Consider the following 72,089-nt stretch of genomic DNA (forward strand, 5'->3'; position numbering starts at 1 on the left):
TGCACAACGTGGATAAAATGGATGCCACAGAAGTATGTGACATATGTTGTCTCCACATAGTAAACATACTATAGAAACAACTTGATAAGTTCCTTCTTAAATATCTGATTTTAGTAAATTATTATCTATACGTGTAAAGTACCATATCATTTTGTTTGGAAAAAGTTCACTACCCGCTTCAATCCTCGTGGTAATTTATGAAATTAGCAAAGCTATGAAGTTAAAAGATATACCATCGGAAAGAGTTTTCTTTTGTTGCTAAGCCTGTGTCATGTCCGGTAACAAAAAGCTGTTACGTGTAAATGTCATTTACCTCGCATTTCCATATGGTTTGGCTCGTGTTACGCATCATTTCAGGTCACATGTTGACCTACACTGATGTTTTTTAAATATTAGATCATTTTACTGTTACCTTTTTGCAGAGTTTTAGATACAGAATATGCATGGTTTTGTAATTTCACATGTCTAATGACAATATAGTTCCCTGTTTTACTGGGTTTCTTATGGTTTTATAAACAGAAATATTGACTATTTTTTTCTTGCAAGTAACAAACATATTTCTAAAAAAAGTTACCGTTGGAAAATATATGTATTAACGCGCATTCTTTTCCATCGCAGATAATTATATATTAGAGTAAGTTAAAGATAAAATGCATCGTAAATTTCAATATGTGATGAAATCACCAGGGCTTTTGTTTGTCTTTTGTTTCTTTTGTTTTCCATTTTCTATCTTTTACATTTGAAGGACTTACTAATAGACCTTGATAATGTGGCAGTTGAGGCCAATAAGTCTACGGGTGTTCAAAGATAATCCGTCATAGATGTATTGCAAAGCAATTATTGGATTTACCTGTATTGGACAATAAACAGCGTCGATTATATTCAAGTCAACTGCCACATTATCAATGTTTATTAGTATCTTCTTGTAAACCCCTTTAAAGTAAACAATGAACACTTTGCATGTTTTGAAACTAACAAAAAATGAAATCATTTTCAACTAGTCGTTTTTTTTCTTTTTGGTTACGGAAATTTCACTTTCAATATTTCAATATTATACTTAAATCAGGATCAGAACCTTAAAAATAACATTTCATGTTGTAAGTATATGTTTGTACTTTTATGTATCCCTAACAATAAAAGTCTTTCCAGCTTCATTTTTCTACTTATATGCCATAAATCTGTTTCAGTCAGGGGAATAATATTCAGGAAGTAATCAACAATATGTAAACCGATTATAAGTTCAACGTGCAATGAGATAATAGATTAGGCTTAGTTCACTTTGGCAGAAAATCTTTCAAGTTCTGCGGACTAAACCCCCAGGCGATCATTACAATATACGATAAACGACAGATAGCAAATTTATAATATCAATGGATACAATTGTTAAAGTTAAGCTTTATCCCAAATATGGCATCAAGTACAGCTGAAAAATGGTCCAAGAACGCAGCGCCACATAACAGTTTACGCATGGACGCGGGGATGACTGACACAAAATACATAAACAACAATGGCATAAGGAAGAGATAAAGAAACAAAGTTGTACCACGTTGAAACGGTCTGTTGCAGAAAGTCCACTTGAGATTTTAAACAGGGTAATGGTACGCCTAACAACACTCTCTTATCGCCCGAAGATTAAAAACTACAGGACAGTGGAAGTTAAGTAGTTGCTTCCAAGAGTATCCCTGACACACACAGAGGTAATAAAGGCCACGATAAAACATAAATATTCTGGTATAAGTAATTATGAAAACCAACCTTATGTACTCTATGAATTTACAGAAGACAGAGCATCAAAGAAACACTATCACCATCAAGGGACATTTGAGGAGAATTTTTTGAAAATTTTACTTTTAGCAAAACATGTAATCATAAAACACACAGTTTATGTTCTGGTTGTTTACAACTAATATATAGTACTCTGTATATACTTCAGTTCTATTACTTACAAGGATAGAGTGAAAACGTTTCAAACAATGATACACCTACTTGAATGAAACAGGCCATTAATTGTATCTTAGAAACAGCGCATCATTTAATGTGGCAATATCTAAAGTTCTACAAGTGATCAAATTTCCTAAACATTGTAGTTAGTGGTCCACCCGTTACCATAGTTCATTTATCTTTCTGTCAGCCTGCTGGAGCGCACTTTGCGGGGACTATGCCATCAATTACAAAACAGGAATTCCCTCGAAATAATGTTCTTTCTTTAACGAGCATTAATTCATGGTAATTGCCACTTATGTAAAGCTCAAAACCTGTATGTGATAGTAAGATTTTGTTTTTCTTTACCTGCGAGTGCTTCTTTGTCGCAACATTGGCAAACCAAGTCAATGTAAGTATATTGTACTTTTCATTCAAGACAAGCACAAGAAAATCCCAAACGAGATTTAATCCTGGTCTTTCTTTTTTTTCATATTAAGAGGAGGGAAACATTTGTTTATTTTTCCGTGATGAGGATATTGAACTCTCCGCCTTTTCGTACATTAGAACCGTACACCGTAGCCTCGCGTACGAGTCCCTGTATGACTGTATACCTGGTAAATCTTAGTACAATAATATGAAGAATAACTAGCATCCCGATAATAGTGAAATGGTGATTAACTGTCCTTTTTCTGTTTCATTTAGCACGAGAAATTCGTTCTTTCCCTTAAATACTTTCAGATATTAACTAACGAAAGTAGATACGAGTATTTTCTCAATACTTCCTATTACAATACACTTACAGTGTTGAGGCCATTCAGAAGAACAGTGGTTTTTCCAGAAACATTTGTATTTAAAACCTTCTGAATTATGTATAACGAGACGATGTTATCTAAGCAAATCATTTCATTCCTATTGGAACTTGTTTTCCTTTTATTTGATCAAGACTTGAGAATTGATGCCTTGTCTCGCGTAGTAATATGTAGAACACTTTCATTTAAATGGCAGAAAAACGAGCGTTGTGATAAAGCCTTGAGCGATAGATTGATAATTAATTTGATATAGCAAATCTGTATTTTTCTCATCTTCTTATAACTCAGTTTGCTTTCATAATAAAATTTTACCTCTAACAGTGGCAGCTCTATACAACATATACCTCTTTTCATGCGGACATTTTCGGGCCGACTTATCTCGTATCTTAGAAAATTAACAACTCTAAGTCAACGGTCGTAGTACAACACAGTAATGTCAGTCTTCCCGATTGTGTCTTTTTACTAGATGTTCGAAGCGTAGTGGATGTTGTTTTATCTTTTTTTCAGTCAATTTTATGTTGATAGTAGTAAGAAAATACATTTTTAACATTGAAAACGGTTGGTTCTGCAGGTAAAGACGGCGAAGGTTGCAAGGAGAACATTAAATTAGACATGCAGTTATTTCGTCATCTGGTGTAACGTTCAATGTACACTGATATAGCCAGAGAGAAAAGACATTTTCAAATTCGAACACAGCAGGTAAACACTGAAAAATCTGCATTTTTTTGTAATATCAATTACAGTCAACGCGAGGTAACGGGAATATCTATTTAAATCCGAATAATGTGAATATAATAACAGACTGGTTTTATAATTGTATTCAAACGATAAAGACTTTAGGCAAAATTATACTTTGAAAATTTACTTATAAACAGTTTGTTAGCATTAGAAGAGGAAAATGATTATCTGAAAAAAAAACATAACAATCAGATTATATTTTACCACTATAGGTCATGAATGGTCTAATTGTTTTTGTTTTTTATTGGCACTTTGAAGTAATTATTGTTTCATTAATGACCTTTTTCTTTGCTACAAATACCTGGAGTTTTACAGTTTGATGAAACAATAATATATTTGTATTCAAAAGTCAGGGATTTGATACTTTTGCACAGAAATTTGTTTATTGTATAAAATGCATGATAGAAATTCATTTCATGAAAAGTTGTTGTTTCGTCTCGTTTTCTATCGAACAATGTCTACTTTTTGACATGAGTGATTTGTAACTTTGCATTAAATGCTAATGTCCGAACGAGTTACAGGGATAGGTAAAGATAGTATTTTAAATCACTTTACTTTATGATATATTATATATATTATTTCTAATGATAAAATGTACTTTTTCCTTTCTTTTTTTTTAAAGACATACACATGGAAACATTGTACGTTTCAGACGCCATTACGCCCGGACAAACACACTTTATTTGTAAAGAGTCAGTGTTGAACAAAGACAAGCATATCTGTTACAGACACGCGTCTATTCAGGGAAATATTATTATGCTTGTACCTTACTACAGTTTATAAAGTGTATGGGAACTAACATGACACTATCGCAATCAATCATATTACCGAAAGGACTTCACACGTCAATCTTGTATTATTTACCACGGCCCAATCAGTGAAAGCTTGAACAGTAACATTTTCTCCGCGATAAAACATTGCTATGTCTAATAAAAGTCTCTGGCAATGTAAATTACACCAAAAGATCACAGATAAACATAAGTATTCAATGATTTATGTTCTAGCTGTTTTGTTTTCATTACCTTGAAAGATCCCTTTAAAAAAACAAGTAATCTTAATCTACAGTACTGTAAAATATTAATCACCACCCTCATAATAGAAATTACCGAAATCCTGATTTTTTACACATGTTTGTCAAACTCAAAAGAGAATATCTTACAATGTAACCTCTATGCAGGATCCATACATATGTTCGTATAAATGAAGCTTTTCGTGGTAAAGCACCTACAATTACATGTTTTGCGAGGTTTATATTTCACTAAAATAAAAAGTGTAAATGAGTTGCTTTCTTATTCAGATCATATACGTACTACTTTTATGATTACAGAATGACAAATAATCAGATTATGCGCAAACACTAGTAATAAGTCTAGAACAAGTCTAGAATTAACTGTCACCTAAACGATCGGATTCCGCGTCCATGCTGCACAAATATGAAAGCATTTGCCGCGTGCATTCATACTGTTCCGCTAAACAATTTCAGGACAGTAATGTCGTGACAACATGTCCTGAAACCATGAGCTCATTTTGGAACCCATACTTGTATTTCTAAGTAATTATCTAATGCTGAAAGTTACAAGGAGGCTTTTTTCCTTTTAATAACACCACTTCAGAAATATTGCCGTGCTTTGCAATGAACAGTATGTTTCATGTTGCAGGTTACCACGGAACAAAATGATTATATGAATTATCAGCAATGATCTGGGGATGATAGCGTTGAGCACGCAATGGAAACATGCGATGAAAATATCTTAAATAATAGTTTGTTGCTTCAGGAATATTTAAGCGCGCTGTTTTATATTTTAAAAATGCAAAACATTGATAACATTTTGTTCAATATTGGTTTCTCTTTCTTTTTTTTATTTCCTTGTGTGTACAGTTTTCAGTTCTGTGTACTTTTGCTGCATTTCTACTGATATGTTTTCTTGTTGCTTTTGAGGTATAATAGAGTTTGCTTTCATAAACAAAATGATTGGCTTTTTATAGCAGAAAATAATTATACTACTTTTGAAAAAAGAATCAAGGATGAAAAAAAATTATTTGTTACTGTACTTGTCTATATAAGAAATACATTCCTTTCGAGCACACGCGATTATATTAGAACGACAAAATGTTATAAGAAGAGCATTAAATGCGTTGTATGTAATACAGTAAGTACTAATTGTGTAAAGAAATATTCTCAGTCCAGCTTGTATTATCTCATACGTCTAGTCTCGTATGTACGCCAATCATTCGTAATATTACTATAGATGATTCATTCTTTAATATCATTGTGTTACAGCCACAAAATATTTAGTGATTCAATATAAAGACCGGGAATTTGCGCCAAGCATCTCGGAAAATCCAAACGAAGTTTACAATAGGATGCAGTAAAAACAAAACATTCACACAAACTATCTGTAATTAGACTATTGACTTTGTATAGTTAAGAGGATTAATATAACCCGCGAATTGTCTTACCTTCTTATTGACAACACGGGCCAATGCAACTACAGGCTCAATCAAACCGAGCCTACAACATTTTCGTTCTTGTCGTGTTGAGCGACCTGTGGAGTTTTCACTTTTTCTGTTTCAATACGTAGGCCTAATGGAGTGTTTCTAAATAATGTATACATTGTCATCAATGTAGAGAATTCGTGGGAATAAATTAAAAAGTATAGAATGAGATAGGAATAATGAAGTAAATACATATAAATATCATTTCAGGGTGTCAAAGTGCATTTATTAGTACTGATAAGATCAAATGTACCTAGAGATGATGATATCCAAAAATAGACAAATCGGCCCTTTAAACAGCACCAACTTACCTTTTTTAATTAAAGGAACATATTTATTTGTTACTTTATTTTGTGTTGCATTTTAATATTGTCGTTTCCATTTAATGAACCCACTACCTAATAAATTTGATAAATTCTGAAGAGTGGCTGTTTTTATCAAAAAGATAGCTTTTTTGCATGACCCATAGAAATAAATCTGTCAATTTTACAATAACCAATATACCCTTTTGCCTATAACAAAATTTGTGAAACTTAATAAACATGGTTGCCAATAACACGATAATAACTTGAAGTACCATGTAAACGCAGAATCTTACTCAAATGCAAAAGCAAGTATCATCTAATTATTCCTTTTCTTGAAAACATTAGTGATAGTATGATTAAGAGATTGGCTATTTTTTATTCTGCTGTAATATATTTAAATATGCGATATGGCCAGATTTAGTACATGCGTTAAGAACGATTGGAAAATCTGCGACATTGTTGAATAAACTCAGTCAAATTTGCCGGGACTTTATTGCACTGTGTAGAACATCTGTTCTGCCTGCTAGACTATCAGTGCACGTTTTATAACATATTTATGATGTCTGCTACTAGAAAATGTCGTTTCAAACAGAGATCTAATTATCTTCGTCTAGAAAGTCAAAAACAGATAATTGAAATACAGCTAAGAAAAGGTAAAATAAACAACGACGCCCTCTGGAATTATTTCTCTACATTGAGCTGCTATAAATCCTTAAACGGTTTCCATCGAATGAAGTAAACTTTAGTAACACTGAATGTTTAGAATTACATGTAAAATAAAGCCAAATCTTGTATTCTGGTTTGGGGATTTTATCTGATTCAAATTGTCTGCTTCAAAATCAGGGGCAGATCCGAAAGGATAGTTTATATCCAAAGCATATATTAAACAGTTATTGACTTATGTTGAGGTCAATATCATTTTTACAGGTCCGTAAAAACACATATTGACATAAGTCTGTAATTGTTATATTAAATACCTTTCTCAAATGCACTCATTTGACTGGCCCATATTTTATACATATAAGAAAAAGTGATATCACAACAGTCATTATCACTTTTGCGGGTCAATATCGCTTTTTGCGGACCTGCACGTGCACCCCTTCCGACCAATCAAATGAGCGCATTTGAGAAGGGTATATAATATTTATAAATATTTATTACTTATACATTGTGTATGTATCCATGACAGGAAAAGTCGTTGTAACTGTATGTTATGAATTGTTTGTTTATTTTAAATTTGTCATAGGAAACAAATTCAACTTTCAGCAGTATTTATATACCCTCAATAGATCTTATTCATGAGAATCATCTTGTTTCTTTGATGTTCGGGCGATAACTGATTTAAGTTCAACATGCATTTTTATAATATATTCAGCTAAGATTTATGATTTAGAGCTCTAATATGAAATAAGGCACTGCCTCAATCGGGAATCGTTACAGTCCATCATCTTGCCCAGAAATATGCGTTTGTATCAATTTAAAGGTAGATTTTGGAATAAAAAAACATAACTGCCCATATTTGTACTGATATGCAAGACGTTGCGGTTCGGACAAGTTATGTGGACGCTTATTACGCACAAGGGAAAAGCGTGTTCTACCAAAAAATCCGAAGTCAGACGCTCTGTGCACGTGCCGGAAGGACACATTTTTTTATTTGATAGTATATCTCATTCAGTATATATAGCATGTTACCGTAGAGGGATGTTAACCGGTAGAATCGATTCCCTATTAAACGTTTAATAGTTTTAGCTCTATATGAACATCACAAATCCAGCCATAAATCTAAGCTTGAAAACAGAGAGGAAAGTCTATACTGAAAAATAAAACATCGCTGAATAGTATGGTTACAGTAAAGTGTGTTATGTAAAAATGTTAAAAGTACTGCCGTGTTTTTCAACACAGTTATTGATTTTCGGAGTTTTTGTTTCTTTAAATCAATATTGCCTTAAATTCACTGCATAACTTTTTTTTCAAATTACACTTATTAACAATTGAAAATTCCCGAAAAATTATAAACACTTTGTCATATAATATAAAAATAGATACATAAGTAATTTACTAACATTGGGAATAGATCAATAAAAAGCGATTCGCTTTTCCAAATAGGATAACCGAACATTATTGTTAAAAATAAATTTTCAGTAAGAAAAGCCATGTTCAAAGAACGCAGCTGCCTACTATCCCAACGACATGTATGTATTTACGCTTACATAATTTATATTTAAATAATTCATAGACAAAGGAAATCATATACTTTTAAAACAGTAACATATATACCAAATCCTCTACAATGCTACAATTGCTTTAAGTTCGGACATAACCAGCAGGACTGCAAAGGTGATTACATTTGTCCAAAATGCGGACAAGATGGTCATTCACATGAACATGACATCTGCAGCCGTCCGTTGCGTTGTGTGAATGGCATCGAGCCACATTCAGCCAAGTCTCGTGACTTCAAGTCATGGAAAATCAAGGAGGTTCTTCATGTCAAATTCCACACGGCATTGGATTTCCAGAAGCATGGCAGATTGTCAATGCTAACGCACCAACTTATTCATCAAAACTTAAGTCTATCTCTAACAAAACAACATACTGTATTGATGCGTTTACTAAAACAGATCCAGTGACTATACCAAAAGTGTCTACTCCAGCTTCGGTACCCAGTACACAACCAATAAATGTACAGAAAATCCTTCCAGCTAAATCACAGTCTGCAATACAAAACATGCCTAATTACAGCCACAACGTACTAACAATTCAACAAGTACTTTGTATAGTGACATATTTCTGCCACGAGATAGCTAGTTAGCTATCGCGATAATATTGTAAACTTTCCAGGAAATGTGTGTGTGGTTTTTTTTTTCTGAAAAAAAAATCCGCAATAAATAATATTTTTTTGAAAATATTTTAGCGCAAAATTTCGCGTTTATTAATAACTTAATGATCGAAACTGCCACGAGATGTTTGGTAGCTATCACTATATTTTTCTAAACTTTCCAGGAAAGTTGCAGAATTTTCTGAAAATATTATCGCAATAATTTAATTTTTTCCAGATATTATTATTGTTTTCTGAAAAATTTTAAGCGCAAGATTCCGTTACTGCAACGTCGCAGCTGCTAGATAACTATAAATAGAACACGATGATATCAATCAGTTATTTACGGAAGCATGGAGGGAACATCGGATTTTCTCATTTTAATTTATGTCGTGGCCACGAGATATATCTAAGAAAAAACAACGAAAAACCAAAAAATGTTATCTCGTGGCCACGAGATATAACTAAGAAAAAAACAGAAAACAATTTTTTAATTCGTGGCCACGAAATATAACTAAGAAAAAAACAAAAAACAATTTTTGCTAATTCGTGGCCACGAAATATAAGTAAGAACAAAACTAAAACGATTTTTTGCCAATTCCTGGCCACGAAATATTACTAAGAATAAAAAACAGAAAACGATTTTTGCTAATTCGTGACAACGAAATATAAGTAAGAAAAAAACGAAACACTCTTTTATATTTCGTGGCCAAAAATTAGCAAAAATCGTTTTTCGTTTTTTTCTTACTTATATTTCGTGGCCATGAATTAGCAAAAAATCGGTTTTTTGTTTTTTTTTTCTTATTTATAGTTCGTGGCCACGAATTAGCAAAAGTCGTTTTTCGTGTTTTTTTTCTTACTTATATTTCGTGGCCACGAATTAGCAAAAGTCGTTTTTCGTTTTTTTCTTACTTATATTTCGTGGCCACGAATTAGCAAAAGTCGTTTTTTGTTTTTTCTTAGTTATATTTCGTGGCCACCAATTAAGATTTTTTTCTTAGTTATATCTCGTGGCCACGAGATAACATTTTTTGTTTTTCGTTTTTTTCTTAGTTATAACTCGTGGCCAAGAGATAAATTAAAATAAAAAAATCCGATGGCCCCTCCATGCTTCCGTAGTTATTGGCGCTCGACTACAGTATCTACTGCATGGCGGCAAGTTCGGTGTCTAATTACAGGGGTTCAACAGTGTTCCATCGATTCAGTAGGGTGCTGATTATAGATATCAAAATGACAGCTTTGGGCACTATATGCATAACAATATCGAGATAATATGGTCAAAAATATTTCCAGGAAACTTTTAAAAAAAGTTCGAAACACATGTATCAATATTTATTTTTCTAGTTATTAAATGGCAGTTGTGGGCAGTTGTGGGAATTTACGCAAAAAGTATCGAAATAATAATGTAAATTATTGCAAAAATATTTGCAAAAAACTTTCGACTTTTGCGATAATGTTTTCAAAAAACTTCGCTTTATCACGACAATTCTTGTAACTATCGCGGTAGCTACTTAGCTATCTCGTGGCAGAATTATACCACCCTAACTTCGTATCGCCTCGGTAGCCTAGTGGTAGTGTGTCCGCTTCGAGCCCCCCCCCCCCCCCCACACACAACAACAACAACAAGTATTTCATCAGCAGCAAAAGGTGAATAAAACAAGTAAACAAAATTAAACTGAATACCGGTGGTGTGGGGAAGGGATCTAATGATCCCATTAACCGCTTCAACCACTTTGAACATCTAGCAATAGATATAGATATGGAGGACGAGGAGGATGGACGTACGTCTAAACCTCCAGCCCTACTCTTTAAACCTTCGAAGAAGAAAACGGAGTACTAAGATTCCATCTCCTGAGAAGACTGATTAATGTGATTACCATATTTTTCAGATAAAAACGTTTTATGTTGAGTAAAATAATCCAATGGAACTGTCGTGGACTTAAAGCTAATTATTCTCATTCTTCTCAAAATATCATCCCTCTGCGATATGTCTTAGTGAAACATTTTTGAAAGAAAGTGACAACATATCTTCTAAAAATTATACAATGTATACATTTATAAATAAAAGTTTAGAAAAGGCTTCTGTTGGAACATCAATTTTAATAAAAAATACATGTCCGCAGAGAGAAATTGTTTTGGATACTTCTATTCAGTCAGTTGCATTAAATGTTACTATGCATCGGCCTATTACATTTTGTTCAATATAGATATCTCCAAAATATAAAAATAACCTTGAAGAACTTGACAACCTTTAGATATAAGTCAACTACCGCAGCCTTTTATTCTGTTGGGAGATTTCAATGGTCATTATGAATTTTGGGGCTGTTCTGACAACAATTCTAGGGGTCAAATTATTGAAACCTTTATTGAGAGAATTCCCTCTGCTTACTAAATGATTAATCCAAAACATACCTTCATCCTGAAATATGACACGACTCTCGATTTATCAATTTGCCAACCAAGCCTTTTTCTTGACTTTGAATTGAGAATGCTGGATGACTTACATGAAAGTTATCATTTTCCGATTAACTTATCAAGTATCTGTCAACAAACGTCAGATCATTCATCTTACTTTAAATTAAATAAAGCTGACTGACAACAGTATGAGCCTTAATGTAAAAATGCAGCTAAATTAAATTTATATTGTATACAAAACTACTCGAAAGAAATAATATGGAATAACTCAAATATAAAACAGACAAATGGAAACTTGTTTCTTTACAAACCTTGGTTGGAAAGAGGCATTTTATACATGGAACATATTTTTGACTTCCGAACTAAACATCTCTTAACATTTGAACAAATGCAATATATATATGGTTTTGAAAATGGTGAATTTCTTAACTATTTGACATTGAGAGAGCAATTGACAAAAAATGGGAAAAACACTTAGCTGAAGAGCAAATCAACTTAACACTTGGAACTGGATATTTAATAGATAAAATTAATCAAACAATAAAAATGAATAAAATGTTGTATGAATTACAAATTAAACAAATACACAATAGCAATAAAAATCTAAAGAAATGGTATCCAGAATTATTAGGAGAACAAATTAGATGGAAACATGTTTTTACAATACCAACAAAGTGCACTATCGATTCAAAGTTAAGAGAATATCAATATAAATATCTAATGAGAATAATACCAAATAACAATTATCTGTACAAATGCAAACTAACAAATTCTAGGTTGTGTGATTTCTGTTCAATGGTCCCAGAAACCCAGAGGCACCTTTTTTTGGAATGTCAAATAATACAACAATTCTGGGTTAATCTACAAAGACTTCTCAGAACTAAAAATATTCAATTAGATATCCTTAGTTATAGAACAGTGTCATTAGGGTTAGAAGAAGAAACGGATACTATAAAAAGAAATAGTGTTAACTTCATTTTGATATTAGCCAAATATTTTATAAGTAAATGCAAGTATAACAAAAATATACCCAAAATTGAATCTTTCACGAATAATAGCAACTTTGAAAGAAAATAGAAATAGATATATTTAACACAAAATGGAATGATTTTATAACTTGAACTATTTATGTATATGTATATGCAGAAGCGCAGAATATAATATTGAAAAACATGTTCTCTCTAAACATTCTTGCTCACAAATATTTGGGTAATTTTTCCAAATTTTCTATCTCCACTTCATCAAACAAAAACCTTTAAGTATATCAGATGACACACTATATTAATATTGGTTATAATTATTAAGGTATTGTTATACAGTATGCTTATATTTTCATTTTTCTAACATACATTGTTAATATACAATATTTGTAAGTGTTTAAAATGTATAACATGTGCAATCTGTGTATACTTAAATGAATAAAAATGTAAAAACAAAAAAAATTATTTTACTCTGGAGAATTTCAAAAACAATTATGACGCTGTTGATCGGTCTTATCCGATATTGAAGACAAGTCCATTCCGAAAGCTTCAAGAAACGGTAAACCTAAAAAAAACAAGGTGTAATGATAATTATAAGACCGCTGTTCAAAAACGTAGAGCGGCCATTAAAAACTCAATATACGGCCGACAAAAGACAACCTACAATCAGCAAAAGCTCGCATAACTATAAAACAACAAAAGAAAAAGTCCTGGCATTCGTACGTTTCTAAACTTAAAGACGCTCGCGGCAGTTTCATGTTTCATTTTTCGCTTTGATGAAAAGTTCTGTTTTACAAGATCATGTTATGATGCATTGAAAAATGAAATAAAAATACTACGTCAGCAGCACTGTTTCAGTTTTATTTACTCCCAGATATGATTAAACACATACTCAAAAATGTAACATTATAGACAGATTATCGTAGTATACAGGAGCTTGTCTATATACAACATGTTAAACAATCTAATTTCTTACTGTTCTATTTCATTGGGTCTTGAGATCACAGATTCACTTTGCAGCTTTATTTTTTGCATGTTTTAGCTGGCGAATGTATTTCTATTTACATCGACTGCTAGAACCAGCCCTTCCGGGTATGTGTTTTAACTACGACCATCTCTGTGCATACAGCAAACATATTTCACCATTTTAATGCATCAAAATCAGAAATGCATAGAGTCATCCAAATGAATCCTTTAAGTTATAAATATTACAATCATTAATGATCAATAAGATGTATGTGTCATTGAAATACATCTAGGATAACTTGGATTGACCAAAACTACAAAAACTGTCGCTAACCAAACTAGTTAGGGATTGATACTTCAAAATCAGCAATACCATTGGCGTCACTAAATACTTGCATTGCATTGCATGGTAAACGGATTGAGTTTCATTTTTGGGTATCTGAAGCGCGGGTGAATTGATCTGTTGCTTATCAATTAATACGTCGTTAAATGAGTGAAATTCTTGAAAGTAATCAAACCTACGGTTCAAAAATGTCAGAAAAATACACAAAAAAGCATCATATTATAAGTGGTATGTTACCAATACATAAAAGTCATAGTATCAAAAATTGCAAGATATTGTAATTAGTTCAATACCCTTTAATGTTTACTAACAATATGATAAAAGAGAGAATCAAAGATCAAATTAGGTAGAATAACCCGATAAAATCTGCTGCCTGGGCTCATCAACAGTGTCATGACCACAAGCCACAACGACGTATACAAATAGATCTGCTTTATGATCAGTGTATCATTGGAAACCTAACGTTACGACCTTGACACCAGTATTAATATTGTCCATTTAAATTAAGGTAAGCGACAGTGAAACACCAACAATATCTGATACGAAAAAACAACATCCTTAAGGCAGATGTACAAGAGTCTTTTGTAAAGCTCATATATAAAATCAGAGGTTTTCCTGCGTATTTTACCTCAATATCTAAGCAAGTTCTTGTAAGATACATGTGTATGATACACTGCGGCTGAACACATGCTCACAATGTCAATGTAGGTTATGTGTAACATTCTAGACAGATTATTTTGATTAAAGAGCTTACCTGTATACAACAAGTGTAAGATTTTAATTTGTTTCTGTTCTCTTTAATTGTGTCTTGGGGTTACAAATTGACTTTGCAGCTTTATTTTTTAAAAGTTTTAGCTGACGGATGTATGTATGTATGGGCATTGATTCTTGAAAATCAGCAATATAATATGCGTGACTACATACTTCCATTTTATTGCATGGTAAACTGATTAATGTTCATTTTCATGTATCTGAAGCGGATGAATTGATCTTTTGTGCAACATACGTCAATAAATTCTTGAAATTCTTGAAAGGTAACAAACCATCAGGATAATACAAAAAAAGGCACCATATTATAAGTAGTATAGTCCCAAAACATGAAAGTCATAGTATCATGAATTGCAAGATATTGTAATTAGTTCATTTCCTTTCAATATCTACTAACAATATGATCAAAGAGAGAATCAAATATCAGTGTAGGTGGGATAACTCGATAAAATCTTCTACCTGGGCTTATAATCAGTGTCATGACCACAAGCTAATAGATTATACGTTTTATACATACAAATCAGCTTTATGATTAGGATGTCATTGTAAAGCTGACGTTACGACCCTGACACCAGTATATATTTTTTCCAATTATTTTAAGATTAGCAACAGCCAATGACCAACAAACTAGGATAATAAAAATCTGTTAGACAGATGTATATGAGTCTTAATAAAGCTCAAATATAAAATCAGCAGTTTTTTGCTGCATATTTCACTTCAATATCTAAGAATGTAACTTGCATAATACATGTGTTAGCTGGGCAACTGTGACTGTACATATGCTCCACAATGTCAATATACGAAATGTGTAACATTCTTGATATATTATCGTACCATACAGGAGCTTGTCTATATACAACATGTGTAACATTCGAATTTGTTAGTTTTCTATTAAATAAATCTTGAGATCAGAAATAGATTTTGCAGCTTTATTTGTTGCACGTTTTAGCTGACCAATGGATTACTATTTACATCGACTTCTAGTACCAGGCATACAAGTAAAATGTTTTAGCCACGACCATCTCTGTGCATACATTAAATATTTTTCACCATTTTAATGCTCCAAAATAAAATGTGCTCATCCAAAGGAACACTTACAAATATTTCAATTAAAATAACTAATAAGATGTATGTGTCTTTGAAAAGTATCTCAGATAAATCGGATTGACAAAAAATTACGAAAACTGGCGCTCGCCAATTTTAGTTAGGGATTGATACTTCTAAATCACCACTATAATATGTGTAATTTATTATAGATTGTGTTTCATTTTCATTTTCAGGTATCTGAAGTGGATGAATTAATCTACTGCGCAATATACGCACATGCATGACTGAAATTCTGGAAATTTAACCAACCGGAGACTCTAAAATGTCTGGATAATACATAAAAAGCAGCATGACCCATATAAGAAAGTGATAGTATCATAATTTCCAAGATATTGAATTTATTTAATTAATCTTTAATGTTTACTACTAATTTGGACAAAAAGAGAATCAAATATCAATGTAAGTAGGATACCTCGATAAAATCTGCTGACTGGGCTCATCAACTGTGTCATGACCACAAGCCACAACGACGTATACAAACAGATCTGCTTTATGATCAGGATGTCATTGTAAACCTAACGTTACGACCTTGACACCAGTATTAATATTCTCTATTTAAATCAAGGTAAGCGACAGTAAAACACCTACAAGCTATGATAAAAAACCTCCGTTAGATGTATGTACAAGAGTCTTTCGTAAAACTCAAATATAAAATGAAACGTTTCCTTGCGTATTGGCCTTCAATATCTAAGCAAGTTACTTGCAAAATACAGGTGTAAGATATACACTGTGACTGAACACATGCTCCAGAATGCCAATACAGGAAAGGTATACTATTCTACGACAGATTATTGTAGAATACAAGAGCTTGTCTATATACCTTGAGATCGCAACTTGACTCTGTTTGCAAGTTTTAGCTGACGAATGTATTACTATTTACATCGACTGCTACACCAGCCCTTCCGGGTAAATGTTTTAACTACGAACATCTCTGTGCATCAATAAAGTTATTTCAACATTTTAATGCATCAAAATATAAGATATGCTCGGGGTAATCCAAATACATCCTGACAAATATTACGATCATAAATGTTCAGTAAGATGAATGTGTACTTGAAATACATCTCGGATAACGTCGATTGACCAAAACCACGAAAACTGTCGCTTACCAACCTATTTTGGGAATGACACTTCAAAATCAGCAATGAAATAAGCGTCACTAAATATTTGCATTACGTTGCATGGTGATTGAGTTTCATTTTCAGGTATCTGAAGCGGGTGAATTGATCTGTTACATGTACGCAATATACGTCAATAAATGAGTAGAATTCTTGAAAGTAAACAAACAGCGGTTCTAAAATAACAGGATAATACACAAAAAGCAGCATATCATAAGTTGTATATTACAAATACATGAAAGACATGTCATCAATAGTGTCATGACCACAAGCCACAAGGACTTATACAAACATATCTGCTTTATGATCAGTGTATCATTGGAAACCTAACTTTACGACCTTGACACCAGTATTAATATTGTCCATTTCAATTAAGGTAAGCAACAGTGAAACACAAACAAACTCTGATAAAAAAACAACATCCGTTAGACAGATGTACATGAGTCTTTTATAAAGCTCATATATACAATCAGAGGTTTTCCTGTGTTCATTTTGTCTTGAGATCACAAACTGTCTTTGCAGCTTTATTTTTTGCATGTTTTATCTGATGAAAGTATTACTGTTTACATTGACTGCTAGAATAAGCCGTTCGGGTAAATGTTTTAGCTACAACCATCTCTGTGCATACAGTAAATATATTTCACTATTTTAATGCATCAAAATAAGATATGCTCTGAGTCATATCAATGAATCCTTACAAATATTACGATCACAAATGATCAATAAAATGAATATTTCTTTGAAATACATCTCGGATAACTTGGATTGACCAAAACTACGAAAACCGTCTCTTACGTAACTATTTCGGGATTGATTCTTCAAAATCAGGAATATAATACGCGTCACTAAATACTTGCATTTCGTTGCATGGTAAACGGATTGAGCTTCATTTTCAGGTATTCGAAGCGGGTGTATTGATCTGTTACGCAATATACTAGTACGTCAATAAATGAGTGAAATTTTTGAAAGTAAACAAACCAGCGGTTCTAAAATGTCAGGATAACACACAAAAAAAACAGCATATTACAAGAGGTATATTATTAAATACCAAGACGTAAAAATCATAGTATAATAAATTTCAAGATATTGAAATGAATTCATTACCCTTCAATGTTTGCAAACAATATGATAGAAAAGAGAATCAAATATCCATGTAGGTAGGATAATTTGATACAATCTGCTGTCTGGGCTCATCGAAAGTGTCAGGACCACAAGCCACAACGACTTATAAAAACATATCTGCTTCATGACCAGGGTGTCATTGTTAAGCTAACGTTGCGACCTTCATACCAGTATTAATGTTATCAATTTAAATTATGATAAACGACATTGAAACACCTACAAACTATGATAAAAAACATCCGTCAGACACATGTACAAGAGTCTTTTGTAAAACTCAAATACAAAATCAGAAGTTTTCCTGCGTATATGCCTTAAATATCTAAGCAAGTATCTTGGACATTACATGTGTAAGATATACAGTTTGACTGAATACAAGTACATGCTCCACAATGTAAATATACTAAATGTGTAACGTCCTAGACAGATTATCGTAGCATACAGGAGCTTGTCTATATACAACATGTGTAACATTCTTATTTGTTTCTGTTTCATTGTGTCTTGAGATCACAAATTGACTTTGCAGCTTTAGTTTTTGCAAGTTTTAGGTGGTAAATGTATTATTGTTTACATCGTCTTCTAGAACTAGTCCTTCCGGGTACAGGTTTTACCTACGACCATCTCTGTGCATACAGTAAATATATTTCACCATTTTAAGATATTCTCATCCAAATGAATCCTTAAAAATATTACAATCATAAATGACCAATTAGATGTATGTGTCTTGGAAATGCATCTCGGATAAATTAAACTGACCAAAACTACGAAAACTGGCGCTTACCAAACTACTTGGGCATTGATTCTTGAAAATCAGCAATATAATATGCGTCACTACATACTTCCATTTCATTGCATGGTAAACTGATTCAGTTTTCATTTTCAGGTATCTGAAGCGGGTGAATTGATATGTTGTGCAACATACGTCAATAAATTCTTGAAATTCTTGAAAGGTAACAAACCATCAGGATAAAGCACAAAAGGCATCATGTTATAAGTAGTATAGTACCAGTATATGAAAGACATAGTGTCATAAATTGCAAGTTATTGTAATTAGTTCATTACCCTTTAAAATTTACTAACAATATGATCAAAGCAAGGTAGGTAGGTTAACTCGATAAAATCTTCTACCTGGGCTCATCATCAGTGTTATGAGCTAACACGTTTTGTACAAACAAATCAGCTTTATGATCAGGGCGTCATTGTTAAGCTGACGTTACGATCTTGACACCAGCATTTATATTTTCCAATTATTTTAAGATTAGCGACCGCTTGTGACTAACAAACTATGATAATAAAAATCCTTTAGACAGATATATATCGGTCTTAATAAAGCCCAAATATAAAGTCAGGTATTTTGCTGCATATTTCACTTCAATATCTAAGAGAGCAACTTGTATAATACATGTGTAAGCTGGACACCAGTGACTGGACATATGCTCCACAATGTCAATATACGAAATGTGTAACATTCTTGATACATTATCGTAGCATACAGGAGCTTGTCTATATACAACATGTGCAACATTCGAATTTGTTAGTGCTCTATTTCATTATTCGTGAGGTCGGAAATAGATTTTGCAGCTTTATTGTTTTGCAAGTTTTAGCTGACCAATGTATTACTATTTACATCGACTTCTGGTACCAGGCATACAAGTAAAATGTTTTAGCCAAGACCATCTCTGTGCATACAGTGAATATTTTTCACCATTTTTATGCTCCAAAATAAAATATGCTCATCCAAAAACAACCAATATGATATGTGTCATTTATTATACATTGTGTTTCATTTCATTTGCACGATAAACTGATTCATTTTCATTTTCAGGTATCTGAAGCGGATGAATTGATCTATTGCGCAATATACGCAAATAAATGCGTAAAATTCTGGAAAGGTAACGAACCAGAGGCTCTAAAATGTCTGGATAATATATAAAAACAGCATATTATACGTGGTGTATTACCCATATAAGAAAGTGCTAGTATCATAATTTCCAAGATATTAAAAATATCTAATTAATCTGTATTAATAATATGCATAAAAAGAGAATCAAATATCAATGTGGGTAGTATAACTCGATACAGTTTGCTGTCTGGGCTCATCAACAGTGTCATGACCACAAGCCACAAGGATTTATACAAACAGATCTGCTTTATGATCAGGGTGTCATTGTAAACCTAACGTTACGACCTTGACACCAGTATTTATATTGTCCATTTAAATTAAGATAAGCGACAGTAAAATACCTAAAAATTATGAAAAAAAGGATCCGTTAGAAAGATGTATAAGAGTCTTTCGTAAAACTCAAATATTAAATCAGACGTGTTCCTGTTGATTTTACTTCAATATCTAAGCAAGTAACTTGAAAAGTACATGTGTAAGATATACACTGTGACTGAACACTTGCTCCAGAATGAATGTCAATGCAAGAAAGGTGTACCATTCTAGACGGGTTATCATAGAATAAAGTAACATGTCTATGTGCAACATGTGTAACATTCTAATTTGTTTTTTGTCTATTTCAGTGTGTCTTGAGATCACAAATTGACTTAGCAACTTTTGTTTTGCAAGTTTTAGCTGACAAATGTATTACTACTTACATCGACTGCTACACCAGCCCGTCCGTGTAAATTTTTTAGCTACGACCATCTCTGTGTTTTAGTAAAGGTATTTGATGCATTAAAATAAGATATGCTCGGAGTCATCAAAATGAATCCTTTAAGTTACAAATATTACAGTCATAAATGATCAATAAGATGAATGTGTCATTGAAATACATCTCGGATAACTTGGATTGACCAAAACTATAAAAACTGTCGCTTACCAAACTAGTTAGGGATTGATACTTCAAAATCAGCAATATAATTTTCGTCATTAAATACTTGCAATTCATTGCATGGTAAACTGATTGAGTTTCATTTTCAGGTATCGGTATCTGAAGCGGGTGAATTGATTTGTTGCACAATATACGTCAATAAATGATAGAAATTCTTGAAAGTAAACAAACCAGCGGTTCTCAAATATCAGGATAATACACAAAAAGCAGCATATCATAAATGGTATACCGGTATTACCAATACATGAAAGACATAGTATCATTAATTGCAAGTTATTGTACATGTAATCAGTTCATTACCCTACAATGTTTACTAACAATATGATAAAAGAGAGAATCAAATATCAATGTAGGTAGGCTAACTCGAAAATAATCCCCTACCTGTGGTCATCAACAGTGTCATGACCACAGGCCACAAAGACTTATACAAACATATCTGCTTTATGATCAGTGTATCATTGCAAATCTGACGTTACTACCTTGACACCAGTATTAATATTGCCCATTTAAATTAAGGTTAGCGACAGTGAAACACCAACAAACTATGATAAAAACATCAGTTAGACAGATGTACAAAAGTCTTTTGTAAAACTCATACATACAATCAGGAGTTTTCCTGCGTATTTCACCTCAATATCTAAGCAAGTAACTTGAAAAGTACATGTGTAAGAGATACACTGTGACTGAACATATGCTCCACAATGTCAATATAGTAAATGTGTACCATTCTAGACAGATTATCGTAACATACAGGAGCTTGTCTATATACAACATGTGTAACATTTCAATTTGTTTCTGTTCTTTTACATTGTGCATTACAGGGAATTTGAATCGGCTTATGGTCCACGTCTAATGACAATACGATAATGTAAGTAAAGGTTATCACCGCAAGTTATTCACATGCAATGGTTAAAAGAACATATAGGTAATAATAAAAAGTGTTTGTCTAAATGATGATCATAAAAATTAAAATTAACGAATATATATATACACTTTGAAGAAAACAGAGCATCAAGGGAAACACGTCCAGGACATTTGAAGAGAATATTGTTAATAGCAAGAAGATTTTATCGCATGTGTATGTATTTTACTGTTCAATGCCAATAAATTAGTCATACCCTTATTGATTGATCTATTTACTTCTTCTATAGATCGAGCGAATATATTTCGAAGAATTATACACCAACTTGATAGAAGACATTTCTATAGGTAAGTGACCATACAAGCTTAGTCGTTTTATAACATTTTTTTAACATTTGAAATATATCGAATTACAAAAAGCTTACATTTAATTACAATGAAAAAAAGCGTTTTATCCTTTATTCTGGGGTTCAAGACAGTTCAACGTATCTACTCAATATACAAGCAGCGTGTACTTTTTTATTTTTGTAAAACGTAAGACCCGTGTAATAGTGTACCTCCTTTTGAAGAGTATTCAATTCCTACAATAAACCTATCCTTGACTTAAATTTTTCAGAGGGCATAGGTTCAAGCCCCTCTGGGTCCAAACGTTTTTGTTTTTTTTTGTTGTTGTTTTTTTTTCTAGTAAGTTTTTACTTTTTTCAAGATTTATTATTGATGTATTTTGCAAAAGTGAAAAGTTTTCAGTTTTTAAGTGATTTCTTGCTTTTCAAAGTGAATGTACCTCTGAAACAGAAGGGGGCAGAGTGAGACATCTTTAAAGATACTGAGTTACATGCAGTAAAAATTCTCTATTTTGCCTTTACTATACATATTGTGGAAGAAATGTAGGTAGGTTTTACTTCTGCCCCAAGGTTATTTTTAATGAAGTGAGCAAAATTTAAAACAGTCCCACAGAACTCGACCTTAATTTTTCAATAATGGAGTTAGAATTCTGTCTCATTAAATACTTTTACTTGAGACACCCTGGAAAAAATGATATTTACGGTTTTATTTTGTGTTTTATAATTGTTTACTTAAAGTTTGAATAATAAAATCTGTAAAAAGATCCTTTGGAAGCAAAGAATGTAACCAAGAAGAATAATAGCAAACTATGTTTGATTGAGATTGTTCATGAGAGGTAATGAAATGTGCAACACCTCTCACGTCCCCTAGCACCGGCTTAAGCGGAACTCTATTACACACATGTTGAATAGACTCCATGATCCCAAAGGACCAGATAATATAACAACACTGAATGAAAGTACGGGGAGACTTTTTACAGCCGCCCCACGGCACTTAAAGATTGCTGTTGTGATAGTTGATACAATCTGTAAAAAGTTCCTTTGGAAGCAAAGAATGCAACCAAGAAGAATAATAGCAAACTCAGTTTGATTGAGTCTGTTCACGAGAGAGAGGTAATGAAATGTGCAACACCTCTAACGCCCCCTAGCACCGGCTTAAGCGGAACTCTATTACACACATGTTGAATGGACTCCATGATCCCAAAGGACCAGAAAATATAACAATACTGAATGAAAGTACGGGGAGACTTTTTACAGCCGCCTCATGGCACTTAAAGATTGATGTTTTGATAGTTAATAAAATCTGTAAAAAGATCCTTTGGAAGCAAAGAATGCAATCAAGAAGAATAATAGCAAACTCGGTTTGATTAAGTCTGTTCATGAGAGGTAATGACATGTACAACACCTCTCACGCCACCTAGCACCGGCTTAAGCGGAACTCTGTTACACACATGTCAAAGTTTCTTTTATCAAAATTGATGGTATACTGAATTCTCTGCAAACATTTTGGACAGTGGCCATCACTTTGAAATTTGTCTCTACTTGAGCTTGAGGAAGTATCACGAATTATATAAAATTTATAAAAAAACGGCACGGTGAATGTTGTTTAAATTTTGCATACAAATCTCCCACTGGATACATTATATTGCTGTAACATTGTTTTTAACATTTGAAATATTCACCATTAGGCTGGTCATACCTTAAAGTAGAGTACTTTAATGTGAAACTATCTGTATGAAGTTATGTTTTCACAATATTGCGGTTCGTGGATAGTGTGTATCTTTATTGCATTTATTGTCTGTCTATCAGTGCTGACCCGCTCAACTAGGCATGCTTGATGGAACGCAATTCTGCATTGACTTGTATTAACCAATTACCAACTATGGTTTTATAGATTATGTTGCATACTGTTCTTTTTGTTTCCTTTTTCGCTTAGATATTTTGAAATTTCTCCTAGCTTTCGTTCTCTGTTTGATTGAGACTGTCCACGAGAGGCAACAAAACGCGCAACACTCCCACACCTCAGCGTCGGCCCAAGCGTGAACGTTCTATTACATTTATTTAATGAACGCATTGATCCCAAAGGACCGGAAAATGTAACAACGCTGAAAACTTAAAAGAATTAACTCGCAAGGTAAGATGTTTGACATGTATGAGCAATCTTAAGAGAAAAACATTAGCAATATAACTCATTTTATAGTTATTTTCGCAAACATTTGGTTTGGTACTACGCAAAAATAAATCACTCGCCGACATTTATAAGTATAGTAACTTGACCATGGATTGCATTTGTGGTATGACGTTTTAAGTTTGTAATATGACGTTTCCATTCTGTGATGCCACGTTTCCCGTCTGTGATACCATGTTTCCAAGTCCCCGTTGATCTTTACAATGTTTGAGTAGCACTTTCCCGAAAATATGTGCAAGATACCAACAAGGCTGTAAATGTATTTATCAAAACATCATACAATAAATGACGTAACTACTCAAATGTTTATTTATTAATTGTATAAAACGATGAATATGCAAACTCGTGTTGAAACGTGGTTTTTAGTCTAAAGCTGTTGAAGCAGTTCGACTAACTAATGATGGAGAAGTTTATTTCTACGAATAATTTATGAGTTTCAGAATTACTTCTTTCATGTAACCATATCATATCTGCAGAGCTGTAGAAGACAGTATGGAGACAAAATATAGGCCAAACAGAATTGATCAGTAACCACATACTTCTCCAGAATCAAGTGGTTGCTGACACCTTTATACAAGTATGATGCATCTACAAAGACAGCCATAATGTACATTTTATTTAACGCAAAACTGTATGCTGAAGATTTGAAAAATAACTTATAATATAAAATGATTGTTCAATAAGAGGTTTCATTTGGTAATCAGACTTGGAGACAAAATATTGCAATAGTAGGAATGTTTTCTGCCATCTGTCATTAACATCTTGTTATTTTAACCACCTAAGAAAGAAAGATTCCTTCATTTCTACATATCAGCAATGAAAATAAATCTTTATCGAGTTTTATAGGCACAAGGTAGTCATGGAATTGATTTGCCGTCACAAAGAATTTGTTTTTCCATTCCATTATCTAGACACCATTCTTACTGATAATTATTCGAATAGAAATTAAATTTGTCACTTGAGTTCTTTTCATTTCCTAAACACCTGACTGTCTAGACAGAAGCATAATATAGTTTGTCATATCAAAGATAAACAAATTAAGCATAAGTAGCTAATTCCTTCTTTCTATTATAGAACTGGAGAAAGTATATGACACGTATACATAGATATAGAAAAATATGAAAATATGATATGAGAAGGGTAACGAATTGTAGCAGTTGGACTCTCTTTTACCGTAACACCAACACAATGTTACGTTTGGGTCAAGCGGGAGGACCAGTTTCCGAAAAGGGAGAAAGTATTCCACATCACTGAATATACATTGATACAGTGAAAATCATACAAAGCTGCAATAAGTATGGCTTTCCTTCTGGCTTGTCATTAGATATATTCGAAAGAATATAATATCAAATTGTAGCCACTTGCGTTCTCATTCTTATGATATCGCTAGCATGGACGATTGATCTAGTTAGGCCGGATTCCTGCAAAATCCGACCATTAAAATATTGCTTCCTTCTCAATATACTTTGAGCTAAAAAGATGGGAAAAAATAACCAGAACATCGGAAGCTATGAAAATGTCCTTCACCCTTGTACCAAGTATTTAAAGTAAGACTCCACTGAGGCAGATTGGCAGCGCAAAGACCAGTGCTCTCTTAAAACGAAAGAATTTGAATCTCTGCATGTTTGTTAACTTATACTGTGAAAATAATAATGAAGACATCAATCAGTTTGCTGCTGTCAAATTATAACACATATTAGCAAGTGCGATGCTTCAAAGTTTAGCCACATACTTATTTTTTTTCTAATGGCACCAAGTATTTAATGAAAGACTCACCAATCTCGGAAGGATTTCAGCCCAAAGACCAAGATAAAGCTGAGTGAAACAAAAACATTTGCTGTCCTGATATAAACTATATACATATGTTAAGTAAAAACAAACGAACGATAGAAAAAAATACAATATGGCTGATTGTAACATCAGATATTTCTTTTACGATGGTGCAAAATACATATTGGGTTCGGATCCAGCTCGACTGGTAGGAAGCACGAATATCAGTATAATACTTTCAATCAAGAGATATTGTTACATATTGCTGTATCGTATTTTGGTGCTTATTTATGACAAAATGTTTTGACGGCATGATACCGTTATCATCTTTGTCATTTTTTCATAAACGTAGGTTTACTTTTATAATTCATCGGGTGTTTAAAGGTGAAAGTCAATATATTGATTAACCATTATTATAGCTGTTAGTTCAATAAATAAGTGTAAATAAAGTATCTTTAGAAGAGGTACACACGGTTATATATAGATTCTTTTAAATTACAGCAGTTAATGATTTTGTATGAAATGAAAAACGAATGCTGGAAAACATCAAATACACTATATAATTCAATTTAAGTCTTTAGAGATGAATGTGTATGCATGTACTTTGATATCTCTCATGGAATGTATTTGCTGAAAGTTGGCGATTGCTTCTATCAGGTAGGTAATAGCCATATTAGCAAGATACATTTTTCAAAATTGTATTGTCTTTAATCCGTGTGAATACAAAATACATATGAGCCGCACCATGAGGAAACCAACATAGTGCGTTTGCGACCAGCATGGATCCAGACCAGTCTGCGCATCCGCGCAGTCTGGTCAGGATCCATGATGTTCGCTAACGGTTTCTCTAATTGCAATAGGCTTTGAAAGCGAACAGCCTGATTAGACTGTGCGGATCCTTAATGCAAACATCTGATTAAAATCCGGATAATTAGATCCATTTGACAGATGAGACAATTCTAGAATTGTCAGCAAGGTATTTGTTTAATATCACTTGTTTATTTGGATTCATGTTTACGAGGCCAGGATAATTAGTCTAGTTTTTATATTTACTAAATTAGATATTCTTGGTATATTTGCCATTCAATAAACCTGATGTTTACAAAGTTCGCACAAAATAAATTGGATAAACAAGCAAATACAAAAGGTGTCGTGAATGTCAAGAGAATTTTATTTATTTCTCAGAAATTACCTTCTGGCTAATTTAAATCTAAATTGTCTTGAATTTCAATCAATTGTTAACATGTGTTTGACACCGGTAACAATAAATTTATACTCTTACAACAATAGGGAAAATAAAATGATAATTTATTTTTTGCACAGGAAATATGTATTAATATGTCTTGAAACTATGTACTGCAAATTTCAGAGCGTAATCGAACAAAATCTTAGGTAACATGCAACGTGCGTGGTCAATCTTTTAACCAATCACTAACTAATCTAAAAGCCTGAAATGTGGGTCACTTTGCATGATTATGGCCATAATTAAATTTCTATAAATTCCATTTCCAAACTGCATGTCATTTCCGTGTCTGATAGCGAATGCAAGAGTAAATGGATGGTTTTGTAGCATAATTGCATATCGTCATGAACAGTTTCGATGTTCATTATAGTAAAGAAAATGTCATGTCGATCAGTTGTCAGCGTGGATAATATCACTCCAAGTACGAAGCGAATTATAAGAGTCATATTTCGTAAACCATTTTATATTAAAACGATATCGTAAATAGTTCCATCAACTTATATAGCCCCTTTTCACTTTTCTGTAGCGAAAATGACAGGTTTTGGTGTGCAGCAATTAGTAGTAATTCTCACACAATATTTATCAATAAAGAGAAGCAACATTTCACCCGGTCTGTTAAATGTAAAAGGTTTAACTTGTTTTTATCAGAAAATTCAAAATATGCATACATGTAGAACGAAAAAAAAAACAATGATGTTCAGGAAGAATTAACCAAACACAACACTTTATCTAACCTTATAGGCATAGGTTATACACATCAATATAACTGTACCTTTACTTATCCTACATGTGCCTGTCAGGTATTACGATACCTGTATTATCTTCACCGATATTTAATTTTATAATCGGCTTGTGAAATTGTATTTTTTACCAAAAACATCTGACACAGTTTTTTTAATGGTAAATCAAAACACTTGTGAATATATATCCTAATTGCCTTTGTTGTAAAAAATATGATACTGTGTCTACCACCGTTTTCATTTTCCACTTCACTGTGAGAGTGCAAGGGAAGTAAACTAGTAGATATCTTTGCTTGTAAGCATTTGCCTAAGGGAAGAGTTGTCATTCTTTGCGAACAGCTGTAAATTAAATTGTAAAACTTCCGTTAATCAAATTGTCGTAAATTTCACATTTGAAAAATCATTTTTGGTTATTTGAAGGACTTAACAATCAATATCTAGACTTTATATAATGTCTTTCTAGCTTGGAAAATGTTATGTTCTATCTCTAAACTTTATGACCTTATCTTAGAGATGTGAAATACTTGAGCATGTCTGAAGGTTCTAAGGTCGACAGTAAAATATATTTAGAATTGATTCATTTATTTTAATTATGTTTTCTCTTTCATTTATATTGTTCAAATTCATCAATTGGTACATTCGGTTTTGGACGGTTAAACTTCGGTCGGCCCTTTATGAAATTTGAAGTTTATGCAGTTCTCGTACAATGTTTGTACACATTTTTGGAATTGCTCGTAAGAATTCTTTTTCTTATACTTGTATCATATTAATTATTACCTTTTGACAAGCTACACGTTTTACGGAACAAATGTATATTTATTCGATAAAAAATATATGTTCATAAATGTAAATATGGCATTAAATTGTAGTAAAGAAACATTTTTGGGAATGACACTAACAATTCAGTTCATAGCAAAAGGCAGAACACCGCATTACACTTACATCATGTGTCATTAGACTGTCGTTACACATTTGTAAATCCTTCATTAAATTACTTGCTAAGGAATAGTTAATCTATGCAGTATTATGATCATCGGTTACAAATTTTGTAACCTGGTATGATATTCTAAATGATTATCCATATTTAACAAGAGAAATGTTACGAAGTGCTCATACCAATTTTCGTGCTGTAATGTGACAAAAATGGATCACGATGATTACCCGCAGACGTACATTTGATTACTTCAGCTCTTGTCATGCAAAATGCTTTTATCATAAATGCTCAACATGATGTTACTTTTCTATGACAATAGTGTCTAATTAAATAATCAATTTACTTTATCATACGCCAGATACATGTTTTGTTCTGGCCAATAAGGTTATCCGGACGAATGACGCTCAGTCATGACATCTTGTGTAAACAAATGCAGAACTGCCTTAACAGCTTGCGCAAGTACTTCATTTTTACAAAATGAAATATGCACACATTTCGCTTAAAATTCAGACATATATTATTAAGAACAAATATAGTGAAGCAACTGTGCACGTGACAGGTCGGATGCGTGACACAGTTTTCTGTGTTCTTGCATCACGGTTCACAGTAAATGATATTATTTCAGGTGTACATTCAATTTTGAAATCCTTTCTCCAATTTGCCATGATGATCGGTCTTAAAACCTTGTTTCGATTTCTGTTTCAGTAGAATGGTTGCTTTTATATTAAGAACTTTAATTTTCTTTTACAGAAAATGGCTAAAGTCTGTTCTTGTTTCCAAATAATTCAGTCTCAGCAATTTCACTTTTATTTGCAAGGAACAGAATGCTTTATTCATTGCCATAAAACAAATAATTAAGTGAAATATTCATGAAGATCGCGAAAGTAGATAATCGATTATACAATGAGAACACGCGTTGAACATTCCAAATAAATGTTTATTACAGTAATTTCAAAAACGTAAACAAGCACACTTACGTACGTTTTTTTTTTCTACAAGAAAGCCAAGTAATGACAAATGTTTGTTTTTAGACTGCAAAATATTATCCTGATTGTAATAGTTTGTCTGTGTGTACACTTGTTATGTCTGCATGTCTGATGGTGTATACATTATCCTGCTTTTTGTTCTTGTTGTTTCCTTCTTTCTTTCTTTTTGAAAGGGATTACTACAGAAACAATTAGTTGACATTTGATACGCACGGATGTTTTCTTTCAATCGTACTAGAATAAACAAAATTGTATATCAAAGTTACAATTTTGACACGAAAAGCAACATTTACTAAGCATTACGAATATAGAATAATGAGTCCTCATTGTCTAAAGAATTTTCAGTCCTACTTGTATAATCTGTAAGAGTACATTCATGCATTCACGCCCGTATGTAAATCATTCGTTAAATATTAAGGTTGGGACACAGCAAAATAATTCACAGTTATTTTCAATACCAGGTGTCTCTGTAAGACCCCAAAGGAAATATACAAAAAGACCAAGAAGAATACAAAAGAAAATCTATCTATTTTCAATGATAAACTATTTTTTTTCTTCATACAGAACCACAAAATAAATCTGGCTTAATGAATGGAACTTGTTTTACAATTTACAAACTTTCAAGAAATTTGCTGTTCCGTATTGGCCTTTTTATTAAATATTTTCTTCGAATTTCTGGCAAAATGACCGGAGATTTCCACGTGACTACTCTTGAGGAACTTGAGGTCTACTCGCTTGGATTATATTATGCAATATTTGCCATAAGAAGATAATGGACATTGCCAGAAATAACTTATATTGCATTGAACACCTGCCCTTCCAAACAGGGCAAGTCTCAAGGCAAGCTATAATAATGGCCATATAGAAGTAATTCAATCATAATCGTCTCGAAAAAGCTGAGTGACCACTAGTTGACAATTCAAGAAGAGTTTGATGAAATTAACAAATAAAAACGTTTTTCTTTACTTGTGTTGAAAGAAAACGTCATTTTGTATTCAAATAATGATAGAAAAAATACTAATAGTATTTTGTAGCCTGCAGCCGTCTTTCTATATCACTTGACCGAAAGAAATGGGTTTTCATTTCCGTTATTTTGTAAATTACGCTATTGCTATTGTAATCTGGCACAAGAAAACTAACGCATGCGCACAAATGCTTGCATTTCTTCGAACTTCTTTTACACTATATAGGATTTAAACTCCAAGGCCCAGCGTTCGAGTTTTTAGCACCCATGACAATTTTGCTCTGGGGACCGTCTAAAACTATTTTACATTATCCCTACAGTATTCAATTTATAGGAAAGGTATGTTACTGTTAATATTTTTTTTCACAATTTGAAGAGAATGTGTGTAGGCGTCCATATACTCAATCGTTAGAACATCAGAAGGGTACACGGCGGTCCATTGTACGAGTTCAATTCTGGTTTTATATTTTTCTAGTGCTAGTTAGACAACATTTTCTGATATTCCCATTACAACTGTTCCATATATAACATTCAAAGTATCGTGTTTGCTTTTTGCTTTGGTTACAGTGCTAAATTTGTCCAGTTGAACAGCGTTTTCCTAGAAATATTTGCATTTAAAGACCCTTGTTAAATTATGTGACTATGTTGTCTAAGCTAATCATTCCATTCCCGCTGGAGCTTAGTTTCTCTTAGTTCGATCATGACCTGACAACTGATGACTTGCTGTCAACACACATTTTTGTTTAAAGGACCAGAGAGAAAACGAGCGTAATGCGTTCAGACATATAATTATATTTGAATAGATACAGCCATTATGAAATCTTTAGAGAATTTATCCGTTTCTAAATTTATGTCCTTTGTAAGGTACAATAAAACCTCTAGTAAAGACGAACAGCATATAACTTTTCACAAAGTAATAGGCGTATAATTTCGTTCTGACTATTCTTGACAAATTAAATTTTACAGACATACTGATTAAAAGCGCTACGCGGAAGCCGATATGAGACCCATACGGAACCTGTATGGCCTCCATTGCGGTACCTATACAGATTACCAATATTGAACCCAGATTGTTTTTTCATGGATCCCTTTTTGTATATAAAATATGAGTTCCTTCTACAACATGTGGAAACTTTCTGAGCTCTGTATCTTACAGATATATCATTTTAGACCCTTTCTGTGATTATCTGTGCCCTATATCTGATCATTAGAGTCTTCAGTGTCATCTCAGGATCAAAATTAACTATCTGTTTTATGCTATTTTCCATATTTTTGCACCTCCAAGACACTCTTTCAAAGGTTCTTTGAGTAAAATGAAAAACACTAATGGCCGATTAAGTCCATGTCAATACAAATAATGACTATTTCTCATATTTTATAATCATGTATTTGCAAACAGATTTCACGTTTTCTAGGGAAATAAAACTTCACGATGAGAAGTAAGTGAACCTTACGAGAATCACTTTCCTTCAGAATCGGAAAGAATATGTATAAAAATGCCAAGAAAATATAAAGATATGAGTGTCTTAGATTTTTTGGCAACCAGTTACAACACAGCGCGGAAACGCATGGCAAAACATAAATTCAGTATATTAATCTTAGTGATCTTTATTTTCATTTCTAAACGAAACCGATTCATTTAGCTATTTGATGTAATCAAAACCATACTCAATTGACAACTTTATACGTACGAAAATATATTACCAGACAGTGTTGTCCTGTTCAAGGTTACAAACCTATAAAAAGTTTTACAGATGTTTTAGGGTATCCGATCCAAAAATACGTAACATTTTATTGTCTGGTGACCCCCATCTTTTTTTTGTATCATGATTTGAAAGAGATGTGTCTGCTGAAAAAGAATTAGTAAGTAAAATGCATGAATCACTACAGTCATGTTTTTGACTGCAAAATGATACATCTTACACTGTAATAACTGGATTTCTGTTTAAGTATCGTTTAAAACTATAAAGTAAGAAAGGAAACATTCTATGCAATTTTTTTGTCATGTAATTTATACATTGCATTTTCTTTTTTAGTAGACAATACACTTTCAAATGATACCAAAGTTATATGAGCTTACAAGGCATCAATATTTGATTTATTTTGATAGACTAGCTTCTTTGTGGGCCGGATACCTTATTTAAGTCAATGCGACTATCCTAGCCTCATGCAGTTTTGCAACACACTTAACTTAGCTACATACAAAGGTATTAAATATTTTAAATCTAGTTCATAGCTTTCTACTACTTTCTGTTTGTTGAATAACATCACATCTGCTCTGTGTGATTCTTCTTCTGATTTCTCAAAAACGAGCAACATTTTTAAATAGCCAATATTTCAACAAGTGGTTAAAGCCGAAAGGTTTTCGCCATGTTTTATAAATCTTCTGATATTTTATTTATTCTTATAATTGATTTTTTAATACCAATTCAGACATTTTACAGTCAGCAGATCAACCACAAAAAATAGCCTCAAAATTTCCGTAGACAAAATTGAATTCTGCAAAACATTAGTATTTTAAGGTCTGTAACCTTAGTATGCACCAAGTTAAAACAATCTCACGAGATTAACATACTTTTGTGATTGTTAAATCTAGCGTACGGTGTAACAATTAAACATACACTCGTCAAAATTTTGTTGTTTGCATTCCTCATAAACTAGTCTAATATTAGATTTTCATTTCGCAGGTTGGGAATTTCACTTTACGAATGCACAAAAATACGTTTGTGTAATCCAAAAGTTTAAAAAATTCAAGTAATAGAAATCACAAAGTCATTCTAGTTTAACATCTTTTCCTATAAAGTTAAATTATCACTGGGTTTTGAAAAAAATCTAAAGACATCACTTATTGTTTTTATATTTTCCACACATGAAGTGTTTTAAATTCAGCAAAATCTTGTTTTATTATAGAATTAGTTCAAATAAGTTACATTATACACAATTAAGAACGTAATCTCAATGTAAAATAGTGAAATTTTTTTATTTCACTGATAATATAAAAAGTCCAATTATAGCTTACTTTGGTTTAAAACTCCAAAGTTTTAATATGTTTTTTAATGTATCGTTCCTAATTTCGTTTGTTGTCAATTTGTTTAAAAATCCAAACATTTCTCAGACAGCAAACTTCGAATAGCTTTATAAAACTACTTTGTATGTATGTGTGCGTGCGTGCGTGCGTACGTACGTGTGGGCGTGCGTACATGGTGTATAATAACGTACTAATGTTAACTATGTCATTTTTGTGTGACAGTAAAAAGTGTCATTTTAGTAGTAGTTTAAACTGATAGTCAGAGATGGAGGATGTACTTACGTAATTTTCCTCCAGAGAAAAGGGGTGTGTATCATGCTTCGGTAGTGGATATAGTCCATTGAGTTTACATAAACTAACGTTGATAAATAAAGATAAACACAACTCATCATAATGTTCGTTAGTGAAACTGCTACGAATGTAAGTTGAATACAAAAATTTAGGCATTTTTTGAAAATGTCAAAACCATTACTTTTTTAATGACTAATCGAAGACGCCCGCCCATAAATTCAAAATTTGGGGTGAAAAAGTTTTAAATTAATAATTAATGAATTTCAGTTCTCATGGCATGCATGCACTTGCAAAAACATATTACTTCTCAACTTGATAGAAGTAAGCAGACTTGCATATATCACAATTATCCATGATCGACTAAGAATATACACTAATACAGTATAGTTGTTATTGTACATTGTACATATAACACAAATATTGGTAGAACTTGGCATTGAATGTAAACGTTACAGTAAAATACGTAATGTCTGATGTGATGGAAATAAAACATAGGACATTACTGCCACTAGTTGCTGCTCATATAGACTGTGTTCAGACCCCATGTATTGTTCGCAATAAATAAATACTGAGCCTCTTCAATTTTTTATAATTATGTCCCATTTCTTCTCAAAACATAGATAATGAGAGCCAGGAAATATTAGTCTGAATATATTAAATAACTAATGGAAAAAATCATAAAGACTATCTAATCGTAAGCCAGACTATTGTTCATACAAAAGAACTGAAATGAAAACCTTATCAGCCTCATGGCTGTTTTTCCTCAACATTTTTTAAAAAACGCCTACAATAATTATAATTGAAGAAAAAAAATGCCACAGTATATCAATATCTTACTTCTTAAAGTGGACAGAAAAAAACAAAACCTACCTCTCATACAAATTAACAGTGTACCAGGCTTAAAGCAGTTAATACAAATGAGACATGTTCCCTGAGGAAAACATCTGTTCCTTAATGAGCAATAAAGGCATTGTGGGTGTCACTGAACTGATTGACACTGTCTGCAGCATTAGGGATTTTGTCATTTTAATCAGCCGGTTTAACATTCAATGTACATATAAGTCAGCAAGAAATGCCTATTTTTGACATCAAAATAAAACAGCGAGGCATAATTGCGAAGTCTGCAACCGCATTACTCAATTAAACAAGCACTTGTTTTGCTTGAGTGTCATTGACGCGATAGGAATATCTTTGCAAAGCCAATTAATTAGAAGATGGTAAAATTCAGAGATTGTTTTATGTTTGTTAAAGTACGTTTGATCCCAATGGTATTATTAAGATGAGACATTGACCTTATCAAGGTCTCGAGTACGTTTGGGGATGCAGAGGATTGTTATAGTTAGTTAATTCATGCAACAATGACATTTTCATGAGTTGAAAACAAACAAAATTCTTGCAGTTATTGTTATACACTTGTATAAAGATGTGGCATTGTTTAATTGACTTTTATGTTGGTACCTTTGAATTCAACTAATAATGTTTTGCAGCCTGAATATATAGCTCATCCTCTTGACGATAAAATGTGTTAAAAAGTACTACAGGAGGTAAACTTTGACAACCGTTTTTATGTTTTAAAGAACGCTCCTTTTATTTGTGTCCCAAAATTTGGTCAGAATAACCTCTTCAAATTGCTGTAAAACATTCCACATTCCGCTTCTCTTTTTAAATTGTACCCATTTTCCGCCTTGACTGTGCGATTTGTCACATGGTTTTGCGACTTCACATATTTTTCATAGTACATTGTCCACAGCCAGATATTGTTCCATAAAGTTTCATCTTTCTGTGTTTCTCTATTGACTGAGTAAAATATGTGTAGTATAATTTTTCCATGAAAAAATACATGAATGCCTCTTTAAAGTCAATGTTAAATTGCTTACCAAATGTTTCTTTTGTTTGATCAAACATGCGTATTGCTAAACGAAGCAAAACCCATGTATTACTGTATTTTTAAATCTTTTCAGACCATTCACTTAGAACTGAATACTGCCGTAACAGAAAATCTTTGACTGAGTCTAAATATTCTTTCATTCTTTTGAATGGCTATAGTTTCTATAATACTATTGCACACTTTGTACAGTTAATCTGCTATGCCAGGTCAGCTCATCCCTGAATATGATACTTTCTGGTTAAGAGAGCATGTAATGCGTCAACTGCTCAGTTTATAAACGATAAACTTTCCTTTGAAGTGTGGGAATTTGCTGTTTCCCATGACCTTAATCAGTCAGATCAAGCCTTATTTTCCGAAACAATATCAAGTAACCTATATTGACACTACAGCAGTGAGGCAACATGTAATTTTGGTGAAATTAGAACATTTTAATGTATATTATGAAATGATGTTTAATAATTATAATTACAAGCAAACATCTCAGTTTGCGTTTTAACACATTTGGATCCTAGCAATTGCCCCACTTGATATCTCTAAAAGAAGCAGAAAATTTTGTATTTAAAGAATTTCTGTTTAGCTGAGAAACACGGATTTTCATGATCCAGACAAAATTCATGTTAAAGCCAATTGATTTAATAGGCTTTTGAATTTCAATATTTCAGTTTCTACATAACTTCATGTTATATAAACTATCTTTAATACTAATATATTGATTCACCGACAAATGAACTGAACTGGGTCCAATTAAAGTATCTGTCAAAATAGTGCAATGTGAAAATTGCAGTTAATTATCTTGTTTTAAGTGTATTACTCTCGGTGCCAGTTTCTATGTACTGTACATGTATGTTCTGTAAGGATTTAAGTGTTGGCAGCGAATGTTACCATATCTGATATTCAGGAAACATTCAACTTCTTGACAAATTTTAATATTTCAAACTTTGTTTTTTAAGTATTATAAATAATGCAAGGCTTTGTTTCTTTTTATTTTCTTTTTTGATTTGTTTTTTCTTTTCGTTTGATCCAGTGCACTGGTTTTAGAAGGTAGGCAAACACGAGACTTGTTTTAAAACTAAAACCCAAATGTGTATAGATGTGCGTTAGAACTTGTATTTGAGTATGAAAATACGTAACACACATATTATTGCGTTATATCTATTTTGTTTAATTACCTTGCAGGTCTGCATTCTGTTGATTATTTGTTAAACGTAACTTCCGTCCATCAAATTATATTCATTTTGCACCTCTTTCGTGACTTTCAGATTTGGCTATTATTAGCGACCGCAACATTGCAATGTTTCATTTTATCGTTTTGTTACACAAGAAATTAAGATATAGACCGAGCAAACGCCCATCTTCAAAAGCTTTGATATCTCGGATGACTACGTTACTGAAACATTCCTTTTTTATTTTCTTTTTATATTTGATTTTTCTTTACAACATGTGTCACTGAAAGTCTTTTGTTTGTATTGTGAATAAAAAATATGTTTTCATCAAACTTCGCGAATTCAATTATTTTGGGAAAATATCAGCCAATGTAAATGTCCACGTTCACCAAGACATGGCATTATAGTCAATTAGTTTGACGGAAAAATCTGTTACAGTAAATTTACAGACAATACCTATATAGAGTACATTGAAAAGAAACTGAAAATAGTAATGAAAGACCTGTTACTTGATTGTTATTTAAGTTAAAACTAGCCTGAATGTCCTGAAAATATACGATATACAAAAGGATTTATTACAAACTTGTACCATCAATCCATTTATGTAGAAAGTGGTTTCTTTGTATAAACCTTTGTCATTTTAAGGTATTTAGTCCATACAATATTTACAATTTCGGCTTCGTGTGAAGTAATATCAGTATGTACTCAATTATCTGTTTCTCAGGCGAAGAATAATTTTGATTCCAAGACATATTGGACAGTCACGACATTAATCAAACCTAACAGATATAACGAGGACATAAATTGCATAAGGCGTTTTTTGAAATGTTGGTTTTACGTCCGTTCTGTAAATGTAAAATGCAATATATCTTCTCCATACATTTTTTTGCCATGATAAAGAAAATAGAACGAATGAAATTTATCAAAGATGGCATTTTAAAGTTTACTGACATCCGTTGGAAATTTGCTTTCAAAAAAAAAATGAAATAAAAAAGAAACTCGTCATTAAAATATTTTAAAAATTGTAAAATTAATACGAAATTGCAGAAGTGATGGAACTATCAATATAATGATCAAGCACAATATGATGTTTCAATTGAGAAATTGACTGGAAAAAGACTGCGAAATGAGGCCGACTTTCTTGTATCTTTCCATATCAGTCGTATCTTGGAAGTTGTCTTTTATCTGATTTCACCGACAAAGAAAGAGATGATTCCTTTCTTTATACCTAAGAGTTAAAACAAGATCTTGACTTTTACTGGCCCGTTGTAGTCATGAAATCGATGTAATGTCAAAGCGAATATGTGCTCTTTCCGTTGTCTAGACAGTATTCTGAGTTATATTCGTTCGAAGAATAATAAACTTTGACACCTTGTCTCGTAGAGTGATATTCCCTTGTTAAAGATGACGACTGTCTAGACAACAAGTCATAACAGAAAACATTGGATAATCCTTTTAATAATCATATCCAAGATCAATAGACAAACTAGAGAAACATGGTCACATAAAAACTATACATATATAAAGACTCTATAGTTCTCACTCAGTTTTATTAACGTTTCGGCCATAAGGCCTTTATCAAAATGACAAATTCCGAGAATTACTCTACATCATGGCGTCTCATAATATAACCTTATGGCCGAAACGTTAATAAAACTGAGTGAGAACTATAGAGTCTTTAAACATTTGGTACCCCTTAGGGTAAATGCTGTGGTATACATATATAATAGAACTGTGAACCATTTCTACCAAACTAAAAGAAACACTGGGTTACTGTAAGAATGGTAAGAAATACTAGATGTCTGGTTATAGCAGAGAAAGAACTTTTCGCCATGGCAATAATTAAATATCTGGTTCAGATTTAGCTGGACTAGTAGACAGAGCGAGGATAAGGGTAAAATATAAGAACGACAACAAATGAGAGTGCCAGTTTGTAGCAATGAAATGTATTCTAAACCCCCGAAACAAGCAAACGTGATAAAGATTAATTGAGGCATTGCATAAAAAGACCAGTGTGACAGAAGAACAAAATAAAGATATTGCTGGCCTGCACTATTTCGGAATGATAAAAGCAAGTTGTCAATTGTATATTTTGAATAAATAGAACTAGGTACTTCTGCACTTATTTGGTGTAAATATAAAATACAAGTATTTTGCAAGATCAGAAAAGCTCGTAATATCATGTCTATGTTATGCAATTTTAGATGCATTTATAACAGATTTATATTCTGATTCAACTTTGATGAATGTGCATACACAACAAGCTTAAGGCAAACCTAATTACAAAAATAAAGTGTATGTATTATATAAATTACAATTTTTAATTGTTTATTCTCGGTAGTTTATACAATATAATTACGTTTTTTTAAGTTTCACTGATAGTAAAGGTACAATTCCATGCAATCAGCTCGTTATTCATGTAGTGTTTAGAAAATTGCTGAGCACAACGGCCTAGGATTGAATATTTTGTCTTTAACTAATCGGAATATGGCCTTGGACTTCAATAATCGTGAAACAAATGCGATCATACAACTTTCGAATTAGAAAGTTTGATTTCTTTCTGAAACTATGTTTACAGATAAGACATATAAATGTTATGTATATTATAAATCTGCGAGTCTCGAGGTTCCTAAAACCCATCATAACAGGCAATGTGTATGATCAGCTGTTTAAACCAAAATCATTTTGCTATACAAAGAGCATGAACTGGTGTTGTCCTCGCGTGATAAAGGGTCAGTGCCGGTTCTAATCACGGATATTCCAGATTCTAGTGACCTCAGTGCGTGATAGCAGATAAATGTCGTTTTTCCATTCATATAGAGATAATCATTATTTTCCTATAGTTTATTTCATCATGAGCTCAAAGGTCTGTAGAAACTGGTCGAAATTATCCAATATATGATAAACCGAGGCTTTTCTCCTTTGCATAGCAACGTAAGAGTATATGCATGGAAAACAAAGTATTTTTTTCAGGGTTGTATATCTGAATTCAGTGTTCTAGGGACGGAACCACTGTGTCTAAAGGTAGAAATGCAGCATGACATGTCTGACTGGATAAGCACTTCCTTTGAAAATAAACGATCTTCAGAAGGGTTGCTGTACTAAGAACTTTGGTTGATACTAACAGAAAGAACGTGGATTAGGTGGTTTGTTTACCTTTTATGTGTGTATATATATGAAGATATGTACACGCGGTTGTTCTTCCTGGTATGGGTTGTCAGCTTATGTTTTTATACGACTAAAGGGATGCAGTATGTGATGGCTGTCTGTTAGCAGTTTTGTTTCCGCTGAATTTAATGTAGGAATGCTTTTATATATCCTTAAACTTGATAGGCGTATACCTCTTGGGCAGTGATTGACCTCTAAAGAATATTAGATCAAGGTCACACTGATTGTAATGTCAAATACAATTTAATTTCAATTCGCCCTATGGTCCTCAATCTTGGCAAGTTAATTGCATCTAGAAAGTGATTGATCCCAGTCGACTTAAAGTTCATCAATTTTAAGGTAGGAAAATCGTTTCCGCTTAATATTTTGAGAAACAATATTAATTGCTTTATTACGCTCAAACTTGCCAGGCGCATTGCTCATGGACGGTGAATGGCACATAGTAATTGGTTTTGGTGCTAGTACGAAACCACACTCACAATTCACTCGTCTTGACTTTGATAGTTCATGTCATGCTAAGTGATCAGATGGGCATATTGTGTGATGTCGCTTAGTTTCCATTAATAACTTAAGAATGCTTTGATACAATAACTTGGTAGGCACATTGCTAATGTACAATGATAAGGTCAGTGGGTCAAAGGTCAATGCGACTGTGACTGTTAGTACAAGAAGCGTATTCCCAATTTGTGCCTCTTGTAAGTGGTCAGATAGACGTATTATGTGATGTCGCTAGTCATTAGTTCTCCATTTATCTGTCCTTCTGTTTGCCTATTTAGTTTAGCATTAAAAGTTGAGACATATAATTCTCAAACTTGGCAAGCTAATTGCCCAAGGGCAGTGAATCACTCGTATTAATTTCAAAGTCACCAGATGAAAGGTCATGGCACAGTAACCTGTACAAAAGGCGCATTCACTACAGACCACTCTTGTCTTGACATTTCTTAGTCGAGGTTCAGATAGATATTCTTTCACAAAATATCTGTTGATTTCTTGAACGGTTTTATTCAACAGTGTCAGCTTCAGAGCTAAGCTTCTGGTGTACACTGCTCCGCACAGTGATTTTCTTATTAACCGCACAGCATGGTTAGCTTTAGGCTCGGTCGCTGGAATGTCATGGGGTCATTTTCTTCCTTAAGTACATATCTAATTGAATAGAATAAATCACATTCACAATTCAAACATATTTAAACCATCATATTCTCAAGTTAATCTTTGACGGGAATTTGCACGAACATGTGGACAGTATCAAAGAAAATGCACGGAAGTGTATCAACATCTTTTATTAACTTTTACACGGCCTCTCCTGGAGTTTTCTGACGCAGTGTGAGATAACATTACCCTGCTTTGAGAAAATCCAACTCGAAGCATGCGGAATCATCACAGGAGTCGCCAATTTTTTTTTTTTTTTTTACACATGGCTTCAAAACCCTCAGAGTTAGAAGACAAAAACACAAACTCACTCTTTTCTACAAAATAAAAAATCATTTAACTCCACAGTATCTTTCTTCATTGGTACCCAAAACTGTTGCACTAACATCCGTATACAATCTTAGAAATGCCGGTGATTCTTGGATCCTGCTTTGTCATACACAACTGTCTGCCATCAACTGCCAGTTACTGGAATCAACTACCATCAGACACAGGTATTCTCCACTTTAAGCGTTTTCAAAAGATGGCTTTGTTACACCTCAAAATGGTAGCAACGCATTTTGATATTCACTACCAAAATTCGGTTGAGTTTTGGTAGCGACAAAAGGCGTTGCAAGGGTACATATGATGTGTGAAGGATCACGGAATGGAACGTATTTTGGTAGTATTTTCTACGTTAGGGCTGTGCTCATTTTTACATAACGCACAAAAGAGAGAGTGATAAAAGAAAGGAATGTCTCCTATAAAAATGGTGGGGGAGGGGGTTCGGAGTTCCCCTCCCGAGATATTGTTTTCGTATAAAAACAACCAAAATATAGATTCCTGAGCTCAAACGACGCTTCCTATGCAATAACATTGTATTATTTTGTTGTTTAAATGTGCTAGTATTGTCGGAGGCATAGTATAAATGTGAGTATGGCACGTGAATCCTCAACCTAGATATTTTTTAAAACATCCCATATAAACATAAATGGTGAATTCGATGCGTGTTTTAGGGGTCTTAGATAAATATTTCCGGCAAAAACGATTTTTTTACCTTTAAAGTTGAGGGGTTTCGAGAGTCCACCACAGATATCTTTGAAACACAACGTAAAAGAATGATAAAATATGGGCGTGGTCTTACTCGAATAATTTACCAAAAACTAAATTCTCCGTCGTTAGATTTAGATTTTTATTTTGGTTTATACATGCGAGTGGTATTTTAGGACTCCTTTTAAAGGTATTATACAACCCGTCTTATGTGACCTTTTCTCGTGAATCTTCTGAATTTTAATCTCAAACAGCCTATACTTACTTATGGGTGTTTGTGAAACCTGTCCCAGGGTCACGCGAACGACGCATTAAATAATTGTGGTGAACAGTTGTGCCTTTAATATCTCTCGAATTATGTCAAAGTTAGAGTTGCATTGACCTCTCTCACGTGTGTTCCAATGGTCCTGCGTGACTGAATCTAGGGCCGTTATTTTTTCAAGGTCAAAAGGTAAAGGTCGGACGAGCGACTAAGTTCCATCATGACACTCTTTGAAATATCGCATATTCTTTACGTAAATCATGAAATTATTATTAATACCGTTTTGAGTTGGATGTGTACATATCCAACGCATTTTGGTACTAAATTTTTGTAAACTATAAATTCCGTTGAGTGTAACGCATTTTGGTAGTGACTACCAAAATGCGTTGCTACCATTTTGAGGTGCAACCCGGTTTCTTCTGATGTACTGGAAGTCCCATGTCACTATTATTCAGATGAACGTAAATGCCAGATACTTCATGGCAGACTTAGGACACACCTTAGCTCTCTCAATGAACATCTTTCTTTCAAAAAAATTTATAAACAGTCCATTTTGTGTATGTGGTGACGTAGAAATCACATCATTTCTGTTTAAGCTATCCCCATTACGGAAGAGAAAGCGCAGATCGTCTAAACAATATTAGGCAAATTAACTCCTGTTACACTAAATACACTGTTATATGGTGATTCTTCAATTACAAGCACACTAAATAATTTATTCTACATGTGCATAAATATTTACAAAACACAAAGAGATATGATATGTAGTTTTTAATTTTTAGAACAATTATAGTTGTGATAATTGCTTTGTATCCCATGTTCTTTGCCATTTTTGCCCGTCCTCATAGCTTTAACGGAAGTCCTAAAACTCCGCGTGTCGTAAACTGACATTCGTGATAACGTCATTTCGTCTATTGCGCTTCCTTCTTTCCTATCCTGTCTTCTTAGATACTATTAAATAATAAGTTTAGTTCAATTTTTTTATCCAAAAAATAAAGTCTCTTAACGTATTTTGAAATGACACTTTAATAAATTTATGTCAGATACCGGCCATATGGATAAAGCAGAACAATGAAGTATTTATTTTGTTACCATTGATTTCATTATGTTTAGGGAGAGAGTTTCTAAAAAATAGCGCCTGCTCAATTCTCTACGTTGATATAGATCTGTTATATTGTAACATTTGCAATTATGCCAATACTGTTTAAACCAAACCAGTTTCATCATTATCACTGGTTACAAGGAAACAAAATCGACCTCGGTGTCAAAATCATGACTGTTATTTATTTTAATTTATAATTATTTACTGACAAATTATTTTCTCTATGTATCCCCCACTACCCACCCCCGTAAGAAAGATATATATACATCTGAGACATAATTGAGCCGCGCCATGAGTAAACCAACATAGTGGGTTTGCGTCCAGCATGGATCCAGACCAGCCTACGCATCCGCGCAGTCTGGTCAGGATCCATGCTGTTCGCTTTTAAGCCTATTGGAATTGGAGAAACTGTTAGCGAATACGCCGAGCAGCATGGATCTCATGGCGCGGCTCAATTATACAGTTGAAACTTTTCAGTGACATATTAACCAAAATTAATGAAGTGTGTTCACACCCTATAAACGACTGTATTTCCCCTCTTCCTCTTGCGAGTGATCAAAACAATAAACTGACATCTAAACGTTGAAAAACAGCATTTTAAAGTGACTGATTTGCTTTAAAGGTATATATATTTACATTTTATTAGAACCTGAACATGACTTGTTTCTGTATATAATGTGCTAGTCTGATGACAGGTAGAATTATAGCAAAAAACTCGATTGAACACTGATTTTGTCGAGAAATTATACATTGTCAGCGTCAAAAGTACTTATTTTCTTGCTTGAAGAATGACCTATATGTAAATTCCACTGTTTCATGGATAAGGAAACAAAACTAGTTTGGTAAAATGAAATAAAACCATTGATAAATACTCGAATTTGTTTATAACCGTAAAGGAAAGAAAATTCAATGCTATTTCCTGACTGTATGCATGCTTGCTTAATTTCTGTACAAGTGCTTGTGAGTTTGGTATAAAGACTGTATGCCTGTTTGTGAGTGACTTCTTTAAAAAAAATCGGCGTTTCCTATGCTCCTGTAGTATTTCTTCATATTTAGAACCCGCAAACAATGTTTGAAGGAGGGTGGTATAAAGCAGTCACCATGCGGTCTGTCTATTCGATCTGTTTGTATATGTGTCCTCATATATTTAGTCGTGCAATTTCTTCAATGCTATTGCACCTACCTTTCTCAAAGTTTTCATACAAACATCGGCCATATGTAGTTAATGTCCATCTTATTACTTTCCTTTTTCTTTTTAAAGTTACACTTAAAGATGAAACATGGTCTGTGTTTCGTATCAGTGCCATAACGTCTTTATGCATTAAGGGATTTTGAAATAACTTGACACAAATGTTCACCATCATGAGACCGTAATGCGACAATGTGTCTCATACAAGACTATATTTTCTAGAATTTCAAACCAACTAATATATAATCGAAACTGCAATTAATAACATGCGAGAATATGAACAGTAAATGGGGTGAAGCGGCGCGAGATTAAATCTACTAATCCTTTGTGGATCGCTTTCTTGACAGCGTCGCACAGTAATCAGCTTTATTTTAGTTTTGTCTTTGTATTTGCCATAAACACATGAACTTTAACATGAACCTTGTCTTATTTTACTGAAAATACATTCTGCGAATGAAATAAGTCCCCATTTTACAAGCAGAAGTGCCATTAGAGGAAAAAATGAGGGTCTATTACCTCACCTGAGCAAGAAGTGCTCTAGAAGAGCTTTTGTGACTATCCTGTGTCCGTCGTCTGTCGTTGTCGGGTATTTTTCCCGATATTTGGAGTAATGGTGTTACTTACCTTTGTACAAGAATAAGGGTAGCATTAATAACCCTGACAATTACAGGGGCATACCTATATTAAGCTGTTTTGGAAAGTTGTTCACATCTTTATAAAACACTAGGTTAAACACTTTTGAGGTCAATAACATATTGTGTGAAGAACAGGCTGGATTTAGAAAACATTATAGCCCTGTTGATCATATATTTTCTTTAAAATTGTTAATAGATATGTATTTTGTCAATAATAAAAAACTGAACTGTGCTTTTGTGGATTAACCAAATTTCCCTCAACTCAGTCAATCGTATTGCTCTGTGGCGAAAGATTCTAAGTTAAAATATTGATGGTAAATGTTTTAAAATTATTCTCAACATGTATGATAAAGCGAAGTCTTGTGTAAAATCAAACAATACTCTGTCTGTTTTTTTTTTTGTGATACAGGAGTTAGACAAGGTGAAAATCTCTTTCCTATTCTATTTTCTTTATTCTGGAATGATTAATAGCTTTTTGTCTAGTAAATTTCATGGTCTTCAGTTATTTTCTGATAATGCTAGTCATATATTAAGTGATAACGATTTTGAAGTTTTCTTCTTCAAGTTATATTAGCTATTATATGCTGATGACACAGTCACCTTAGCAGAGACCCCTAATGACCTCCAGTCAGCTCTTAATGCTATGTCAGAGTATTCCACCTCATAGGGGCTAAAGTTGTCATATTTTGGAAAAATAAGAGAGGTATACGTAATGCTTAAGTATTTCAATTTGAGAGTGGTAATATTTTAGAAATTGTTGACTACTTCTCATACCTAGGTATTCAATTTTCATTCAATGGCAAGTTCGGTAGAACTGAGGCTCATTTAGTTGATCAAGCACGCAAAGCTATGTTTGCAGTTATTAGTAAATTCAGGAAGTTGTTTTTAACTATTTTTTTGCAGTTGCACCTTTCCGATACCATGGTTACTCCTATTGTCTTGTACGGCTCAGAGGTATGGGGGAGGGGTTGAAAATTTAGATATTGTTGATATATTTCAGTTGAAATATATAAAACTTATTTTAAATTTGAAGCAGAGTACCCCTAATAACATGTTGTATGGTGATCTTAGTATTTTACCGCTTTCGAGTCGTATTAAATGTAGAGTGTTAACTTTTTTGAGTAAGTTAATAAACTCAAAGGAAAATAAAATTTGTAATATTTTGTACAGAACTTCTCTCACTGTCTCACAGACGAAACAAGAAATTTAACTGGTTATGTCATTTTAAAGACATTCTTGATTCTCTTGGTATATCTAATTAGTCGTTAGATCAGAAGATTTGCTCTTGTAACTCCTTCAAAATGTTGTTAACACTTGAATTAAAAATCAGTTTATACAAAACTGGAACTATTCAGTTAATAACCTAAGCAAATGTTTAAATTATAGAATGTATAAACACGAATTTGTATTTGTAAAATATTTCAAGCTTTTACCTTTTGACCTTAGCATTTCACTTTGTAAATTCAGATGCATGAATCATGTTGCCAATTGAAAAAGGTAGATTTGAAAACAATACAGGAGAACAAAGTACTTGTCATTTGTGTAACAGTAACATATTTAGGAGATGAATTTCCTTTTTATTACAAAGATATATGTCAATGTTGATAACAAATGTAATATATTTTTTCTGTCAATATAATATTCATCTATATATTTCAGATACTCTCAAATTTTCTGACCTTATGAACAATTACAATAAGAATACTTTGTTAAAACTGGCTGTTTCCTGTAAGAAACTTATGTCTGCTTTTAGATAAATAGTTAGTTTTCGTCCTCCACATCATCAGTTACTTCTGCAACGAGGTTTTACATGTCAATCTGATTTTGTTACTATGACTTGTTATTGTTACAATTGTTGTCAGAGGCCCTTATGAGCATTGACGATTAATAAATTGTAAACTGTAAAAAGCAATGAAAACGACCAAATCCGCAAGGACATATTCCTGGCGTGTGTGCGTTATCACTATCAAATGCAAACTATTTCTAACATGAGAAATAGCGGTAAATCTTGACAGTCAGTAAACATGACGGCTGTATTTGTAACGATAACATGTTTATTTTATTATTGAGAAACGGGGTTAAACCATTAGGCCATTCAGCTATTTTGTGCTGCTTTTGAATCTTGTTGACTGATTCACCACGAAGTTAACTCTGAATTACTAATAAGGACTTAATCGACTTTTCCGATAATATATTCGTTATCCTTTTCTATTTATACGTTCATCCGCAGGATACTTGCGGGTGAAATAGTTTTGTTTGTTGTTTTTAAATCAGAGGATCATTTTCCTGCAGACGGACAGACAGACGGGGGTCAACCTATAGTCCTCTCCTGTCTTATCTCACTGATATTTTGAAATCGTAAGGTAACATTACTTTGTGTGATTTCCATAGGGAATCGACGATTAATTTTTTGCAAGACATGGTAGGGACCTTGTGTATACATTCAGTTTCTAATTCGTATTTCATGATAGTATATGTGTGTAAAGCCAACTCTGAACACTTGCATGTAAACGATGCTGAAACATTCAATTAATTATTTAATTAAGTAGGATAGCGAGTCACAGACACTCGAATCCAACAACCCCCAATGGATTAGTATAAGTATCGCATGGGGGTGGGGGTGTTGGGTTCGACATTTAATGACATTATAAACATGACGACTGATCAGAAGAAACAATTTTGTATGCATACTTATTATTTCATTTACGCATTTTAAGGACATAAATCGCCTTTTGTAATCGCAAGATGGAATACAGTATCACTCACAAATACGAATTCAGATCAAATATCAAAATTGGCAAGCCGGCATACAGTAAATGTTTTTTCACCGACTAGAGAAAAATTAATTTCATTCAAAAACGCAACAGAAACAAGACATTTTATTTACATGCATTTATGGAGTATGCATACTTATTACAGAAAACATGATAGATAATTGGATTACAAATCAATCTGGCGTGATATTCATCAATTTCGTGACTTGGTCGAGAGAATTTTCATGCAATGAGTGTGATCAGTCAACATTTTTTAAACATTATCTGTCAGTTGCATTTATTATATCATAATATTCACATATTTATGTTAGACTTATCGTTTAACTTAAATACACATACAGTGTAAAGTCAAATAATGAATTTAATGACGATTCTTACCTTTTCCGTGTCATTTTATTGTTTTGATCACTCGCAAGAGGAAGCGGGGGATACAGTCGTTTATAGGGTGTGGTGTTGGGTTGATGGCTTGGTATCGGAGGAAATTTACAGCAGTTCAGTGGTCTTTGGCTACGTAAGTAGGTGTCGTTAGTTCGAGCCCCCGCGCCTCCAACTAAATATACTTTCATTGGAATAAGAGTACCATATGTCGGTATTTTACACCTGACACGCTATGGAAGCTGGGAATCTTGGGTAAATTGCTGTGTCTTCTTTATCTTGCGCATTACTAACAGTCTTGTGGAGAAATCGCCCGTACGGGCGGTGCCCATTAATGAAATTGCAAACAGGGACACTGACTGAAAGTATGCTACTTCGTCGTGTACATTTAACATAAATGGATGTTCTGGATATTCACCCGCTAAGGTTCCTAACTTTAACGTTAGAATTTGTAAGTTGAATCAAGGTAAATTAATATCCTCGACGTGACTTGCGCCGAGAATGCAAAAGTTGATTGCTTGTCTCTGTGACAAGCGGTTGCGTTTTATATATGCTTCCTAAAGAATCTACTAGTTTATAACTATCTTTGCTGTTTATATATTCTTCAGCACATTAAAATAAATACAGTTTTCAAATCGATAAAATAAAAACTTAAAGATATTTTCTGACTTTTCTAGAAACTAAAATATAAATCAAATAATTTTTAAGATTTGTTTTAGGTGAATATTAGCCACAGTATTAAATAATAAATTGTAAAATATGATAAAGGGAGATAATACAGACAGACTTAAATTTATTCACTATCTGATAGTTTATTTAAGATAAATCGATGACCTTGTACCGTTCAAAAACTTTACATAAACTTGTCTAACTGGACGTATACACGCAATAAATAGGGAAAGAGTCTGTATGTCTAACGTATACTGTAGACAGTAACCACACAGATATTTGCATGCACCCTTTGGAATACCTTTTTATATACAGTTACAGGGAAATTACCATTAAACATGGTTTTAATCAGTACAGGAAGATTTATCTGGCCACATACAGCGAAAGTGTTGTACTTCAGTTCGTTAATGTAGATCTTCGTTGATACTTGTAATGTAGTTTTTGCAATGTTAATGAATATATTTATGTTAAAAAAAAAATCGTTCGCTAAATTATTACAATGCTCCAAAATAACAGAGTTTTGAAGAAAAAAAAACCTAGATCTACCTCTGTATATAAAATGAAGTCGAGAACGAGCGCATGGAGCGCTTAATTCGAAGAAATGGCGGCAACTGTCAGTCATGTACTGAAATGACGGGGAAACGGCTTTTCGCCAGTACGGATTACTAATAAATGTAATACTATGAATGTTACGTTTTTATTACTTTTGTTGTGTAGATGGTTATAAAGAAAAGACAGAGTAGACCTACTATGCGTTATTAGAGCAGTTGTGAGTAAAGATCATGACTGATGTTTGAACATAATTATGCAAATATGCTTTTGATGTATAAATAAAAAAGAAGCGGATAGATCTATTGTCTGGTAAGTATTTTTAATAGTTAAACCATGATTGTATCTATCGATTATAAATATCGAGTTGCCTCCCTTAGACTATTAACGTCTCAATAATTATTTATTATACTATACTCTTTGTTCTCTTTGAGTAAACTTACGAGAATGGCAAATTATTAGACAGATATGCACGGAATATCTGCGATGACTTGCTCGTGTGTTTCATGGTACATGACGTGCACGGAATATTTGTGATGACTTGCTCGTGTGTTTCATTGTATCTGATGTGCAAGGAATATCAGCTTTGTAAACAGTTTCCTTCATTTGCACGAACTTCCCGTGGAACATATGTCATATTAAGTTTCATGTGCACGTGAAATCAGCGTTTATTCGAAATATTACCCATGGTTTCCACGGAATATGTAAGATATAGCGGCATAGATGATACTTATCATTTAGGCGTAAAAAATTGTTTGTTTCCGGTATCCCGACTTACCCTAAATTTTTTGTCCGACCCTAAATGTTTTTATGGCCTTGGAAGATTTTTTTCAACCTTCTAACATAAAGTTGCATAACTGCGTTTTTTATGCTTTAAACATGGCCAGTGGTGTTAGAAATCAAATTACTGATGCTGTAAAAGCATAACCCCCTTATGTGTGTTCATCTTTTACAAAAATAATTTCTGAAAAGTTTCCCTTAATAAAAAAAATCCAAAAAAAAAAATTCGACCTACCTACCCTAATTTTTTTGGAGCATGTTACCGAAACAAAGATTTTTTAGGCCTTATTTAAAAACAACGGGAGATAAGTCAAGTAGCCTTACACAATTTTATAATTTTAATTCTGAAAACCAAACATGTCTCTCTCTAATGTATCTATTGGTAGTTATATAAATTATGTGTCTGAATTGTTTATCAAAATCAAGTTTTCAAATTATTCTTAGACTTGAGTCATTCGTGTATTTCAACAAAATCTGGATATATGAAGGACGTTTGGGCGGTTGCAAGACAACTATAAACTAGACTATTGTGATCCGCCGATCAAACGGGTTGCATGAAACGCCTTCTCAGTAACCGTTTTAATTCTTGGCCAAGATTTGGCTTGGTTGCACGACGAAAATTTCACGGTAATGATTTCTCAGTGGACAAACCTGGTTGTTAGTAGGTTTATCGCCGTGTCAAGGCATATTTCATTTACATGGTTTGTTTTCAATTTTACATGAGCTAAATTAAAGTATTCTGTGTTTGATTACCGGAATATGTTTGAGGAACTTGATAAACAATTTAATAAAATCATAAATAAATATAAAATAATAATGATGTTACTATCCCCCTCAAGGCCTCCTCCTAAAACAGTATCTACGCATTGTTGCATTTGCTTTCTATGATGTTATGGTTCGCTACAAAATGTGTTAAAACTTCTTTCTCATTGGGAGAAAATAACATGCCCTTTTCCCTGGACATCTTCAATCTGATAATGCTATACCGTGTATACACATACATCCACTATACATGTAAATGCTTAAATAAATATGTTTTGCCGATCATCCATTACTCAACTGCCCGCCCGCTTAGCTCAGTAGGGAGAGTGTCGGTCTACAGACCGAAGGGTCGCGAGTTCGATCCCCAGGCGGGGCGTATGTTCTCCGTGACGATTTAATAAGAGACATTGTGTCTGAAATCATTCGTCTTCCACCTCTGATAATTCATGTGGGGAAGTTGGCAGTTGCGGAGAACAGGTTAGTACTGGTATAGAATCAAGAAACACTGGTTAGGTTAACTGCCCGCCGTTACATGACTGAAATACTGTTGAAAAACGGCGTTAACCCCAAAACAAACAAACAAACATTACTCAACTGAGTGAGACTTGAAATTTACATGCGCAACCCGTTTGACTCCGGGGGCGTCCTAGGGCGTTAATTCCCCGGATGGAAATGAGTCGTGTTGGATCACGTAGCTCGAGTAAAACGCTCTAACACCGGGTACCGGAAGTGAAGTTTTACAGCCTTGTTTACGGCGCTTGTTTACATTATCGACAGGGAGTAAACCAACATTTCTACAAAATTAGTGCAATTTCTTCATGCAAATGATATTTTATTTGGTCATACATTTATCATATGTTTATTTCGCTACGATGTTTCTTTGACATTGAAGTTGTAACTTCCCATTCCGCCATATTGTTCTAGCATTGTTCGCGGTCCTCCCGATTTGACCCAGTCGCAAGCGTGCTTGCAAGATTTTAAATAGGTTGCAGGAAGCGCTCAATTTAGTTTGCGCATCTTAAATAATGGTTGCGATGGTTCCTATCGCAATCGCAATCTTGCTGCACGCTGAAACAGTTTGTCGCACACTTGTTTAGATTACAACTGCAATCTTGCTGCGGCCTTAATGCAAGTTTAATTAAGCTTGCCATTTTGGTTTGGGAATTTCTGGCCATTTTTATGCGAGTTCACTCTGAATCGGTTATTATTCAACGGATTTGATTCAGGCTTAAAATTTTTGGTCCACATCACCACCCACATGCAAGGTTCATCATTCCGGCAGAATCTCTGTTGTTATTCAAACTGTTGTTCCACACCATTATCCTCATATGGCAATTAATCTGTAATCACCGCGAATACAGATGAAAGCATTCCTTTCACTGTTTATCTCTTTATGTACGTGTGCACCATTACACATATATAATAGAACATGTATATTGATGCGTCTGCATACGTCAAGGTTGAAATCACGAGAATTTTATCAGTGCAGCGAACCTGTAAAAATGTTCAGGTTCAGTTTTTTCCGCATGTAGTTTGTTCAAAACTTAAGAGTATTAAGTATATACATTTGTATATATACCAGGAGAACACGATATGTTTCTTTGAACCTTTTTGTTTTTCTTTCTAAGCTGACTCTAGCACTATGTACATACAAATTCTCTACATTTTCTTAGGACTTGTGGCTGTTTTTATGTATTTCGGTGGTAAAAAGAATAGACAACTGAAAGGGAAAGTTATTGAAGGACCTAAAGGTTTGCCGTTTCTGGGTAACATTTTGGAAATAAACGATCGGAATATGTTGTACAAGTTCATGGATTACGCCTTGCGGTTTGGGAGAATATTTCGTGTTAATATGTTAATTCATGACGTAGTCGTTTTAAACAACGAGGAACTTATTCGGAAAGCTTTTGGCGGAGAGAAACACAAAATGTCGTTTAATGACCGAATGGAAATGTTTTACGCCCAAAAATTTCGAAATCCCGACATGTCTGTACCTTTTATACGCAATGGAGCTAGCCGTCATTATAAAGTTACAAGAAAAATGTTTACACAAGCTTTACATGCTTATGGAAGTGGGCTTAAAGAGCTTGAGAAAAATGTCATGAAAGAAATGGAAAGCCTTATACAAAGAGTAAACAACACCCCCGGGAAAGAATTTGAATGTGTGGCATTATTTCAACGATCACTTTCTAATGTGATTTCATTACTGGTAAGTTCTCTTATAGAATGCGAACTTCATAAGCCAAGTAATTATATATGTAGAATTTTCTCTTTAACGGTTCAATTTCTGCCGCCCCAAGTTTTGGAGTAAGAATTAAGATTGGTGTCCGGACCAGAGCTGTCAAGGTAACTAGCCCATTCAGCATTTTGGTTTGAAGCACCGTTCTTTCATTTGAAGAAGCTATCTCTAGAATTTCGTATTGTAGGGTTGTTTATGAATTAATGTCCGCACAGGCAATTTAATTGGGTCGCCACTATTAAAGCTGGTAACCGCCATTTGAACTAATTTGTTTGCGCAAGACAATAAATAAAGATGTATGCGAGCAACCTTGTTGAAGATATTCTCATTATATCACGACCACTGCTTGGTGAATTATTCAGCATCACTTCTCGTCTTGTGAAAATATTTAACTACCATTAAACTTGAAAATGCTTGAGTTTATTTTTTAATTAAGCCAACCTTGAAACATGTAAGTATCGCAGGCTAGGTGATAAACGAATCTGTAATACTTTATGGATTAAAGATTCAATATTAAGTAACTTGGATTTGATTAATAACAAAATGCGAGGTTATATCCTCCGACAAAACGTTTAATTACATTAAACTTACAATAAATGATCACTTTGTAATTTATAGATAAAGAGGTTACATTTTCAAAGTTATTTTAATTGACTGAATATATTCATGACTGTCATAAACCGCACAACTGTCGTTATATTACACTGTACGGCGTCCCGTTAGGACCATCGTGCTTTTGCACTCGCATCAGGCAGACAGAATGCCATGGCAGTATGATGTTGATGGAGCGTGGGCATGACAGCGATGGACCGAATTCACGATGACAAGGACGCAATATTGTAATAGTACGATGGTGATGAGAAGATTCTACGACGCAATATTACTTCGCTTCTGTGTCATCGAGCCTTTGCTCCATCACAACTGTGCTATCGTGTTATCACCATTGAAATATCGTACTGTCATAGCAACCCGATGCTATAGGAGAGCACAATAGTACCAACTAGCGCTACGCAAACATAAGTAAATAACAGAATCTTGCATGGATTAAATTAAAAGATGGATTCAACTAAAAGTGGTTTTCCTATGTCCCGGTATTAGTAAGTAGGTAAATAAAATAAGTAAGCAAGCAAGTAAACAAGTAAATATTTATAATAGTGTTACGTGTACAGTACGATAGTACGATGGACACGACGCTTCGACAGCACAATAACGCTAACCATGCTGTCGCTGAAACATCAAGTACACGCGATGTCACGACAATACATCACAAATGTCGTGGAAAGAAGGCACGTTAAGGAGGACTCTAAGTAGAATAGCTCCATCATTTTAAAGATATCCAGTACACGGCCTATACACACTAGCTCCCTCTCTTTAGAGAGGTGAGTTGAAAAAAGAGCCAGTGATAATTCCTAAGCGGTGCTAATGACAGGAACTATACTAGACATGTAAACAAAGAGGGTGAGTTTATTTTTTACATTCTATAACAAATTTATGGTCTTAAATTTGTTACAGAAAGTAAAAAATGTTAAACTCACCCTCTTTCTTGGTTTACATTTCTCGTTTAGTCCCGGTCATTAGCACCTCCTCGGAAGTATCACTGGCTCTTTTTTAAACTCATCTCCATAAAGAGAGGGAGCCAGTGTTTACAGGTCGTTCAATACACATCTTTAACTTTTAACTAAAATAGTTTATCTTTAAATGTGGAAAGCCCTTATCAAATGAGTATAATTTGACTATATAGATTTTTGTTTGCATATCAAAATGTGATTTGTTATAAAAACTTCAAGTATTTCACTTGTAGTACATATTTATACTGTACTTAGTTAAACATATATATTAGGGGTATCATATTTTAAATATAACGAACAGTATTGTTTATACAAACAAACATGTTATGTTTTTATTTACTATGAACTAATTGTTCATGCTTTCAAATCTGATTTGGTCTTATATATATATTTATATTTTTACAACTATTTTTCTAAATTTCTATTTCTTAAATTTTAATAGGTTAGCAAACTTAGTAATTCTAATTATCATTATTATATAGAATTTAGATAGCCACAGGAGCTCCTATGAAAAACGGGATAATTATTGTTTTTCAGCTGACTGGCGACACTGTACCCAATTCAGACCAAGACTTCCAATTGTTCTGGGAGTACATCAACAGCAGTGACATATTTTTGAACCCACGTACAAATTTTACAATGATAACATTTCCATTTTTACGTTTCCTACCTGGATGGTACAGGGACAAGTTTCAAGAAGCGAAAAGAGCCCTTGAAAAAATTGTTCAGAAATACTTCTATGACTGTAAGGTAAAAACTGAATATTTTTCTATATGTAAAGAATATATAACATTTTGACAAATGAGTGTTAAAAAACTGAGAATCTAAGAACGTAGAAAATAAATATTGATATCTCATATTTTGACAATAAATATGTGTTGCTCTTTTAATGAGTTGATATATTTAATTTAGCAGTTTACATTGTAGATTGTGCAATTTTATTGCTTCAAAGTTCAGAACTAATTCACAGATCAAGCAGTGGAAAGCACAAGCTTATGTTTGCAAACTAATAATTGCATGAAGAGTGCAACTTATTTAAAAGCAAAAGAGTCGGACTATGCTTGTACTAAGATTACATGCTTTGCATGAACTTGCCCAGAAGTAAGTCCCATCCACCGTTGGAGTAGAAGTATTACTTTTGATAATTGTGTTCAGTTTCTTTTGTAACATTTGAAAATAATTATGATAACATACAATAGTAAAATTCTCCTACACGTTTTCTATATTCAGAAAACTTACGTTCCGGGTGAAGTAAGGGGTATTGTAGATTATTACTTGGAGGAACAGAGGAAAGAAACTGAGCTAGGCAATGAGTTTCCAGATGATATGATCATTGCGGCGGTAGTAGATACTATCCATGCAGGTTATTTTTTTATTTTTCATTTTTTTTTTCAATTACATATTTCCGACATCCGAAATCTTTTCAGGAAGCACCGCGTGCTGATGCGATATGTTACACAGCACAACGATGTTTGAACGGGGTTTTCATAATTCTTTACGGATACATACTGCATTCGGCTTAATAACTTATCATATACCAAACAGTTACTCTGTTTTTTTAGAATTATGTCGCTGGCCATAAACAATATGACATTAACGAATGTATTGCACCCTCACATTGTTTTAATCATGCCGGTCTATCAGTGTGTCCGACCGTCCGACCGTCGGTAGACATTTGATTTCTTATCAGTAACTGTAGAAATCGTCGGCCTCTCGCAGTCGAATTTCTAAAATGATTGTCTGTGAACAGCTATTGATCTTGATTGTTAAGGAAGACAGTAGGCCAAAGGTCAAGATCATAGTAAGGTTGGCACTGGAAAGCGGTCTCCGATCAATGGCGAGACTAAACTTACGCTTGGGCCTCCAATAGTTCATCTTGTTATGGTATGTATGGACAGTATATAGATTGTCGCTTTTTGGATCAGTAGGTCAAGATAACAGTGATCTTCAGACTCAGAATTGTTCACAATTAGTAACTGAAGAATGCAGTGGCGTATGAGTTTCAATTTTCAAAGCATGATTCCTTCTCATCGGTAGATGACCCCAATTAGGTCAAAGGTTAATGTCAAAACACATTTGAGACAGAAAAATACACACCCGTTTACATCCAGCAGGATTGGGGGACATATATTATGTTAATATGTTAACTCTTGTTATTTTCTACTATCACAGGTACGACCACGACATTATCAGCGCTTTCAAATACTATGTTGGTCTTGCTGAACAACCCTCAGTACCAAGCCAAGTTACAACAGGAGTTGGATAATGTGATAGGTCGTGAAAGAGCACCCACGTATAGTGATCGTGAAAAATGCACATTTTTCAAAGCCTTCGAGATGGAGATATTACGTTATATCCCTGTTCTACCTTTGCTGTTACCGCATTTGTGTAGAAGCCACGTAGCGTTAGAAGGATATGACATTGAGGAAGGTACTGTGGTAGGTGAAGAGAATATTACAGTAATTTCATTTGTTGCACATTGGTATTATTTAAGTCTTTTGGAATTTGTATCTTTATTATTATTATTATTATTATTATTATTATTATTAGTTTTTCGATGAATAAATTAAGATAATTCACCTTAGTTTACCTAAATTAAGATAATGTTTTAATATTGTGAATTGCGTTATTGAAATAATAACACGCACGCAAGCACGAACGCGCACACACAAGAAAGAGTTGTGTGAGGGCCTGTTTGTCACCTTATAAACGGTTTGACATTTGAAATATATGATAACAATTTGATCTTAGGTAAATAAACTGTAGTTTGTTTTTGTTTTCTTTTTGAAGTCCACGTTGATTGCTTTTTCATCATTTTAAGTTTCTGCCTTGTTAGAACACTTTACTGCTTTGAGTGCAGTTTTACTCAAATAACCCAAATATCTTAAAGTGATTATTGAAAATTTTAGGCCTATAAAATATCCGTTGGCATAAAATGGTTACCACCTGTCATGTCCTCAAAGCAGAGTGTTCCATCGAAGATATTAGAGTTAATGATTTACATTACCATTGGACAACAAGTTAATTTTTTTTTCGAATCTATTAGAAATCTTAATTTGTTTTTCTAGAATTAAAGGGGGAGCGCAGATCTACGGATTACGGGTGGTGCGTTCGGTTCTCAGGCGGGGCGTTAGTTGTCTGTGGCGGTTTAATAAACAAAAACAAATTGTGTCTGAAATCATTCATCCTCCATTTCTGATTAATGTGGGGGAGTTGGCAGCTACTTGTGGAGAACAGATTTGTACTGGTACAGAATCCAGGAACACTGGTTAGGTAAACTGCCCGCCGTTATATAACTGAAATATTGTTAAAAATCGACGTTCATAATTATAGATATATATTCAGGTATTTGGGAACGTCTGGTTTGTTCACCATAATGAGGAAATCTGGGGAGATCCATGGACATTCAGGCCTGAACGATTCTTGGATGAGCATGGAAATTTGCTGCCAGCAGAACATAAACTCAGGAGAAAGTAACTTTATCTTTTTTACTGTTTTATTTAATCATTGAACGGTGTATCATTTTATCTTTCATTTATTTAGATTTGAATCTGTAAGAATTTGAAAGAAATAAAGTAAATTTCCATTTTCCCATCTGTTCGCATAGGCAAATGCAGTTTGAACAAGTAAAGGACATTACCTCTATCGATTTGATAAACAAAAATAAGTACAGGCTTGTTCATTGCAATGTACATGAACATATCAACTTGTACAAATCTGAGATAAAGAAGCCACGCGACCTTGACCGATGTTTGGCTACTCGAAACCCTCTGCAAGCTAAACTTCTAATATATACGTATTTGTGTATAAGTGTTGTAACATTTCTTACCCTAAACTGAATACATGTCAACATCTAAATTAATTTCAGCCTTCTTGCATTCGGGTACGGCTTACGTCATTGTCCCGGAGAGGTGTTTACCAGAACTCGCTACTTCCTCTACATCTCCAGCCTATTACAACGCTGGAGCTTTGAGTTTCCAGAGCATAAAGGCAGACCTTGTGACCCAAGATTATCAGAGAATTTTGCAATTAAAGAAATAATGAGAGCTCTTCCATTTCGCTGTCGTGCTCGTGAACGGCGTTGATGATTTTGTTGACTGAGAAATGTATATATGGGACGTTTTGAAAAAAAAAACTACATTAATTAAAAGTACAAATTAAATTAAATTACACTTGATACGAACACATTGTGATATCATTAATAGGTCTCATAACGATGCTGCCGACAAGCAAGTTTGATTATACTGGAATACATTGTTTGGGATGGTCGTTTATTTAGTCGTTCAGTGTGAAGAAAAATCAAAATTGTGCTTTATGGCAGCAATTAAAAATGAAATTTAACCTTATTTGTTATCAATGATCCGATTAATAAATTCAGTATCCAGCCCGATGAAAATTTAAATAACGACGTGATAATATCCAAGGGTGTTCCGGATGTAAACATGATTTGCATGTCAGAGTAAATTTTTGGACAGAATCTATCTTTTCCCATACAGAGAGAGGACAAAAGTTAATAAACTTTCATTTTCATAAAAAAATAAAACGTAAACAATTTATGAGGAGACGAATCGAAAATATAAAATTATGACGAAAATAGATCAAAGTAACAATTAATATATTTAGCGGGAAACATTTCTTTTTCTACCGCCGATTAAATTTAATTGGTGCTTTCATTTCTTACGTCATTGTTCGGACAGTTAAATTTGTAAAACTTAGCAACATATCAATTCTAAACTGTTTTTACTTACAAGATCATTTATTTTGCCATTTGTGTAGTAATTGCTATAATTTTTAGAGAAGTACAATTCATCCTAAAACTTTTAGTACCTCTGTTTTTGTCCCTTAAAATAATGTCCTCCTTTTCAACACCTGTAAAAGTCTACAGCTGCAACGTTGAGGCATTTTACAGCTGTAACTTTTTCTCTTTTACATCTGTAGCAAATTTTACAGCTGTATTTCATTTGCATAATTCAAGCTGTTTTTACAGTCGTTTTACAGTAAAATCATCACTTTAATTTTGACTTGTTTCATTCAAAAGGCCTTGTGCATAAGAAAATGCATGACTTTGTTATCATTGAATGAAATATACCATCGTAAAAAATGATAATTATATCTAAATTTCGATCATTCAATTTTTTTTACAAAAATCCTAATTAAAAATTTATTTAAAATTTAAATTTGTTAATTTCAAAATTTTACAAATTAGAAACTTAACTTCCCGATCCGGAAACTTTTTATATAGATTTGTATTGAATTGCTTGTCAGTCAAATTAAAATGAAGTCCAAAAACTGTGGTACACAACTGTAAATAAATGCAACATTTGTATTTGAGCATCCATAAAAAATATGCACACTCAACTAATTTGATGCGTGATAGTGAAATAGGGCATATGTTAGTAAACTAGAGCTATCACTGGAAGATTAATTACCATATGAAGATGATGAAGTTTGACCCGGAGCTATAGATATTGTATCATATGTCGGTGATGATATTCGACAATTATTTTAAGTAAAAAGCAAATCTATTAAGTAATAAGGGAGATAAAATGCCTCACAATTTTAACAGCAGACGCCGAGGTGTGTAGGAAAGCTCTCCATGTATTTAGATAGTCAAGATGAAAACTTAACATAATCTCTGAGAAATTCTAACGTCATTTATTTGACATGTTTTGCTTTAATAGTACATGTTATTGAAACTTGTTAAATGATCAGTCAAAAAAAACTAAACTACATTGACATTTTAATGAAAATTTAAAACAAAAGACACTCAGAGCCATGAAGGGGCTTAGATGTTTGACCCCATCACATAGCAAATTGCACTTGATTCACAATTTGATGAAATTTTTGTCTCTCACAAATTCAAGATATAAAAAATGTGATGTTGAACTTTAAAAATAAGAATTAAAAAAATAACACCTGTCTTAGTTATCAGTACAAACTAATATAGGTATACACATGTTCCGCCAGTTATTAAAATGTACAGAACACATTGAACAAGGGACGTAATCTTTAAAAGAAACATGTCGTAGTTATCAAGTAAAAGACAACATTGACCAAGGGACGTAATCTTTAAAGGCAGAAATAGATAGCAAAGAAAGTTATTTTAGGCATATCAGGATAAAAAGAATAAAAGAAGTCGACTTTGTATCACGTACGCAGAAAGCAACATCGTGTATGTAAGAAATAAGATACTTTATCATTGCCACGTACATGTACTATACACGTGTGGAATTAATAATAACGACTGTTATGCGTTTTATCAGGCTCGTAGCCGGGTGTATAGTTGGCGCACGGGCTTATATAGTTGAACAAGACTAGAAAGTACACACAATATCTTTAGAAGTCTTAAAACTCGAAAAATACAATAATAATTAAAGGGAGTGCAAATGTTATCATAATAAAAGCAAGCTTCATTTACTTCCATAACGTTCATATTATACAGTTAGTATACATATGTTGCAAGTATTTTTGAAAATTATGCACAAATTAGGGACGTGGCCATCAATATTTTTGTTTGTCGGATTCAGAACACAAAAGCTTGTGTATTTATTGCAAAAAGGAAGTGTATCATATGATAAATGTAATATATGTGTATGATAATTATGTAAAACTATATCAAATGCTTAATTTTAGCAGTCGAGCTTTCAATTTTGTGCGAGTAAATTAATGTTGGTTATGTAGCTAAATAAATTCTAAATCGTAATTTTATCGTTTCTTTATCGTTAAATAGAATTATTGCTTGAGTTGTTTGTCTGTTTTTGATTGAGTACGTATTTTGTTTTGTAGAATGTGAACAATTCTCGATGGAGGACTTCTGAACATTCGCCCGTCTTAACATATGCTGCAGTTCTCATGATTCTGGATCTGGGCTGGAGATACCAGCCGTAGCCTATGTAACCGGGCTGGAGATGGGCTAGAGGTACCACCCGTAGCCTATGTAACTAGGCTGGTGATGGGCTAGAGATACCACCCATAGCCCTTGTAGCTTCGCTGGAGATGGGTCTGAGATATCAGCCATACCCTATGTAGCTTCGCTGGAGATGGACCGGAAATACAAGCCATACCATATGTAGCTTAGCTGGAGATGGGCTGGAGATACCAGCCATACCCAATGTATCTGGACTGAGAACGGGCTGGAGATACCAGCCATACCCTATGTATCTGGACTGGAGACGGGCTGGAGATACCAGCCATACCCTATGTATCTGGACTGGAGACGGGCTGGAGATACCAGCCATACCATATGTATCTGTTCTGGAGAGCCATACCCTACGTATCTGGGCTGGAGATGGACTGGAGATACCAGCCATACCTTATGTATCTGGACTGGAGACGGGCTGAAGATACCAGCCATACCCTATGTATCTGGGCTGGAGATGGACTGGAGATACCAGCCATACCATTTGTATCTGGACTGGAGATGGACTGGAGATACCAGCCATACCTTATGTATCTGGGCTGGAGATGGACTGGAGATACCAGCCATATCCTATGTATCTGGGCTGGAGATGGACTGGAGATACCAGCCATACCTCACGTAATTGGGTTGGAGATGGACTGGAGATACCAGCCATACCCTATGTATCTGTGCTGGAGATGGACTGGAGATACCAGCCATACCCTATGTATCTGGGCTGGAGATGGGCTGGAGATACCAGCTATACCTTACGTATCTGGGCTGGAGATGGACTGGAGATACCAGCCATACCTTATGTATCTGGACTGGAAACGGGCTGGAGATACCAGCCATACCCTACGTATCTGGGCATGAGATGGACTGGAGATACCAGCCATACCATATGTATCTGGGCTGGAGACGGGCTGGAGATACCAGCCATACCCTATGTATCTGGACTGGAGACGGGCTGGAGATACCAGCCGTACCATATGTATCTGGGCTGAAGAGCCATACCCTACGTATCTGGGCTGGAGATGGACTGGAGATACCAGCAATACCTTATGTATCTGGACTGGAGATACCAGCCATACCCTACGTATCTGGGCTGGAGATGGACTGGAAATACCAGCCATACCTTATGTATCTGGACTGGAAATGGACAATACCCTATGTATACGGGCTAGAGATGGGCTGGAGATACCAGCCATACCCTACGTATCTGGGCTTGAAATACCAGCCATAACCTATGTATTTTTATTATAAATGAAAACATTTTCATCGTTAATGTTTCTCAGGTCTGGTTACGGCGCTGGGTCTTGGCAGTTTGAAAAATCTATAATAATAGAAGTTTTTTTTCTGAAATAGGTAATGTCTTTAATTTGTTCAAGTGAAGTATATTTTGTTGTTACAGAACTTGTATCTCACAACTAAAATCCAAAATATCATATTTTTGATGCAGAGACAGATACAGTGAAAGCTCATATCTACGCCCAGAATTCATCATTTGTTAGACTATCTCCTATACTATGAAATTTTATTTTCTTGATTTTTTGTTTTCAATTTAGGGGAATGGTTATTGTTGTGGTTAGGGAGAGGGGGTAATGTTGTGGTTAGGGAGAGGGTGTAATGTTTGGGTTAGGTGGAGGAGATGTTATGTTGATCGTTGTACCCTGCACATCGTTTCATCACCTGTTACTATACTCCAACTTTTAAATCAATAACTTGAATATCTTTAAGGTATGCTCTGAACTCAAATAATGGCAGACAAATTAGTCCTGGTACATTGACCCACCGGCCAGGTTGATACCTCAACGTCACCTAACTATTTGCCTACTAAAGCCAATACTTCTAATTCTTATCATGCTTATTACGTTATACCCCAGTAACGAAATATGATGGGCATACAGAATGAAACACGTACGGATGCACGCGCCATCGCTTTAAACGTCCCGTTTTCTTCCAAATATGCGTATTACGAGGGATGTTCAATAGATACACGGAAAAGTGGTTATTTCTTCATGTATCATCAAAACTGAATGAAACTGCTTATTAATGTAAATTAGGGAATACTGATTTGATATGCCAAAATTATATTTTCTTTGGATAAATAATAAGTAAATGTTAGTCCCCAAGACAACGTCATTTGACGTCATCCGGCCCATTCTTGTCATTTTTTCTGTTTTACATGCGTTAAAACATTACTACCCACTTACCTATTTTGAAGCATTTTTTCTTAAGTTGGGTTAATATTAATATGAATCGTAAGTGTCACACCAATAATGTAAAACAGGCTTTCAAGTGGCCCTAAACTTCCTAAAAAAAATCCTATTTTTAGGTCACCCTAAAATTCCTAAAAAAAACTCTCAGAAAGGGCCAGATTCCTAAAAAATCCTTATTTTTTCAAATCATCCCTAATGTTCTGCAAAGTTGCACCCAACTATATATTTTCTCAAAATGTAGGCCAAAAAACGCCGCACTAGAGGCCACCATTCCATACCTTTATTTCAAAATTTTCCAGGGGGGGGGGGGTGGGCAAAACCCCCTGACCTCGCCCTCCCTACTCCTCAACATTTAGATAAAGAAATACACCAGAGACCACCATTTTATACCTGTGTTTCAAATTTTCCGGATGGAGAGTCCCCTCTACTCCCTAAAATTACAAAGATACCCCCTTCCACACATCAAAATTTAGACCAAAAATGCACTAAAATCCAGCGTTTCATACCTGTATTTCAAAATTGTCACGAGGGTGAGGCAGCCCCTTGACCTCCCTAAAACTAGAAGGCTACACCCTCCATTACCTCAAAATTAAGAACAAAAAGTACACCAGCGCCCACCATTTCATACCTGTATTTTAAAATTTTCCAGGGTTAGAGCCCCCTGATCCCCAAAAATTGAGAAGAGTACCCCTCCAATACCTCAACATTTATACCAGAAAATGCACAAGTGGTCACCATTTCATACCTGTATATCAAACTATTTCAGGGGAGACCCTACTCTTCCCAACACAGACAGAGGCCCCTCTCACATACCTCCTGTCGGCGCTAGGCAGGACGATCCGCGTCTGGTGATGATTAAAAGCAACACTGTATATGGTCAAAGAGCGGGCTCGACATGTTGCCCGTGGGTATTTAGTCGTAATTTAGCCCTTATTTATGGCAAAATAGCCCTAATTTTAGTCCTTATTTATTGCCAAATAGTACTTGAAAGTCTGCGTAAAACTATAAATGAGACATCTTTAAACTGTTTGGCAGGCATATTGTTTTGGTCTTTGCTTGTAAATAAGTGTTGAACGGAGACATTAGATAACATTTTGTGTTTTGAATCGAAAATCAAGGAAACAGAAATTACTACGTTGCAAAAAGTTTTAAGGGGCAATGCCCTGACGAAAAAGAAAATTATTAGTGGAACAGAACGTTTAAAAGTGGTTAGGAGAATAGGGTGCTTACGACTCGTTGTACAGACATGAAAAAGAACGTTCAGTCACGTTTCATAAATTAAAGAGCTCCTTGTTACGGCAACAAAATTCAGTGTCCCATTTCATGAAAACGACAGGGTACCAGCTGAACAGTATTTATCTACTCGGAGGAGGGTGTAGAAAATGCATTTAATATCGTTAAACCAATAGAAATCACGAGTTGTCTTCGATATGACAGCGTCATATTGACCATTGGCCGCTTTTGTAGTTAGTGACGTTGCCTAGGAGACGATAGATATATATTGTACATGTTCTGAAATATATAATTTAGATATCGCATTTGATATGTTCATATCTGTCATATTTTCAAAATTTAGCAAAGCAGGACCAGAAAAATAAGATATTAGAGCACTTTTCAGGGTATTTTTGAAACACCTCGTATGAATGATAACAATACCTTATGCGAATATAAAAGGTCTTTTTTTCACGAGAATGTTTATAAATAGATTTTCTAATTCTAACATGACTCGGTTTGGTTTCCAGTTAAACAAAGAAGGAAATCAAGCTCTGTATATTCTGCGATAAACAACGGTTGACGATAAGAGAGCATTATGACGTCAATTATGACGTCAAATTGCCACATGACGTTCGATAATTACTCCTCGGTAAAATGAAGTCCAGCATAATATTTATTATCATAAAATATGTCAATAAGCATGTCAGAATGAAAAAAATCAATGCCTTCTTGTGATTTATACTCTAATTTACCACGGTTCATCGTTCAGATGCTTCAGTATTTAACCACTCGGGCGAACGCCCTCGTGGTTCAATTCCTACGCATCAGAACTCTGAACCTTGGTAAATCAGACGATAAACCACTCGAAGGCCTTGATTTTTGTTAAGTAGATGTATTATATCACGAGGTATTTTTTCTAGGTTAAACCAACTCTATTTGCATACACACTTTTAAGTGAAGTACTAGGATGGTCTGCAGTTAAGCGATTTTGAAGTGGCTTTGTAATTAACTTTAAGTGGTATTTTACAGTATGCAGTCTGTTGTTCGCAAATGTAAAATCATTGGAAAGCGGTGTCAATGGATAGCGTATTCCACAATTCAGATACAAAAGAAGAATTTTAGCCTCTTCTCGTTTGCAGTTATTAGCTTAGTCTGCCTGCACCTCTTTCTAATTTACTGATTACATGTTCTCCCTAAGTGAATATCGTACTTCTCCTGAGAGCCGGCAGAGAGACATATTTAGACACAACATTATTCACGTGTGAATCTTCCAGCCTTGATCGAATTTCGTCAGGTAAAATTCATGTGCTTAGCTCTCCAGTATTTCATGGGTCAAACTCTGCAAACAGTTTACTTATTTCATATATAATAATAATTCTAAAAGGTTCTTTAAATTTGATTGTGCAAACATTGTCATATACTATAATTAAATCCATTCTGTCTAAATCTGTCGAGAAAAAAAAATGAAAGTAAAGGAAATAATGTCTTTTCTTTCATTATGTATTTGAAAGGATACATTGTATCACGCGATACGTTTTCCTCTTAATTCCAACTTCTTCTCAAAATAGGAAACAGGAAATTAAGTTAAGTGCAATACCATGTGATATGAACAGAATGAATTTTGCAATTAACCGATTTAGTAACAATTACATATTTCGAGTTATTGTGCTTGAAGCGGATAAGAAAATTTCATTCGACAAATGCTATACTCATATTTATCAAAGTGGCGTGCTTTTGGAAAACAGTTCGGTAAAGCAAGCAAGCAACACAATAAAGACTTTGTTTGTCTGAGAGGTAATGCGAGCAAGTAATATAACAAAAGACTCGGTTTATCTAAACGGTAATGCAAGCAAGCAAAATGATTGAAGATTCGGACTGTTAGAGAGCTAATGCAAGCAAGTAAAACAATAGAGGAATCGGTACTTGGTTTAACTGATAGGTAATGCAAGCAAGCAAAACAATAGAAGACTCGGTTGTTTGAGAGGTAATATCCCCCGAACATACGCCCGCTTTAACATATGCCACAATTTCATGCATCTGGATCTGGGCTGGAGATACCAGCCATACCTATGTATCTGGGCTAGAGATACCAGTTATCCCTATGTATCTGGGCCAGAGATAGACTAGAGATACCAGCCATACCCTATGTATCTGGGCTAGAGATTGGCTAGAGATACCAGCCATACCCTATGTATTTGGACTGGAGATACCAGTCATACCCTATGTATCTGGACCAGAGATGAGATGGAGATAACAGTCACATCCTATGTATCTGGGCTGGAGATACCAGCCATACCTATGTATCTGGACCAGAGATGAGATGGAGATACCAGTCACTCACTATGTATCTGGACTGGAGATACCAGCCATACCTATGTATCTGGGCCAGGGATGGGATGGCGATACCAGCCATACCATATGTATATGGGCTGGAGATACCAGCCATACCCTATGTATTTGGGGTGGAGATACCATGCATACATATGTATCTGAGCTGGAGATACCAGTCATACCCTATGTATCTGGGCTAGAGATGGGCTATAGATACCACTCATTCCCTATGTATCTGGGCTGGAGATATCAGTCATACCTATGTATCTGGGCCAGAGATGGGCTGGAGATACCAGCCATACCATATGTATATGGGCTGGAGATACCAGCCATACCTATGTATCAGGGCCAGGGATGGGATGGAGATACCAGTATCTGGACTAGAAATGGGCTATAGATACCACTCATTCCCTATGTATCTGGGCTGGAGATACCAGCCATACCTATGTATATGGGCCAGAGATGGGATAGCGATACCAGCCATACCCTATGTATCTGGGCTGGAGATACCATGCATGCCTATGTATCTGAGCTAGAGATACCAGCCATACCTATGTATCTGGACCAGAGATGGACTTGAGATACCAGCCATACCATATGTAAATGGGCTGGAGATACCAGCCATACTCTATGTATCTGGGCTGGAGATACCAGACATATCTATGTATCTGAGCTGGAGATACCAGTCATACCCTATGTATCTGGGTCAGAGATGGGCTAGACATACCAGCCATACCCTAAGTATTAGGGCTGGAGATACCAGCCATACATATGTATCAGGGCCAGAGATGGGATGGAGATACCAGTCATACCCTATGTATCTGGACTAGAGATGTGCTAGAGATACCAGCCATACCCAATGTATTTAGGCTGGAGATACCAGCCATCCCTGAAAACATTTTCAGCGTTTTATGTTTGAGTTTGTACGCCCTTATATTTCCATTTCCCATCTGCACACCCAACTCCTACACCTCATTGTTTATCAGGTCTGGTTACGGCACTGCCTCTTGTCGTTTTGAAATATCTGTAATAATGAAAGTTTTTTTCTTAAATAGGTGATGTCTTTTAGGTGTTCAAGTGAAGGAAGGTACATTGAATACCTTTAAACTACGCCCAGAATTCACCATTTGTTAGACTAGCTCCTATACTATGATTTTTTTATTCTCTTGATTTTTCGTTTTTAATAATGTGGATATAGCCAGTCTATATCCTATGTCCAATATCATGATGGTATTACAGTCAGTTCTCTGAGAAAATAAAATAGACTGGTATTTGTCTCTATTTTTGTAAAATAAAAGAAAAAATACAAAAGTTAAAATTTTGTTACTTTTATTATCAATCTTGGGGCTAGTTCAATCATTTGCGTGCATTAGTAATACTAATTCTCGGGAGAGGAACCTCTAAGCCCGAAGCCCCGCACGATCATTTCAAATCAGAGCAAACAAAACAAAAGTGTTTGGGTTCATTACATAGACTAAGATAGCGAGATTACAGTATGTACATTCTAAATATAATTGTATTACGTTCCTGGTAGATCTGCTTGAACATATTGTCGTGCAGTTATTAAAGGAATAAATGTCATTTTTTTGTTTTTGTTTTACACACTTGTAAGACCCAAAACCGATGTACACATATCCGATAACGGTCGGAATGTGTACGAGGTTTCGGGTTTTAGAAGTGTGTAAAACAAAAATATGACAGTTGTTACTTTTGTTTCTTTTAATAATCATTGTTTTCAAGTCAGTCATTTCTAATTAAGAAATAATTTATAGCAAAACAGTGCTTTATCACTATTTATACACGATGGTCGGTTATACGTCGGGCGTAATAATTTTACGAGGGCGCATCCCGAGTGAAATTATTTCGGACGACGTATAACCGCCCGAGTGTATAAATAGTAATAGAGCACTGTTTTGCTATAAATTATTTCGATTCTAATATGTTCTTTATTGTAAAATGTACATCAAATTCTTTATTGTAAAATGTACATCAAATATGATGGAACCGTTTCTTTGTGCAAGCTTAGCGCCAATAGTAGGTATTTGTTTATACACGCCAGGGCCGGGAATGGTAATACGTCTTGCGGCAGAATTCAGTTCAGCGCTAAATATCACGTTGACGTGACGTCAACATAATATCGTTGTGATGATTAAAGCATTGTTAGTCATATTAGAATTATAAATAGAAAGTGAAAAAAGTAGTCCGACATCGGGAGCAGAACTAAAATTATCCAAATAAATTTGTTTTACACACTTGTAAAAAAATTCTGTAAGCCAGTCAAATTAAAGAAAACGGTCCAAAAATGAAACAAGGGCGTTTATCCAAAAAATGTGAACATAGGAGAAAGACTTATCACACAGGTAAAATAATTCTTATGCAAGAAAGGCTACTGGGTCTTAAACCCCCAAATACCACAGAATCCACCATTTGCGAGAAGCGTTTAGAGAGACCCTCGAACCCCGTTTCATCTTTAAAGGTGGAGACCACCCACTCCATTTACCTGCCCCATGTGTGCATATCATTGAAATGCGCTCAGCTACGCCTCTAAATGATAAGTACGAAAACAAATCATCGGAATATGTAAGTTCTGAAACATAGCCAGATTCCATTAGACGATCTGCCAGGGGCGTCGGAAGTGGGGCCGCCGGGGCCGCGGTCGCAGCCCCAATAATTTGCCCAAAAACGATTTTTTGTAAACAATACACGCTGTCCAGAACAATGTGTTACCGTGGTGACGGTGACACGATCGGGGGGTGTTAATTGGAGTCATACACACGTGTCCGTGATTGGACTTAATTACGCATGAACAAATCAGCATGTTTTTAATTGGCATGTCTTTAGTTAATGGTACGTTTAAGCTTTGCCCGCCGCAAAGATCTAAGGTATTAATTTTTAAAATTCAGAAAAATAATTATCATGTTTTTGTTTAATGAAAGAGGTAAATGTTAAGATTTATTACACCGCTAAGATGTAAGGAATTAATTACATAAATTGTTTTTACTCGAAAAATTATTGTTCAGTACATTAAATACAAAAAAATAACATACATGCATTCTTTGTATTGCGTTACACATTATTAATTCTGATAAGAGTTTATTAAACTTTATTTTGCTTATAGTCATGTAAATAGTAAGAAAATACTGGAGACTTGAGATGCGATTCAGTACCCCTAAAATGCACCAGATCTCGCCATTTATGATCCTGTTTTTTAAAAATTTTCTGGGGGATATCCCCATACACCCCTTACGGGAGGGGGTATCCGCCTCTCGTACCTACACCCTCGCGGCCCCAATATCAAATACCTTCCGACGCCCCTGGCTGGGGAGAAAAGCATACGGCATTTATAAACGATATTCTCTGATAAGTAAGATAACAAGCTGTTCAGGTACGAGCAAGGGTGATGACTGAAATTACGACAAATGAAAAACATAATATTATTTTGGGCTAGTGGGAAGTGATATTGTTGTGGTTAGGAGTAGGAGTAATGTTGGGATTTAGGGGAGGGGGCAATGTTTTGGTGAGGGGAAGGTGGTAATGTTGGTGTTAGGGGAAGTGATATTGTTTGGGTTAGGGAAAGGTGGTAATGTTGGGCTTAGGTGGAGGGAACGTTATGTTGATTGTTGTACTATGCACATATTTTCATCACCAGTTACCTATACTCCAAGTTTTAAATCAATAACTGGACTAGTTTTGAGGTATGCTCTGGATAGACAAATTATGCCTTTGAGCTCAACTTGTAACAATAACCTAACGACAAGGTTTATACACCCTGCGTGTTGTCTAAAAGCCACCTAACTGTATGCCAAGTTCGTTTAAAGCTAATACTTCGGGGGCCTCCGTGGCCGAGTGGTTAAGGTCGCTGACTTCAAATCACTTGCCCCTCATCGATATGGGTTCGAGCCTCACTCGGGGCGTCGAAATGATCATGTAAGGAATCTATCCAGCTGGCTTACGGAAGGTCAGTTGTTCTACCCAGGTGTCTGCTCGTGATGAAATAATGCACGGAGGGGCACATGGGGTCTTCCTCCACCATCAACGCT

The 72,089-nt window shown here is 34.2% G+C and overlaps 1 protein-coding gene across 2 annotated transcripts; it reads left to right on the plus strand.

The window, feature by feature from the left end:
• The first annotated feature begins 48,732 nt into the window (after window positions 1–48,732).
• LOC123555559 (cytochrome P450 1A1-like) lies at window positions 48,733–59,727 on the plus strand. Of its 2 annotated transcripts, none has more exons than XM_053547773.1 (6): window positions 48,733–48,955; window positions 55,924–56,136; window positions 56,617–56,749; window positions 57,559–57,824; window positions 58,732–58,859; window positions 59,255–59,727. In XM_053547773.1, exons 1-6 carry the CDS (start codon window positions 48,800–48,802, stop codon window positions 59,469–59,471), a joined length of 1,113 nt encoding a protein of 370 aa, XP_053403748.1. In that variant the 5' UTR covers window positions 48,733–48,799; the 3' UTR covers window positions 59,472–59,727. The 2 variants fall into 2 exon arrangements, with proteins under 2 accessions (XP_053403748.1, XP_045202101.2); XM_045346166.2 differs by lacking the exon at window positions 48,733–48,955 and adding an exon at window positions 53,097–53,788.
• Window positions 59,728–72,089: the final 12,362 nt, after the last annotated feature.

Source organism: Mercenaria mercenaria, chromosome 7, assembly GCF_021730395.1.
Source record: "Mercenaria mercenaria strain notata chromosome 7, MADL_Memer_1, whole genome shotgun sequence".
Taxonomy (NCBI): domain Eukaryota; kingdom Metazoa; phylum Mollusca; class Bivalvia; order Venerida; family Veneridae; genus Mercenaria; species Mercenaria mercenaria.

Excerpts from the sequence above, each read along its gene's own strand:
- LOC123555559 (XM_045346166.2), top strand. The coding sequence starts at position 53,222 with ATGTACATACAAATTCTCTACATTTTCTTAGGACTTGTGGCTGTTTTT. Across the intron at positions 57,825-58,731 it reads ACATTGAGGAAGGTACTGTG|GTATTTGGGAACGTCTGGTT; the intron begins GTAGGTGAAGAG and ends ATATATATTCAG. Across the intron at positions 58,860-59,254 it reads GAACATAAACTCAGGAGAAA|CCTTCTTGCATTCGGGTACG; the intron begins GTAACTTTATCT and ends AATTAATTTCAG.